Here is a 72,089-nt window from a genome sequence, read left to right as displayed (position 1 = left end):
TCCCAAACTAGGAACCTGATTCGAGCCCCGTCTTCTCCCATAAGTCTCTCGTGCCTAGGCAGTTGTGTGTGCCAAGTTTCGTGCTAAATCGACGCCGTTTGGTGATTTTGGGGCTTTAACACCTCGAATTCAAGTTTCTTAAGGAACTAGTTTGTCTAAAGTGAAATCCGGCTCTAACTCCCAAGCCGTGAACCCGATTGGAGTTTCGTCTTCTCCCACAAGTCTCTCGTGCCTAGGCAGTCGTGTGTTCCAAGTTTTGTGCTAAACCGACGCTGTTTGGTGATTTTGGAGTGTCAACACCTCGTATTCAAGTTTTTTAAGGAACTAGTTTGCCTAGACCGAAATCCGACTCTAACTTCCAAACCGGGAACCTGATTTGAGCCCCGTCTTCTCCCACAGGTCTGTCGTGCCTAGGCGGTCATGTGTGCCAAGTTTCGTGCTAAATCGACGTCGTTTGGTGATTTGGAGGCGTTAACACGTCGAATTCTAATTTCTTAAGGAACTAGTTTGCCTAAAGTGAAATCCGACTTTAACTCCCAAACCGGGAACCCGACTGGAGTCCTGTCTTCTCCCACAAGTCTCTCGTGCCTAGGCGGTCGTGTGTGCCAAGTTTCGTGCTAAACTGACGCCGTTTGGTGATTTTGGGGCGTCAACACCTCAAATTCAAGTTTCTTAAAGAACTAGTTTGCCTAGACCGAAATCCGACTCTAACTCCCAAACCAAGAACCTGATTCGAGCCCCGTCTTCTCCCATAAGTCTCTCGTGCCTAGGTAGTTGTGTGTGCCAAGTTTCGTGCTAAACCGACGCCGTTTGGTGATTTTGGGGCGTTAACACCTCGAATTCAAGTTTCTTAAAGAACTAGTTTGCCTAAAGTGAAATCCGGCTCTAACTCCCAAATCGGGAACCCGATTGGAGTCCCGTCCTCTCTCACAAGTCTCTCGTACCTAGGCGGTCGTGTGTGCCAAGTTTCGTGCTAAATCCAGCTCTAACTCCCAATCCGGGAATCCAATTTGAGTCCCGTCTTCTTCCACAAGTCTCTTAACTTAGAATGTAAAGAATGCAAAGATACATTTTATACCTGATCTTCTGGTGGTGGTGTATATCAATTCTCGTCTTCTACAGATTCCCTAAACGCCCGTTGGCCACTCGATGCATCAGGAACCTATGATAGTCAATGCATAATGTGTTAATCATATTCGAATTTTATACATAATGTTGTGTGAAAATTGAACTATCAAACAATTTAATTTATGTCGAACCTGTCTGTTGGGATCCACACTCGCCCCCTGTGACATAAAACCCATCATCTCAGCTCTCATCTACTGTAAATGCGTAGAGAACTCTGCTCGCAGCTGTTCTCTCAACTCATCCCTTAGCTCCACACGAACCTGCTGGGTGATCTGAACAATAGTCGATGGCTGGGGTGTTGACTGTGATGGCCTAGCACCATCTTTATACACCGCTCTCTGAGGCACAGTTCTCCCGTATGTGCGACAATATCCATGTCCGTCATGACCTATCAACTCATGGAAAATGGCATTCCTAGCCTTCAAAGTTCGACAATCCTCAGGTAGCATAGAGAGTTGACGATTAAACTCATCCTATATTGAATAAGACATACAAGTATATGCCAAATTAAGATGGTTGACACACACAAAATAAAAAATAAACTTTAAATACAATCAAAGGTGTTTGGAAACTACCAAGGTCTGGATAACCTCTGGGTCATCTGCTCTACGTGTCATAAGTCAAACATTCATCTTATCAGTAGACTCTCCCTTATTGGTCATTTACATTTTTTTTGAAATATGAAAATTAGAATCCAAATAATTTGCAAATACAATGTTTATTTATATACAAAAATAAAAAAATAAAATATAAACCTCATGCCGTATCTGAGCGAAAGTAGTACGCCTTGTGGTATGAGCTATGCCGTGAGCTCGTCGATTTTTAGTGTTCCTAGTTGCAATTTTCTATAACATGTTCAACAAATGTAAGTATATAAATATGATTTGTATGTTTACATATCATAAATATAACTTATTTGTATACCTCAGCATTGGAAGTACGCCAATACTCCACAAGTTCTTCCCACTGGCTTGGCACAATGTGCAAAGGAACATCATCCTTCAGATTAGGATCAGAACTTCTAGGCTTGAAATACTTAGCCTTAATCTTATTCTTGTGATCCTTCCATATGCTGTTACAATTTTTCATGCGGATTGGCTTGTACTCCTCTGGACATATATTCAAATTGTCCTATGAAACACAATTTTAAAGTTTAAATAATAATAACACAATTTTGGAATTCAAATTTTTGGACAAAAATATACTTTTACCTTCACATCCTTCCAGATAGCATCAACAATATCATCAGGCACATTGTTCCAATCAAGAAAAGTAAGAGGAACAATGTTACCATTCCGCACAATAATGCCAAGTTGAGTAGTTAACTTAGACACGTTATCCTCTATTGGGCAGTAATTTTCATCAAATTGTATGTCCGGCTTTGTACCAGTACCCCACTCCCTAATGCCCTTGGCACATCCTCTACCACGCCTAGTCGAGGTTGATGAAGAACTAACATGACCTACGAGATACAATAACAATAAACAATAAGCAATGATAATAAACAAATGCAAATTTAAATAATGTGAATACAAATCGAATTCTTATACCTGAGGTGGGCTATGAAGAAGTCGAAGGGTTTGCAAAATACAATGAGAATAAACAAGTTACATATAATGAGAATAAATAAATGTATGTTTAAATAATTTTCATACAAATCAAAGCAAATTTATATACTTGCGGATGGCTCATAAGCTGATGACTCTAGTCGAGATGATAGCTGCTGTGGTGCCACTGATGGTGGACGCACCGATGGTAGGTGTGGAGGCTGAGTACATGGTAGCTACTGTGGTGCCACTGATGGTGGTCGATGCAGTGGTACTAATGGCCCCTCTGATGGTGGTCGCTGGGATGCCTTCTCTAATGGTGGTGCCAGTAATAGTGGTCGCTACGATGGCTGGTCAGATGGTGGTGGCACTAATGGCCCCTTCGATGGTGGCCGATGTGATGCCTTCTTTGATGGTGGTACTACTAATGTCCTGTTATGTAGCACATCAGACATCATGCGCCAGGGATGATCAGGCTTCCTCTTCCTTCCCATAATAATCTGCAAGCAATATAATATTAATTGACATTAGAAACATATACAATGGTTTGTCATCATGCATCTCACGTCTCATACGTGAAGCCCAAATCTGTTGTGACCTTTTGAGTTTTATAATATGAGTCTAGAAGTTTCACACCTAACGGGAACGCCTTATTCAATAACTCAAGCAACATGTCAACAGACTTGTCTGTCCACTGATTAAGCACCTTCAAATGTAAAAGTCGAACAATGAATGACAAAGATGTGAACTTCTGACAACCCGGATACAATTCACTTTGTGCATCTTGAAGAAGTTTGAAATACTTTGCAGTCTCTGCATTTGGACCGAGCTAGGGTTCAGATGCATGGGGATCAGGCCCCTGTGGTTCATTACCCTTAACACTTGTACCGGCATGTGGATTTTCCATAGCCCCTTATATCATTCCAATCATATCATCCCCAATGTCTAAATTAGCTAATGTTTCATTCTCTCGATTACCATGCAGAGATACGTAAGATTCCCCATGATTAATCCAATGTTTGTCTTTTTTAGAAAAACCATTCAAAATCAGATGCTCCCACACACCCTCTCGTACAAGATGGTATCGATTCTCACACTTCCTACACGGACAACTGATCATCGAACCTTCAACCCTATTGGTGTAGGCAAACACAAGAAATTCATCAATCCCATTAATGTATTCGCTTGACATCCTATTTGGCAAATCAATCCAACTCTTATCCATCATCTGTACATATCCACAAAAATATCTCATCAAAGTAACTCTAAATATAATACCTATGTATTCATGTACCATAATACCTATCCGTCCAATTTCTCTCAAATAGGTAGGTGGTCTTATCCTAGTTAGTTATTTACCGGTTTGATGGGAGAACATAAAAAATGAAATGCTTATACAACAACATATGAGATCAATTAATTGAAGAAAAAAATGATATAATTTCATACTTTCTACATCATAACTAAATAAATAAATAAATCATAACCAAACACCACATGAGGCACAACCAAAGATCTTATAAATCTTAACTAAAATAATATCATAATTAACGAGGATAATTCATCATAACTAAAGAAAAAAAAAATGACATAACTGATGATGCATATGATAAATGGATGTGTATGGTAGAATTCTCTAAATTATTAGTATTCCATAATACTATGCGGCATTATTTATAAACTTGATAGATGAGTTATACAAAAACACATTAATCATATATTGTCTCAAAAATTATTTAATAAAGATGGATCATTATTGTCTACACTATTATTTTGAACACCACATAGATAATCTTATGTAATATTTCGAAATTATTAAATGATCATATTTTTGTCTCAATAAACTATTATTAATTATTATATCTCAAAATTTGTTTAAAGTTTTTGAATGATTACCTCAAGACAAGAAACATGATCATTTTTCAACCTATGATGCTATACGCATTAATTGATATATCAATTAGTGAAACTTATTCACAATTATAAGTTATAATCTGATAAGTTATAAACTATAATCTACAATCACTTTTTCATAGCTCTACCAAATGGGACCAACGCGTTCTTTCTCTCTATCTGAAAGTGCAGTTTTAAGAGAAGAATGGATCGTCATGGAAAGAGGGCCCCACTGCTTCTTTCACGGCTAGATTTCAATTAATTAGATAGAAGCCAGACTTGTACTAGAACTCTAAATCTTCTCCAAACAGTTAATAAAAAAAAAATGGTTGTTCATGGTGAAGAACCTGAGTTTTCCCTTTTCAATTGAGTTCAAAGTAACAAACACAAAGATATATAGAACTTCTGTAAAGAAGAAAAAATTATGATTAGAGATGATCAAAAACTTTTGAGCTACTAACTCAAAGTAGCTTATCCAAGCTCATATAATCGGCTCAGGTGTCTCCTGTTGTGAAATTACAATTAAACACCAACATGACTTGTTTCCAAAACAAGCCCTTTAAACTTCAGCTCAATCATACAAAAAAGATAATAATAATAATAATAATATTAATAATAATAATAATAATAATAATAATAATAATAATAATAATAATAATAATAAAATGCAGGTGGAAAAGCATGGACCAATAAAAATGAATATACAGATGGTACAGTCAGATTGAAACAAGCCATGCTGAGAGAAAACTAGTCCAGATTTTCACAGGCTGGGGAACTAAAGATTCTCCTTCTAATTCCTTTGCTTGTTTCATTTTAATTATAATCAATTTATTTTCTCATAAATGCTAAAGAATATCTTAGTGCATTGTTTGGTATTGACATTAAATGAAAAATGTTTTTAAAAGTGACTCAAAAACTTAAGAAGAGTTCTGAAATCAGAAATGTTAACTCAAAAATGTTTATCAATATACATTCATCTATATATATACAGAGAGAGAGAGAGAGAGAAAGCATACGCTGAGTAGCTGTCGTCGTCGCCGCACCACCGCTAGCCTGCTCGCCGTTCGCACCACTGCACCACCGCTAGCCTGCTCGCAGTTCGTCGCTAGTCCAGAGAGAGCCATTTCGCCGTTCGTCGCTCGTTTGGGGATTTTGGGGGAAAAAAATTTGTTTCAAACATTTAGGGATTTCGATCCAAATGATCAAGCTTAGATGAAAGGGAAGAGCGGGGCAATTTTTTTTTTTACTTTTTGCGACGGTACGTTTTACACCGTCGTAAATGATAAATAATTATAGATAAACCGACGCCATTTTGATAAGCCTTTTTTTGCGACGGACATTTGCTGTCGCAAATTGTCCACTATTTGCGACAACAAACTTATGCCGTCTCAAAATAATTTTTTTTTGCGACGGTACAAAACCCCGTCGCTAATACTTCCGCATTTATTACACTACCCGTGTAGTTTTATTACCGACGGTCAAACGCCGTCGCTAAAACTCTTTATTTGCGACGGTTTAATCTACCGTCGCAAAAGACCATTTTTTGCGACGGGGAACGCGCCGTTGCAAAAGCTTCCGTATTTTTTACTCCCTTTTCTTGTAGTGTTGGTAAAGTAACGGTGTTCACCCTCCTATTTGTTTTTCTCCCTAGCTTATGAGATTGGATTACAACTCTTATAAACCCCACAAAATACATGTTTGTTTGGAAAGAGAATCTCATGGGATCATGAATATACCCTACAAGGAAGGGATTAGCAATGCCATGTGAATGTGGCATTCAATGTACGTCATATTTAATCTTATTATAAAATTATGTAAATTTTCATGAATTTACATAAGTGATTTCATAAAAATATATAAGTTAAACACAAATTTATGTAAATGTTAAGATTTTATAAATTTACGTGAATTTATATTCAATTTACGTATTTTTATAAGATCACTTATGACTTACATAATTTTATAATAAAGTTATATATAGTGTGTATTACACACCGAAACATTTCCCATATAAAGATTGGTTGGCTGATAAAAATTTAAGAATAAAATTTATAATTTTAAGTTCATTGAGTGGTTATTGAAATTTGTTCTACTTTTAATTTTTAAATTTTAGAATTAGTTTTTTTTAATTGAATTTTAGTTAAAATACACAAATTGTATCGTTATTAAAAAAAAAAAATTGTGCCATGTAAGGGTGAGCATGGTTTGGATTTGTTTGGTTTGATCGTAAACCAAGATCAATTCATTACCTATAGTTCCATCAAATTTGGAATTAAATCAATTCACGAAAAATTTGGAATCAATTCGAAGCGAACCACTAAAATGTAGTTTGGTTTGGAATCGTAAATTTTAAAAATATTATCATTATTCATAATATGATCACAGAATATTATTTACAATCTAAGAATTATTTACATAATTGTTTAAAACTATTTTTATCACTATACAAAAATATACGTATAATAATAGAGAGTTATAATATATATATATATATATTTGATATTAATAAAATACTTTAATATTTACATTAACAAATTATATATAATCTAAATGGTACGGTTTTATGTCGGTTAGATTTGTAACTATAAAATTGTAAACCGAACTACAAAATACTATTCAGCTATTTCAAAAATTAAAATTAAAATTAAAATTAAAATTAAATTAACATTAAAAAAATCAAATCAAATTGTACGATTAATATGCACCCAACCAAATTCGATTTTTACACTGTAATGCATGCCCCAAAGAAGTTGAGGAAAATGAGGCCACGTGACCCCTCAAATCTTGATTCAATCCTAACGCTAACGCATGCCCCCTCAAAGGGTAATGCTAGGGACACCAAATTTTCTACCAAATAAATGACCAAATGTCTCACATGGGTGTGGGGTCCGCAATTTTGTGGGCCCCACACCCATGTGAGACATTTGGTCATTTATTTGGTAGAAAATTTGGGACCTCTAGCATTTTCCCCCCTCAAATCTTGATTCAATCCACCAAAACAGTTGTAGTGGATGTATTGGCCACGTCACCCGGACACTGCATATGTAGACAAAATGAGGCCACGTGACTAAAGACCTTTGGGGTCCAAAGTAGAGGGTGACATCACTACAACGGTTCTGTTTGGGAAGAGGCTTTTTGAACTTTTTTTTGTTAAAATAGCCACAAAAGATAAAATAGGCTATTTTAGCCGCAACAAACAAAATATCACATTCAATCCATAATCATTACACTCTTCTCTCACAAAAAAGTTAAAAAAAGCCAAAAAATCAAAAAGTCCTTTCCAAACTAAACTTTTTAGCCCAGGCTAAAATAGCTAAAAAAGCCAAAAAGTCAACCCACTTCTCAAACCAACCCAACAAATTATATTTTTAGCAATTAAATTTTTAATCGTCAAAAATTATCTTTTTAGTCGTCAAAGATTTTTGCCGACTAAAATTCTTGGTCGCCTGTTTGGTCGTCGACCAACAATCGGCAAAAGAATTGGCGACTAATTTTTTTTAGTCGCCGAAAGTCGTCAATTGGCAACTAAATGTTACAGATCTCATAAGTTTTATTAAAATTTTTACTAAATGTCTTATATAGATAGAAGATCCACATGAATCTCACACCTATTAAAGACATCTGATAAAAAATTTAGAAAAAATTTTAGAATCTTAACATTACTCATTTAATTTTTTATTCTAAATGTATTTACTAATGTGTCATGATGGGGCACATGAAGGGTAACCAAATTTAATCATCTCCACATTACTTTTATTATGAAAATTTGGTTAATACTTTCAAAGCCCCTTTGTGACATGTTCCACCTTATATTCGCAAACAATAAAATAACATTAAAAAAAAAATGGTTACAGTCGATTTTGTCTTGCACCCAATTAAGTGGCTCTATTCATCCTATTACAACTATTTTTATTAAGAGAAATGTTAGAGATCATGAAAATTTTGTCATGAAAATGATCATGAAAATTTTGTGACCCTTAGATTACCTTGATTAGTGTGTGGTGCTTTATTGTAAGTGTAATCTAAAGGTCACAAATTTTTCATAACTATTTTCATGAAAGACTTTTCATGATACCTAGCATTGCTGTTTTATTAATTTAAAAACATCATATCAAAATATTGTATTTGTAATAAAAAAATACTTAATAACAAAAATCAAAAGCTCATCTCCCAAACATTTAGATAATTACCTTTTTTTTTTAAAAAAAATATTAAATTATTTCTATCTAATAAACAATAAACAAAAATTATATCAAACAGCCTCACGGGAACTCACAAAGTAAAACCAAACAACCCATATGGGTCCAAAGTAGTAAAAGATGTGGAACTACCACATCCACCAATTCATTTGCTCTCCATGCCTATATATATCACCCTTTGAAACCCTTATTCACATCCCATAAGTATCTCATCAGTCAATAGCCTCTCTACATAGATCAAAGCTTAGTATTTCCTATCAAACTTTTTATTTTCAAATGGCCACGTCAGCAATCATGCAGTCCGTCCTGGCAAGACCGGTGACAAGTGTCACAACGAGGGCTAGGTTTGGTCAGTTTACTCCTTGCAGCTACGTGCCATATCTGCAGAAGAATGCTAGCATGCAAGTGCGGTGCATGGCAAAGGTAGGCCTTGAATTGTTTTTGTTACCGTTGATCTCTGTCTTCTAATGTTTTGAGTTGCATGATTTGATGTTTAATAGATTTGGGAGAAATCTAACCGCTTGATTGTTTGAATGGGCAGTATGGTCAAAAAGAGGACGTGACACAGAAGCCAAAGGTAGTCGTAGTGCCCTAATGGCTAATTCAACTTCACCAAATCTTTTTGATTAATTTCATATAATTATCTACAAATGATATTATAAGATGAAGTAATATTTACCTAGGTTTAATGGTCCTTTTACCTCTTTACAGTTTTACAAATGTTACAGTTATACCCTTTAATATATATATATATATATATGTCATCCTAAACTTTATAATTGTTTTACACTTTACACCCTACAAAATATGAACTTTACACTTTTCACTTTATCTTTTTGTAAAAACTGTGCACAGGTAGTTAATGAGTTATTGAATTACTAAATTATATTACAACAAAAAAGTCATATTTGCTCAATCAACTCGAATCTTAAACCTCCTTAAATTTTAAATATCAAGCCTTCACACTATTTTAAGAGATAGTTACAATAGACCATTAGGTCAACTGTCCTATTTGAAAGTGTAATGTTACTTGCGAAGTGTTAATGGTAACTAAATCTATACACCAAAAATGACATTACCACATCATTTTGGTATTTTCTTTTTTAAAAAATTTAGCTCACAAAGCTAAGCGATAAATGGTCACCTCACTATGAAGCATGGGTACAGGTATGAGTACGAGTACTGATACGATACGAGTAAATCGATAAGATAAAATTAAAAAAAAAAAAGCTTTGGTATGTTTGTAAAAAAATATTTATTTTTAATTTGGAGTAATGCAAAAATTAATTAAATGGATTAATTTGTTAAGATCTAACCTACAATTAACATTTAATGCCAAAAGTAAATGTATAAATAAAAATTAAATGTTATTATATTAAATAGCTTACAAATCATAACATAATTTTAAAATCATATTAAACATAAAACTAAAAATTAAAAAAAAAAATTAGTAAAATGAATTTTATCTCTATAGTTTAAGAAAATATTGTTTCGACTGGGTACGGTACGGATTGCGTATATAATAGCTATGTTCAGGTACGTTAAAAATTAAAAAAAAAAATTTAAATAAATATTTCGTGTACCCAATATATATGTAAAAATACTATACAAAATATCATACATCATTAAATATTCGATATGAAGACAATATATTTATCAAAATACCCATACGGCATAGTCCCCTCACCAAATCTTTTTAATAAAATCAACTTTTAAAGGGAAGTCTCAAATTTACAATAACCATTAATCTTTGATTTTAATAGTACATTTTTAACCATGACAGGTAAGCACCAAATTCTCTGACGTGTTAGCATTCAGTGGACCCGCACCGGAGAGAATCAACGGCAGGCTGGCGATGATAGGGTTCGTGGCGGCGATGGCGGTGGAGCTATCGAACGGCGAGGATGTGTTGGTCCAGATATCCAACGGTGGAGTTCCATGGTTTGTGGGGACAAGCATTGTGCTAACCCTAGCATCTTTGGTACCTCTATTCAAAGGGGTGAGTGTGGAGTCTCGTTCAGAGAGGATTATGAGCTCTGATGCCGAGCTCTGGAATGGGAGGTTTGCTATGCTGGGTTTGGTTGCATTGGCTTTCACTGAGTTTGTCAAAGGTGGAGCCCTTGTGTAGGTCCCACTTTTTTAATGTAATTTTGATTATATATGAAATCAAATACACAGTTTCATACTAGAAGGGAAATAGAAAATAGTTGCATACAAGATAAACTTTGTAAAGTTGTAGTAATATTAATATTGCAATAATTCCCTTGTAATGTTCTATTAATCAAATTTTAATGATATTTGGTACCAAATTATTGTTGTTTGATCCATCCAAAAAAATACCAAAAAACATGGATAAAAAAAATATATTGAAAGACAAATAAAAATGTTCACATGAACCATGAACACCAATTATTCTTGACTTTCTCCTGATTTATTTTATTTAAAGTGTCTTCGTCTCATTAATAGTAATATAATTCATTGCACTTTGTTATAATAAACACTTGAAAAAACAAAAAGCCAAATTGATATGCCTTACCAAGTATATATAAAAAAATGAGTCATGCTAGACACGCTAATTATACTCACACTCATGCGAGTATTTGATAATTTTTTTGATAAATTACTTACTGTCTTTAGCATTTTTTTAAAAAAATATTAACAAAAGTGTCAACATTAACAAATAGGGTTTGTGATTAGATAAATTTATGAACCTAGAACCTTTAACAAAAAAGGTGTTATTTATTTCAACCTTGCTACGCACCCCCACTGGGGGTCGACCCCCAGTGACGTGGGCTTCCCCCATTGGCCAGTTTTTTCTTTTTTTTTTTTCTTTCCTTCCAATCCCGCAGTGCCACGTGACACTGGGGTCACTGGGGGTGACTTTTACTGGAAGTCTCGCGCATTTCTGTATTTATTTATTTATTTATTTCACAAGAGTTTAAAGTAGCATTACCACAAACTAGAGGGCTAATCCCTCGCAATACTAACTCCAGTCATATCAACTATGACCAAAGCTCTCACATCTTCTGGGGGATTTTCCAGTATCGCCACATGTTTATCTTGAGCCACAGCCGGCTAACTTGTCTCCAACTCTATTTCAGGATATGTCCAAGTAAACAGTTGATTTGTATGGTTTGAGAAACATGTCCAACTCTATTTCAGAAACATATTTTGAGATAAAAAGTATAAAAATTTATTTAGTTTAATTTTTTTAAAAGATATTTTAAAAAATTATTTTGAGAGAGAGTTTTAGAAAAAGTGATTGATTTGATGTGTATGAGAGAGAGATTTATTTGAAAAATTTGTAAACCAAACAAGTTTTGAAAAAAAATTTTGAGAAAATTTGTTTGGTTTGATTATTTTTGAAAACTTATTTGTAGAGAATTTTTCCCAAAATTTTTTGAGAAACACAAACCAAACAAGGCCTTTGTATCCTCGATAAGGGCCATGTAAGGAGAGTTATGGTGACTACACCTAGATTAATGATATATTAAGGTGTTGTTTGTCAACTATACATTTTAATTAAAAAGTTAAAAAATTACTATAAATTGTCGCACTATTCTCTTTATTTTTTGTACATCTTTTTGTAAAAAATCAAAAAGTTACTAAAATAATTTGTTTCCAAATGAGACCTAAGGCTCTATTTGGTTTAATTTTTTAAATAAGATTTGAGTTTTCAATTATATTTTGAAAGATAAGTTTTTGAAATGAGATTTAAAAAAATAAAACTTGTTTGGTTTTGAATTTTGAAATGAGTTTTGAAAAGAATTTTGAATTTTATTTTAAAATTGTTTTGGGTTTAAATTTTTTTAAATATTTAAAAATTTCTTATTTCCACTTTTTTTATGGTAAATATTTTCTATTATAATTTTTTTTAATATGCACTGTATTTACTACATTTGTGCACTATATTTTTTTAAAAAATATTTCAAAAATTTAAAAATATATTTTTTATTGTAAATATTTTTTTATTTATTAAGATTATTTAAATATTTTATTTTTAAATATTTTTTATTTTGATTTTAAATATTTAATTTTTTTAAAATTTTAAAAAATTTATATCGCCCATAAATTATTTGACAAATACTTAAAAAAATAACAAAATATTTTTTTCAAAAAAAAAAAAATTCTTCAAAAAAAAATTCAAAAAACTAACAAATAAAAAATAATTTTAAAGAACAAAATAATAAAAAAAATTGATTTTTTTTTTTAAATAAAGTTTTGGAAAGAGTCTGATTATGAGTTTTGAAATCAAAATTGAATTGAATTTTAAAAACTGTGTCCACAGTTGGACATAAAAATTAGATGAATTATTTCTAAAATAAATATATTAAAAAAAAAAAAGATGAATTGCGCACTTAAGATTCATACCCGCACCCAACACTAGGTCCGTACAACATAGGCCACCAATACTCTACCCTAGTCCCTAACCCACAACTATTTCTAGCACATGAAGGCAAATGTTAAGATTATGCTTGATCTTGAATTGTAGAGAGAAAAGAAAAGGTAAAAGAGGGGGAAAATAAAATAAATTCTATTGTCTTATTTTCCTATATTTTTTTTTTGAAAAATGTTTGAGGGCCCTAATTTCTGTGGCTCAAATGGCTCAAATTTGCCAAAACGACGTCGTTTTGGCAATTTTGATGTTGTTTTATACTCAAAACGACGTCGTTTTGACAAATTTGAGCCATTTGAGCCACAAAAATTAGGGCCCTCTACCATTGTTGTTTTTTTTTTCCTTTCCCTACACAAGTTCTTTCACAATTCTAAGATTCAAACACAATCTAAGTTTTGACGTGAGTATCACTTCTATAACAAAACAATGCCAGTGGCAGGACACAAGAAAGATCCTGCGCACCAAGAACAGAATTATTTATAGGAGTGAATCGGTCCGATAATCTCTCTCATCAGATGAAATTGCGTGTCGAGTGTGGCTGCTGGCGTCAGATTCTATTCTTGGCGAATCAGTCTTTTAAGATAGAGGCAGAAGTAGATAATCTCTCTCATGAGATGAAATTGGGTGCAGTCAAGTGTGACTGCTAGCATCAGATTCTGTTCTTGGGGAATTGGTCTTTTAAGATAGACGAGGCAGAGGTCAATCGTATTGATCGGTGTCAGGCCTGACGGTGAATTGGGGACATGGCATTCATCAGGCGATTGGATTAATTGGCCATGAGAGTGGTTTGCTTGGCACAAAGTGCCAGAAGGCTTTGGCGCTGGCTCCGTTATGCCTTACTTGGTCAATTTGGCTGGAATATAATCATCAGATTTTTCGAGGGGTGGTAACACCAGTGTCACTTTTGCGTAGTCGTTTTCTGGGGTCTTGTATAGTTGGGTTTCTGGTGGAGTGGATCAATCCTGTCTGTGTTCTCTTTTCTTGATTTTATTGATTCTCTTCAGGGTTGAGATTTTAGTTTTTCCCCGATGGTAGTTTGGATGGATGCATTCTTTAGCATCATCTTGATGCTCACAATTTAATACAATTTGTCTCTTATTTATCAACAAAAAAAATAAAATAAAATAAAGAAAAAGGAAGAACAATATGTGACTTTCTTCATGTCTTGTGTGGGTTCCCTCCTCAACGTGCAGTTTCCCAATAAATATGGAGAAAGCTTCACCAAATTGAGCAACTATACTATGGAAAATGACTCAAGTAAACCTCTCTCATTCCTTACATGGGTGGTATCTCAAATTCAACTATACACAGAAAGGCCCTCTGCAATCTCTCGTATGTATAAACATAAAAAAAAGAATGAGAATTTTTTTTAACTATTTATTTATATACATATTCACTAAGAAACATTATCATTTTTTAATGGGGTGTGTTCTGTCACACCTTTGACGGATCAAACCTGAACAGCATCCCCATTTAGCTCGACATTTTGATGCTTGTCGACTTCTACTCCTTCAAAACTATCCTGTTGGCAGCAAATTGAACAATCATGTCATGTCAAATTATAATCATACAGATTAAGCGTGGTTTGGTGTACATACATTTAAGAAATAAAAAAATAAAATAAAATAAAATAAAATAAAATAAACAAAAAAATTATAACGAGGTTAACTTTCTTAGGAATTCAACCGCAGCAGCCCATATGGCTACTAACAAAAGGGAGTTGATCTGTATCAGATAGCAATAATCCTTTCCATATTTTCAAAATAACTGTTATCTAATTTTTGAATAAGTATTGAACAGTAAAAGTTATGTATCCAACCGGTCCTGAAATTGATATGTGGTATTTCCAAAATTTTCATATGAAAATGCATGTATCGTGTCATTACCCAAACCCCTTAACCGTGTCCATGCATCGTAAGTATCACTTATTACATCAAATAAGCCCTTTTACTAAACAATGCAGAATTGTAATTATGCTTCTAAAAGCAATATTTCACTTGCTGAAGATGAAGAAACTCAACCCACACTAAATGTGGATGCTAGGTTACAGTGGCCTGCTGCATGGCAGTCCTTTGTATAAGGCTATTGTGTCTACAAAAGCAAAATATGCATGCCATTGTCAATCCCTATACAATGGTATTTAGTACACATCAATCATTTTTGTGAAAAAAATTTCTATCCATATAAGTTCTTCGCTTGGATCTACAGGTCATGAGCTCAATTTATTATATCCTCCACTTCAATTTGTTTCATAGCAAAATATAACAGGCATCATTTTAATAGAAAATATTTCCGAAAAACAAATGGATAAGAAAACAAATCAGAAAACAAAAGCCAGAAAAGCCAGGCAAGTGAAAAGCTAACATAATCAAAAAGGCAAAAAATATATATTTCTCATAGTTCGCTCTCTTTATGAGACAAATAATAATATTCCAGATAAAATAAACAAATATACTAGCAGGATTTTTAGTGTGAGAAATAATCAGTTGGTCCCATAAGAACCAATGTGGCAAAAGTAGCGGAACAAAAAAAATTTAGAGTAGTGTTCCATTTGTTTCAGCAGAAATGTTTTCCGTATTTTCTGATTGTATGATAGAAAACAAAAGTCAACAAAAAAAAAACATGGTCCACAGAAAATAAGCTTATTTTGACAAAAAAATGTTTTTCTCTTTTGAAAGGTGGCAAACGTTTTCCACACCACCACCACTAATGCAACCACTAGTATATTAGTTTCAAGGTCACAATCAAACATAAGAAAGCATTTTTATACGGAAAATATTTTCCACCAAAACAGAGCGTAATAATTGACATAACACATTTGCAAAATTAAGATACTTACTTCTACAGGCAGATCAACTGGGAACAGGTTTATGCTCCTGGGATCAAAATCCAAAGCGCTGCAGAAAGGGCATGTAAGAAGACAAAGAAATTAGTGACACTAACCAAAATAGTATACAAATGTGAATGAAAAAGGTATGCTTATATTTTTATTAAACCCCATCATGCTTGGTAAAATCAAACTAAATTTAAATAACTAAAAACCTAAAAACTTGCGAAGTACGCCATGATAGAAATAATCGTGTTATGAAATTACAGGCAGCATAAGAAAGGAGTAGTAGCCCATTGACATTGAGAAAAACTTTATTTTCAACATTTTAACATGAAAAGAATGTTTTAAAAGAGGGGGTTGGGGGGGGGGGGGGGGGGGGGGGCGGGGAGGGTTAACATCAAAATGTGCAATGCAATCCATTACATTTTATTCTTCCTCTACAACATCTCTAAAGGTATAATAAGCATAGATCCAACCAGAAAAATGATTAAAATGCAGGAACTATACCTGCGAGATATAACTAGCTGCCACACATAAGGTATAAAGAACTCCTCAGGATGGCTCTCTTGTTCATATGTAAAACGTAATTGAGTAAACATCTGTCAAATGGATATACAAGAAAAACAAAAATGAATAAAAAGAAAAAAACAATCCCGATACTAATTAAACATGCCAACACAACCATTTGTTCTATACCTTCATGCCATCACCCCGCCAAGATCGACAATTGATGATTATGACTTGTAGAACTTTCTCCACAGACCATTCACCATCCACTCTTTGGGCATCCATACGGCTATTGAAAAAGTCCAAGACCTATAAAAATGGAAGGTCATGTAGGAAAAGAAATAAACCACATTTTTTACCGTTAGAGATTTGGAACATACAGTAAATATGTTCTCAAGCAGCTCATTAAAGCGTGGATGATTCTTGAAAGGCTGAAAGATCTCTTGCCTGTGCATAATCGCATATACAACCTGCGCCAATGCATACAGTGAAAAAATACCCAAAATATGAAAATGTGCAAAAACCATATGCATGTTGAGCTAAGCTTTTATCTTGGATAAATCAGTACAGAAAGAATTATAATACCTCAGGATTACGCGGAAGGGCATAAGTCAGAATTGAATTTAATATTTCCAAAACAATTCTCAGGAAGTCGGTATAAATATGCAATTCTGTTGACTGCAACAAATATACTTGAATTTAGCAACCAAAAAAAAAAAAAAGCTATAAGAATGACATCCAGATAGTAATGCAGTTAAGATAACAAAGGTATAGATTATGGCAACTACCGAATCTTCTGGAAGGCTATCTCCCCCTATTGATTCACCATACCCTATATGCATCTTATCATTTTTCAGCTCCGCTAATTTGGAGTACCTGAATATAATATCATACAGAAAGTAACAAAAAAAGGGTCAAAATTACAATTCCAGAAATGTAAAGCATGTGTCAAATTAATCAAGTATTCCACAAATAACAGAAAACTGTCAACAGTAAGACACATACTTGCGTGAGAGCATATCAAAAAGGCTAACAAGTCTCTGTGAAGCATATGCACTCAAACGGTGGAAATGGGGTGCCATGTTAGCCAAAGTTGCCAAACAATTTGTGTGGAGATAAACATCCTACACCAATTAAATATGTCAATATTACAGTAAGAATGGTTTGTAAAACCAAAAATTTCAGATACAACATATCCATCAATATACCCAATTTTGAGGGGAAATATACTTTCCCACGGATTTCATAAAATGTTACAATGTCAATTGACACAACTGAGATGTCTGTAAATATATCATCTACAGCTTCGACCTTTTCAGGCGTCAGCACATTAGATGGTCTTAAAAATGCTTAGTAGGGCTCCAGTAATCCTAAGGAGGAAGTTTATTATCTCTTGCCATCAATTAGACCAATTTTTTAATGCATGGAAGCTGGAGATATTGCACTCTGCGAGAAAGATCTGTCTGCATAGTTTAAATAAACTAGAGTACTAAGCATGTACGAGGGAATCTTATGGGACAGAGTTTCACAGGTCTTCCAAATCTCAACTTAAACAAGGAAGCTATCACAGCAATCCAAAGAAAACGATTAAGAATCAACTGAACATAAATAATCAGGAGAGATGGATGTGCATCAAACCATACCCGCAGCTTAGATAAATTGTACTTCACAGTCCTTATCAGAATTATGACCATCAAGGAACCGAGAGATGTTTGATGGAGCAGGCGTTCTTGGTACCATGGAACACTAGGCAATACCTGTTCAAATAATAAAGATGTTAATAGATCCTCTTATAATGAAGTCCAAAATTGGCCTATAGGGAAAGTACTTACCAGCTTGTGAATGCTGGCATTGAAAGAAGAATCCTGACTGAGTATTAGAAGGATAATCAGCACCATATAGATTTGATTGGATGTCCTTTTTGAAGCATTATACAGCGCTTCCAGCATGGGCACCAACTGTTGATTTTGTGCAGATACGCAAATCAAATTAGGACATATGGTGGCTATGTCCTGTAACTAGTAAATATGATGCCTACTCATAAAATAAGACAATAATAATAAAAAAAATTACGGAGCTCAAGAATATCGAGTTACGTATGTAGTACAATCACATTTTGTCATAATCTGGTTCCCAAATAATTTCTTCAAATGCATTTTGGACAAAGTACAAGGATTTTTTTTTCCCAAATTATGTCAAGAGAAAGAAAGGGAGAACAAGAGAATAGAGTAAAGACCAGCATGGAGGGCACAAAAGTGACTTCCATGCCTCTCAATAAAAAGCCCTAAATGCTACCCATCATAATGACTTGCTAGCAAGGTTGTTAAAATCGGGATTCTATGTGAGATCGTTGGAAGGGACTCGTGGATTGGATTGTACAATCGGATCGAGAATCGTAAGATTTTACTTTTGTTGTAAAATAAAATAAAAAAATCATCGATAATGATAATATATGTTACGTAATATTAAAAAGATTAACGAAAAACGATAAATTTGATATAATACATTTGTTAAGTTAACATAAATTAGAAAAGATGCTTGAAAAAAGAGTTTATAGTCAATTTTTTTTATATATATACACATATACACACATATATAAAAGAAACAAATAATAACAAAAAAAAATGTATAGGATCGGAATCGTATTGGGGTCAGGATTGTTTGTGATTTTACACAATTTTATGAATAGGATCGTAGTCACTTTAGGATCCTACTAAATTTAAGATCCTAGTATGATCTAGATCGTTTAGCCCAACTAAAGTTGTAGAATCGTAAAATCCTACGATCCGGATTAGGATTCTAATAACCATGCTTGCTAGCACTCAATTGTAAACCATTTAAAGTCACCAAAAAAGAGAGTAAAAGTACATCAAAATTATCAAAAGGAAAGCTCTTAAAAACAGTAATCACTTAGCTTATTAATTAATATATTATCTTCTTTTGAGTGCCACATCAATAATTTGAAAGAACTATGAATTAAATCTCTAACAACTAACTTCACTCAACCACTGTGGTCAACCCAGTGGCTAAAGCCAGTGAACCTTACTAGGAGGTCATGGGTTCGATTTCGCCCTCCCCATCCAATGTTGCCCCCAAAAAAATCACTCAGAGAACTCATCAGGAAAAAAAAACTTTGCACAGAAAGATGGATGTCCAGTTCTAAAACAACAGAAAGCAAAGTCAATAACCATATTACAATCACAATTTACAAATTTTTATGTTCTACAAATCCAAAAGTTCCAAATGCATATCATACAGAATAGTTTAGCATCACTCATCTGTCAAGTCATTAACATAGCTCCTATAATTTCTAGACTTGATTTTATTCTATCTTTGCCTGGGTTGACCAAAGCAATGGGCGAGGGCTAATTAACTGCAAACAAGACAGGGAAATAGAAGCTGCTACTTCATACCAGTGTATCCAAGTCAGTTCGCACCAAAACATACTCCAAAAAATCAGAGTTCCCATGCACCAGTGAATAAAGCAGTAGGACAGCAGTCTCATCATTCAAGCACCTAAGGAGACAACCAGTTAGTTATATTTGAAAAATAAATAAAAACACATAAATCAATACACTTCGACAACATAAGGGATTAAGATTAAGAATTCCAAGTAGACTAGGAATCTTGGAAGCCCATATTTAATGTCTGTTTGTACTCAATATCGGAAGAGCCATCATTATCAGTAAAGTTTGTCAAAATCTTTCATCAGCTAATTTGATACCTCTCTGGTATTATACTCAAATAGTTGAAAAACACATCCAAAGAGAAATGTTAAATGGACAGATCCCAACTTTTGTCCCTTTAGAGTCCATTGGGCCAAAGTGTGGTCAGTCCTGTCAACCAGTCTAAGAATTTTAGTGTGAAGACCCTTCTCTTGCCAAGCAAATAAAGAAAAAAAGGTGCACATTCAAAATTATAGAGCATATTGATTTAACCCAACTGCTACTAAATTATTACTAATTGTATTGTCTGTATTCCTATCATTGGCCTCTTTAATCAGTCAGAGAGCAAAGCATAGGCAGTTTACACTCTGCAGAAACCAGCAATTTGAGTCCATCTCGGGATGTAGACAATAATTTTTTTTTTTGCATTTTACTCACTTGAAGGACAAGAATTTCAACAGTATTTAGGACAATGTTGTAGAATCAGCTTTCTATTCCTATGTTTCATGTTGGGTTTAAATTTTGAATTCCCTTAATTTGACTATAGCTTTCAATAAAATAGAAAGGACAATCACTAGCTATATCGGAGAAGGCTGAGTTAAAGACACCTCAATTCTGCTCTCTGACCAACTTCAATTATTAAAAAAAAAAAAAAAATTGCAACAACAAAGCCATCCTTAGCAATTGTCAGAAAAAAATGTATCCAAGTAAAAAATAAATAAATAAATAAAAAATACATGGTTAAAATAGTTTTTGAGGCAATATTTAACATAAGAAATGGCATTTCAAAAAAATTTACTAAAAGCTAAGCTAGCATTATCGCATATATATTATCCATATCTACAAAATGCTTTATTAGTTTGTAATACTACAGGGTACCACAGGACATCAAAATATCATGTTATATATCATTAATAGGCACAAAATAGGGGAAATCTATTAAAGAAATTAACTCCAAATTCAACCAAAAGATTTGACCTAATTTATTACAAAAATTGGTAAATGTAGTCCAAGGATGCCAGGTAATTTAGCAAGAAATAACTTCAGATTTTAAATTCAATTTTCATATACTGTTTTATATATATACAAAATAAAAAAATAAAAAGCAACATAAACACTCACATGCCAAGAGTATCAAAGAGAGAAGCAAAAGGTAATCTCACAAGTGGACCACTGTGTGCATTCCCCTCGATATCAACACGATCAACTGCAATCAAGGGACCAGTTTACTCAGCAACACACGGAGTGAACCCCATAACAATCATAATGTTACAATTTAGAGAATCTTACTTTCGATGTCCCTAGCATTTTCTAAGGCCTTGCAGTAAGGGTTTTCAGAAAAATATGTATTTTCTTTTAGAACAAACTCTGAAGTGGCACTGTCATCACTTTTATCTTTCACACTCTCATCCAAAACACATTTACGGTAATGAATGAGAGTAAGTAAAACATGAAGACTGCTGTCCGCCAATGCACTTCGAGAAGCCTCACCACTTGAACTGACAAAGTAACTAAATGGCAATAACACAAAACTTGCTGCAATCCAACCATAAAATTTAAAAAACATCCGTCAGTAAAATAGCCAAATTAATAAATAAACAAAAGGAAAACAATTCAATAGTAAAAGCAAAATAAAAGAGGAAAAATTACTACAATCTAGATAAATTTATGAAAGCCTGCAAATCCAAATAACTCCTGAATGATTTGCTATTTTGATGATGATGCTATAGTTAGTGTGCATATCAATGGGATAAAATAAAACCATAACCAAGGAAGAAATTCAAACGGTGATGCAAAAGAAATCTAGAGAATGAAAATTTGGAACACATGAGGCACTGAAGAATCTAGCTGCAAAGGAATTAACTTACATTTGAATATTCATATGGGCAGAACTGAGTATTTTACGCATCTTTTTATTTATCAATAAATAAACAAAGAAAGCTACGCATCTCAACAATCAACTTGGTCACTACAAAGATGGTTGTTTGTCCATTATCCACGTTTCTCCAAAGACGGATTAGGAATGCAAATTAAAGACATAATCACTTGTCAAAAAAATAAAGCATCAAAGAAATCATCATACCAGCCGCAGAACCAACTCTGTGTAGAACACTAATGTGATTTCCTTCAGGAAACATGTTATACGATGCACTATTTAAGGGCAAGCGAGGCTGTGAGATGTAATTAAGTAGCAGTTTGTGAACAACCAACCCAACCAAAGAGCTTTCCTGCAAATGTAATAGCAATTTGGCACACCAGCAATTATTTTAAGAGATCTTCAGATTTTGGATCAGCTAAAAAAGTCAAAAGTTCTTGTCACCTGAACCATTGCCACATCAATGAATGGATGAATATCCTTCGGTCCAGGTGATGGACCAGAAACAAGCTGAGTTGACATCGCAACGAGCATAAAGTTGAGCACTTCGTGGTGTAGGAGATACGTGTTGGGACTTGCCAATAATTTATAAGGAAATGAAGTAAAATTAGCAAAGTAAATATATATATATTGCAGCAGTTATAAACAAAGCGGACAAACTATAACATACCTTACATCTACTTTTCCAATAAAGCTAAGCAAACTATGGATAACAAGATTTGCAATGTTCTGATCTGCAGTGAAAAACCCAGAGTCTCTTAAAAGGGTGGGAAAAAAATATCAAACATACACAAGAACACACTAGAAAATTGAGATTGGAAGAAAATATAACATATCTCTCAAAAAGACAGCTCAAATACCGAGAAGGTGAAAAATGAACAAATCAGGTTGATGTCAAATATTAAGAGCATTTTAACAACTGAAATCCGTTATGAAACTACAGCTGACAATTCAAAGTAAGCCTCGAGATTTCTTTATAAATCTATTAAATTTAAATCCACTTTAGAACCAAAGTTCATTAAAGGTAAAATTTTCATATGTACACCAGTTTTTATTTTTTTTAGTTATTAGCTCCCTTCAACTTCAACCAGCATAGAAAAAATTAGGTCTATCTCTATACAGAAGTCAATGCAAACTTTAAGAGCTTCTTTACTTTTGCAAACTTTCTGTCTATTAAACTAGCAAAGGCTAAAATGACAAAGAAAAAGTCCCCAGGTGATTTTAAGATCTAAAATTTCTATATAAAAAAAATGATAAAAATAGCCCTAAGGGCTGTTATTAGGTCTCGTTTCAGAACAGGCTTTTTTAGTAACTTTTTAGCTTTTTGGCTAAAATGTGATGTAAAAAAAACTAATCGGTCTATTTGGTTTGAGTTTTTTGGATTAAGTTTTTTGAAAACTCAGTTTTTTGGTTTTCGTATTTTTTTGTTTTTAGTGAATATTTTTTAATTTCAAACATTTTTTTTACCTTTTTAGATGCACTTTACTTCGATGTATCTAAAAAGTAAAAAATTTGTGAAAAAATATTTTAAAATTTTAATAAATACATAAAAATACAAAAAATGTACTGAATTCTCGTATTTTTTTTGTATTTTTGGTATTTAGTGAATTTTTAAAAGGTTTTTTTCACAAATTTTTTACTTTTTTTGTATATTTATGTTAGGTATGTCTAAAAAGTAAAAAAAAATTGCTTAAAATATTAAAAAAATTCAATAAAAACAAAAAAATACGGAAAACAAGAAAGTAGAATTTTCTGAAAAGTATTTTTGGAAAAACACAACCAAGCAAGCTATATTTGGGATGATTTTTTGACTTTTTACGAAAAAATGTACAAAAAGTAGAGAGAAAAGGGAATCTTTGATTTTTTTGTATGGATTGTTGGGTTTTTGGTTTTTTTTTTTTGTGACTTTTTGACTTTTTTGCTAAAAAAAGCCACTTGCCAAACAAGGGTTTAGTGTTGGAAAATGTGTAAAAAATGTATAAAAATATAAATGTGTTTTGGAATATGTGAAAAGTGGATTGATATAAATATTTTGTCATTGTGTTCCTTATTGACAGCCTTTAGGGCTATCATTAGCAAGACATAAAAAAAAAAAAATTTAAAAAAACCTTTCGTGGATGCTATCATTTCTGTTTCCACAAAAAACTGTTTCCAGAAACTTGGTTTTGAAGGCAATACCAAGCAAGCCCCAGGGAAGCCGACAAACAAAAGTAACACCATGAAGCATGAGGAGAAATGGTGTAACAATCATCCTTGCTTTTCCTAAGCTTAAAACATGATTAAAAAGGGTTGTATACAATTAAGTTCATTGGGCTAAGCTAAGGTATATGAATGGGAGGATTGACCATTGAACTCAAGTAATCCTTTATTTCACAAACAGTAGCAACAAGGAACTAGTAGAGCTTGCTATTCCTTGAAAATTATGCACCAAAACCATGACCTTCTTCCATCAAGCTCTTAACAAAGACAATCTGGCTAAGCAAACTGATAAACTTGCTCAACCTTTAGCAATAATAAATACACGCACACACATAAGCAAGGAGACGAAAATGAACTCACTGAAAATATTAACATTACATAATAAGCTCCAAGTGATTCACCTCGCAAGGAATTATTCGGTACTGCTTCACTCTCGCCTATGGACAGGTATAATTCCTCAAAAGTGTCGCTTTTGGCATTTTCAATTAAATGCTTCAGGAATACAGATGAGATGTATGTTGCATTAAAAGCCTTCATAAAAGCAGATGGCAGCGCACCAGAAGTAGAAGCACACTCTTGCAAACACCACGCAAGGTGAATCAATATCTTTGCAAGGTGCCTTGTGTAATAGTTGTTCTGTGCTGCACAAGGTGAGAATTTTTTTTTAATTAAAAAAGAGGAAAATAATACTAGCAACATTATCAAGCAAAAAGATTGGAGGAATGAAATACTTTCAGAACACAAAATTTATTCCACCACCACACATCTGAAACACAATAAATACTGTCCAGTAACATAGTTGTCAAATTGTTAGTGTGTAAATGAAGAATGATAAATTAACAATTACACCCTTCCAATGCAAATGACTTTACAAATGGTTTCAAATCCCAAGAAAGAATTTTTTTTTTTTTTTCACGAAGTCATAAGAGAGCCACAAAAAAACGTCTACTAAGCCTTTCTTACACAATATAAACATAGTTTAAAAAATAAAAATAAAATAAAAAACTGGTTTTGGAAACTTCATAAAAATTCATGCATTGGATGTATATGATATATCTCATGCATGTTTCATATGAATAATATTATGTAGGATTGTTTGTAACCTTACAAGACATAAGAAAGATGCAAAAAGAAGAATATATATATATATATTGTAACCTTACAAGACATAAGAAAGATGCAAAAAGAAGAATATATATATATATATATATATATATTGTAACCTTGAAACAATGCTACATGTGACAAAATGCCACAAAAAAAACAAAAAATTATTAATACAAATGCTGTCTCATAAGCTTCGGACTTCATGAGTGATTGTATTGTATATGGTAGTATGTATGGGCCACCATTACAAAAGTCACATCTCTTTAGGTCACTCAAAAAGCATTTGATGGAGAATTTCAACAGTGTGAAAATGACCTGCAGAACATGACAAATTACCCGGGGCACATTTCAAGGTTATGTACGACATAGTTCTAAACTTGAAAGGGCCAATGCACTTTGAGATGAGACAGCAAGTAAAACACCAATTGATATAGCAATCATAAAGACAGGCTATGGGAGAAATCTCAGGGGTGATTAATGAAAAAATGTTGTTCATGTGAATAATTTCAATCATTTGCCCATCTTTTTGAGATATCAACCTTCATAAAAGATTATTTGTGCTGTTATGGTGGGAAAACAAAGCATGGCTACAAGCATGGGACACGTGAAGTCATCAGAGGTTGTTAAATTGGCGGAGACGGTTCATGGAAACCTTGATCCTTACATTTTCACAAATAAAAACCATGCCTGTGATCGAATGTCCTCAGACAATATAACAGGTAAACAAACTGATTGTCTACTTAAAAACTACAAATCTATCCAAACAGCATTGTTTGTTACCTAAAAAGAATTACCATACCTATGTAATGTATAAAATTGAAATAAAAATTGCATAAATAAATTCTGGTGAAGAATATAACCAACTCTTATAAGCCTCATATGTATAACCCCAGAGGATTTGGCTAAGTAGGAGGAGAGGCAAGGCAATCAAAAGCTTACCACCCAAGAGGTCGCAGGTCGAATCCCACAAAAGCCAAACATCCCAAACCTTGGGGCCACAGCAAGTTTACTCCGTCGCTAACTTCAGGGCCCCTCGAAGGATTAGTCAAGGAGAACGTATGCTAATCCAGAGACCCAGTTATTAAAAAAATAAAAATAAATAAATAAGCCTTATATGTATCTCAAGAAATGATCCAAGTATTCTAGTTTCTATTTCTATTTAGCCTAACAGATCTCTCAAAATTAAGATAGAAATTATATCAACCGATAGAATTTTACACATACCACCGACAAGCTTGTCATACAACAAGACGGTGAGTCCTACAATATATCAAGCACTGTTATACATTACGTACAGCATTTACCCCAAAATTGTGAGGCTAGACAACAAAAACGATAATTTGTCTCCAATTAACAACGAAACTTATCAAATGAGGAACTACATATAAGTTCCAAAACCCTTGCAGCTATAATCAACCGAGTAATTCATTATATAACAATAATTAAGCAATCAAATGAATGAGACTAAGAACGCAAGACTGATAATGAAGTAAATACTGACCAAAAACCTCGCAGGCTTGACGAACACGGTGAGCAGGCCAGTCGAGGTCGAGAGGAAGCTCGAGCAATTTCTGCCAGTAATCGGAGGCGAGAGGGAACGATTTTTCGCCGACGAACGTTCCGATTAGGTACTCCGCCGTGTCTTGAGGCCGCGCAGCACTGCCCCAGCGCGGCGTTGAAGGCACGGCTCCCATCAAAAACCTGTGAAACTCAGACTCTCTCTCTTTCTCTCCACAATCAGAGTCAAATTCAAGGCAACAATTCAACACTCAAGCGATCAACAACAATGGCATTCCGAAAACGAGGCAATTGAGACTGAGATCGGAGCTCTGTGGATCTGTGTGGCGGAGGCGGAGAGGTTCAAACCGTAATTGTTCGATTCTTGGAGATGGCGAAGCCAGGAAGAGAGAGAAAGTGTAGAGAGAGAGAGAGAGGACGCTTGGTTTGAAGACTTGAGAAAGAAAGAGATACTGAAACCAAGGGGTTGATTTCTCAACGTTTTTGGTTCAGGATGATGGTGCGTCATTAAACTTGCGAAAAATAGATTTTGTGGGAAGACACTCAGTTTGTTCATTGAATTGGCAATAATGCCCTTTGGTTAGAGAACATTAGACCCTGTTTGGTTTGTTTTTAAAATATGTTTTTCTGAATTTTTTTTAATTAAAAATAATAAATCAAAATACTTATCATTTTCATATAGTTTTACATCTTTCAGGGACAAAAAATAATTTTTTTAGTTTTAGAAATAATTTTTTTGTTATTTATTTTTGTTAAATTAAATTTTGTTTTGGTAAAAAAAATTCAAAAAACTGGTTTTAAAATTGAAACTAAACAAAACCATAAGACAATAATAATAGTTACTAACACATAGAAAAAAAAATCATATAAAATAATTAATTTGTGATCTAAATTTATTTAATGTGATCTTCACCCAACATAATACGTGTGCAATTCAGATAAATAAGAATACAAATAAATATAAAGAAATTAGTTCCATAATATATATGTTGTTTAAATAGTAAAAGTGTTCTTAAAAAAATCCAAGATCTTGGATTCAAACCTTATTCATGCCTTCCTAAAATAATTTTTTATTTTGTCACATGGCATGAGAAGAAGGTTTGGACACCAAGTTCAGCTTTCACTTAAAAATAATTAACAAGTGGCAAATACGATGCGTGTGCAATTTAAATAAATAAAAATAAATACAAATAATAAACAAATTAGTGTCATAATAGGTATCTTATCTAAGTGGCAATAGTATTCTTAACGAAATCTAAGGTCTTGAGTTCAAATTTTACTCATACTTTTGAACAATAATTTTTTATTTTACAATAAAAAAATTTATCATGTCATAGAAGGAGAAACCACCAAACACTTTGACAAAAAGTCCAATGCTCATATATATAATAGTATAAATAGATAGATAGAAAGATATATATATAAGTGGATAAATAGATAGATTTTATTAACCCATTAATTTTTGTATGTACATTCTTGTGCATCTAGCAAAATTGCTTTTATAAATGATTTATACAATTTTCTTTTCTTTTCTTTTTTTCTTTTTTATTTTTTGTGTCTTTTTTTCATTTTGCTTTTGAGAACCAAGGTGCCACCAAAAAAAAAAAAAAAAAAAAAATGAACGCAAGAGATTTTTTTTTTCTTTTTCACTCTTTCTTTTTAAAAACAGTAAACATGTGTTTTGCATTTAAAAAAAAAAAAAATTGAACAATATAAAATTCAAAAGCTTTGCGTCTTTTAAATGCAAAAAATAATTATTAGTACTTTCGAAAAATAATGTTAGGAAAAAAATTTGTTTTAAAAATATAAAATAAGAAATGGATGCAAAAAAATGAACATAATAAAACTAAAATTTTAAAAATTATGTTCACTCCAAAAAAACATAATATTAAATTTTTTTTTTTTTACTAAGATAATTTTTATTTTTTAGAAAATAAAAACAGATTTTAAAAACTAAACTAAAGATAAATTTTAGGGTAATTACAAATACATTTCTTAAGATTTACTTAAAATACGGATTGTCATTTTGTAAATTTGAAAATTACAAATATCATATTGTCAAACAAATTATTTAACAAAATTAACAAGAATAAAATAATAAATACTCTCTTATGCAATAATAAAATTATCAGAATTATTAATTGAAATATATTTATAACATCATTAAAAATTGTTAATTGATTTGATAATTTAGTTATAAAATGAATCATTTTTTATGTAATTAAAAATTTAAAAAGAAAGAATATAGTTTTCACAAATACAAGGACAATTTATATTTGATGCAAATTTTAGAGAAGGTGTATTTATAATTTAGGAGGACTAACGTGCAGATCATAGCAGGTGAACTTATTATCCAATATGTCTTATGATAATTAATTGCGTTTTTCATCAAATTCTATTTAAAAAGTCACCAATTTTCAACGATAGTTTGAAATTTTTGACACAAAAAATATCACTAATTTTCAACTTTCAATAACAGTTTAAAAAATTTGTCACAGAAAATCATCATTAATTCTAAATTTTAGTGACAATTTATAAAAATCATGATAAAAAAATTATTAATTGTCAATTTTTAGCGATATATGTAAAAAATCATCACAAAAAATTATTTTTAACGACGATTTTACTATATCTATTTTTAATAAAATTTTATAAAAATTAAACCTAATTATTAAAACTTATTAGTAGTTTACCTATAATTTGTTCGAAATTTTGTAGATTGAACTACTACCGCTAGAACTAGTATAAAAACTAAAGGGTATAATAGGCAATTCAAAAAATTATTAGGTAGAGTTTCACTATTAATTGCGGTTTTATAGTCATCAGCGACAGCAACAGCGGCTTTGGTTTGTTTCATCGTCGGTGAGGCCACGTGGCAAAGTCTACTGCTTTTGTTCAATTCTCATTGATGACTACAAGACCCACTCGCTACTAATGAGGCGTTAAATCACTCGCCATCCGAGACAGATGTCTTACGTGTCAACCGACACTTAAATTTCAAATGGGTCCTAAATCAACGTCTGAAAATTGAAGTTGTTTTACACGCGCTGCAAAGTGTACGTGGCTGGGATATCACCTTTGGTAATGATCTCGTGCATGGCGAGCTATTGTACTATTCTGTGCCACAGGTTTCATTACCATTGACTTGGGATATTCATGAGTCTTTTATTACTGAACTTTGGATTTGATTGGCCCCACGTCCACAAAACGTGAGACCTAATTTTAAAATGCAAATGCCAACTTTTTTTTTTTTTTGCTGACTCTATTGGGCATAATTATTTTGTCAAGAAAAAAAATAAAAAATTATTATATATCTTAAAAATTAAAATTTTTATTAAAAGTATTATATGTCATGTGTAAGCTCTACACTCATATAAAATATTTAATAGAAATGTTGATAACGAATCTCTAGTATTACTCAAAAAAAAAAACTTGTCTCCCATCATTGGATTGAATTGTTTGAATTTGTGTGACTCATAAGACATATCAATATAAAAATCTAAACTGTTCGATTTTTGAATCATAATATGTAGATTATTCATTAAAAAAATAATTCGATAATCATAACTATGTTAGTCATTTGTCTCTCAAAAAATCAAGTATAGTTTCCGTAAAATATTTGTTATTCGTTTTTTTACAAATAAATGTCATAAATTAATATGACTATGATTATCAAATCGACTTACTTTTTAAAGAATAATTTACACGTTGTAGTTTAAAAAATAAACAATTTAAATTATTGAAATGTGACCTATTGTAAGTTCCATGAACTTAAACATCACAATTGAATTCACTCGGTGACAAACTAACCCATAAATATATTACTATATTAATTGTGTGCTCACTTAATAATAAAATCTAAAATGTTTACATTGTTTGAACAATAAAAAAAAATATGATAAACAAATCACAATGCCATAAATAGATACATATAATTACGTGATTTTTCAGAGTATTATAAGTTTTTATGATAATACATGTGGTAATGGATATATAGTTGTTTTAATTTTAATTTTTTTTAAACTAGTGCCATTAAAATATACATTCGAGGATCTTTAAAAATATTATTTATTATATACAAAATTTTTAATATATTAATATATCGATTTTTAATGATTATTAGTTAGCGAGTATTTAAAATGCATTAATTAAAATTATATTTGCTTTATCATACAAATTTTAAACTTATTAACAAGTGTGTTTAGACAAAATCTACTCTCTATAAATGATAATGAATACTTAAATAAAATGTAATATTGAAAAATTGTAAACCAAGAAATTTTTTAGAATGCTAGATTTTAAATATAAAAGGAAAATCATTGACGCTGTATATGGTTAGAAAATTTGAAAAGAAATTTGAAAAAAGAAAGGAAAAAGATGTGTGAAATTAGATGAAATGTAGGTATATTTTATTCACATTTCACTTATATTTTTATTTTTTCTTTTCAAATCTCTTCCAAATCTCTCAACCACACACAACGTAAAGACAAAAATATTTTTCAATAAAATCAACTTGTGTTTAGTGAATGTTTTTCAAATTTGATCCAATTTTTTAAAATTTTATGGGAATCTAGACATTTTTTTTAACAAAAAAAAAGGTCATTAAAGTCTTGAAAAAAAAAAGAAAAAACTGGGACCACAATGGAAATATGAGGAAATAGCCCATCTTTTGTTACTTAACGACTATTATAGCATGCTCCATCTTTGCTAGTCAAGGACTATTTTATTTTATTTTTTAAAATTTAAAATAATATATTATTTTTGAACTTTTTTGTCAATAAAAAAAATTGATAGAGTGCTTTATCTGAAAGGAAAAACAGAAATGCATTTTGATAAATGATGATGATGATGATGTATTTGTCGGTTGGCAAATTAAATTAATTTTGATGTAAACAAAGTTGCCCCTCGTTTTTTACCATTTTATGAGTTGTTTGGTAGTTGGAACCTTTGCATCCAAGCATAGTGCCAACTTTAAATTTTCTACATACAAAGTAAATGGACAAAGGACATGGTTTTGCCTTCCAACATAATATTCTAGTTTTGGATTAGGATTTGCTTGTGCCCAAAGTGAGAGAGCCTTTTCCGTTTGGGAAGTGGGTTGGTTTTTTAGCTTTTTGGCTTTTTTGACTATTTTAGCCTGGGCTAAAAAGCTTGGTTTGGGAAGGGTTTTTTGGCTTTTTGGCTTTTTTGACTTTTTCTGTGAGAGAAGAGTGTAATGATTATGGGTTGGATGTGATGTTTTGTTTTTTGTGGCTAAAATAGCCTATTTTGTCTTTTGTGGCTAAAATTGCTAAAAAAACCTGAAAAAGCTCTTCCCAAACGGACCCTAAGAAACTTTTGGTTGTCTCATCACACAATAATTCATATATTATAATTAATTTAAGATTCATTTGGAAGGTGATTTTTATAATAATTTTTTTGATTTTTTGTATAAAAATTAGGTGAAAAACTGGCATGCTTTGAAATGAGTTTTTAATTTTTTTTTCGAAAAAATATACAAAAAGTAGAGAGAATAGAAATAATTTTTTTATTTTTATTGTATGACTGTTTGACTTATTATTTTAATTTTGATACAAACAAGAGATTAATGAAGGAAAAAATAAAGAAAAAAAGAAGAAAGATTGAAAAAGTGTGGTGGGCCGAATTTTGCATATTTTAGCCCTTACATGCAATGGCATATTTGGATGAAAAATGCCAAACACATTAGAAATTTTGTACCAAAAACTAATTCAAAATAATTAGTTATACAAATTTGTAATGATATTTTCAAAATAAAAAATGTTATACAAACTAATAAATTTTTAAAATTTTTCTTACTAACTAATGTGTCATGTGATAGTGAAATTTAGAAACTAAATAAATCTATTTCAATAACGTAATAGTTGTTACATTAGTAAATGAGAAAATTTTGTTAACTTGTATAACAACAGTGATGATTTTTTTTTGACTTTTAATGAACGAGCAAAAAAAAGCATATCATTTTGTACAAAGTTTATGTATAACAATTTTATTTACATTAGATAAAGATTAAAAAAAGGGCATAGAATAGTGCACAAAAAGTAGAGTGCAGTAGACATTAAATTCAATACGAGCATTTTTTTTTATTTTTTTTTTTTTGGAGTAAAGAACAATTGAGCATTACTTTATGAGCATAAAATTTGTATCTTTCCAATATTATAATTTGATGCTTACATTAATTGGTCAACTTTCATGCCGCTTCTCAATAACCCCCATTTTTAGATCCACACTCACCAATAAAATCGAAAATGGAACAAATGAATGATGGAGAAGAGGATGTACTTGGAGGTTGTTTGAGATATCCCAAATAAGTATACTTTTTTACTTTTTGGACTAAATAATTGAGGAAAAAAATATGGTTATTTGGGTTAGCTTTTTGACTTTTTATGAAAAAATGTGTATTAAGAAATTATATAAACTAGTGTATAGGGGAAAATTAGGATTGAGAGTTGTGCAGCAGTAATTTTTGACTTTTGGTGAATAGTGATAACTTTTTAACTTTTTAAATAATTTTTTGACTTTTTAATTTTTTTTCAACTTGTCAAATTTAACCTAAGTTTTAAAAAATATCATAAAACTTAAAATGGTGTCTTATTAATGTGTGGGTTAATGGCAAATGACAAAGTCAATATTTTTTATTTGGCATAGTCAACATTTAGATGGAAGGATTAAATTTTTATTTGGCATAGTCAACATTTAGATGGAAGGGTTAGGGTTAGGCTTTGGGGGGGACAACATTTCATAAATTATACAAGAATAACTACTCATACACTTCCAAATACAAACCCCCCCCCCCCCCCCAAAAAAAAAAAAAAAAAAAAACTATAAACTAATCAATCACACTACAAATCATATTAGAAAAGAGCTTTGTTAGAGTGATTACATTTGACTACTATTTATGTAGAATATTAAGCATATCATTTCATAAGGTTTATATAACCTTCATTTGGAATGTGAGTTGACTTTTTAATTTTTTGGTTATTTTAGCCTAGAGCTAAAAAGTCTCATTTGGGATAGACTTTTTGACTTTTTTTATTTTTATGAGAGAAAAAATAAAATAATTACTTATTCACCAAAAAAAAAAAATTACGATTTGGATATAATTTTTTGTCTTATTGATTTTTTAGCTTATTTTGTTTTTTTGTGGCTATTTTAACCCAAACGTTTTATGCCAAACGAAGCCATAATACGTATAATTAGTGTCCGTAAAAAATCAAATTAAATAGGACTCAAATACAGTAATCAAATATGACCACATTACCATTATCAGTCAGAAAAGAACATCATTAAAAATTAAAATAAAAATTAAATGAATTTAATAAATTAGATTGAATGTTAGAGAGAGAACAATTGCTTACAATGCAGATGAGTGTTGGCGGGGACCATTTTGAGTTGCATCTATTAACTCCTTATAACACATGACGTGAACATGAAGGCTTTTAAGAGGGCCACCCGATCAAATGGAGTTAGGATTGAAAAAATTCCATTCACAACCGATCTCATCTATGGTTTCAAGATCGCAGGTTAGATAGATTGAAGGGCAAATTACACCAGCAGTCTTTATAGTTTGTGGCTCGTGTTACTTTGGTCATTGGCTTTTCAATTGTGACCTTAAATTTTGAATCTTGTTTCAAATAAGAATAATTGAAAATAATATTGCTTAATTTTAAGAGCAAAATTGTCAATTTGATAAATATAAACTAATTTGACAAAAATAAATATTGAAAACAATATTTTTTAATTTTTAAAAATTATTTCTACCCAAGATAAAATTTTGTAAAATTGACAAATCTTTTAAACATTTATTTATTTATTTATTTTTATCAAATTAATTTTTATTATGTGTTTGGATGATAATCATGTATTAGGTGGTTGTTAGGATTTTAAAGTGTAATTTATATATTTGATATATGAAATGTTTTTAGTTTTGAATTTTTGATTTAATGGATTGATTTAATAATGATATCAAAATTATCGACATATTTAAATTTTAGAAAAATAGAAACTAATTTAATCAAAATAAAAACAACCATTCATTACATATCATAATTCAAACACATAATAAAAATTAATTTGGTAAAAATATAAATAAATAAATGTCTAAAAGGTTCATCAACTTTACATAATTTTATCTTTAGCTGGTAGAAATAATTTTTAAAAATTCAAAAATATTTTTTTGACATTTATTTTTGTCAAATTAGTTTATATTTTATCAAATTGACAATTTTACCCTTCAAATTAAGCAATAATATTTTCAATTATCTTTATTTGGAACAAAATTTAAAATTCATGGTCAAATATGTCATAATTGAAAAGTTAGGAACTAAAGTGACACAAGCCCCAAATTATAGGCTGGGAGCATTGTATTTGACCAAATAATCATATTTGCCACTAGGCTGGCCAAGCGTATCCCAAATATCCTGATCTGTAGGAATATTGAGATTTGTTGATATCCCAAAGGATCATGGAACTCCAGTGAATCATCTGAATCATCATTTTTGTATTTCAGGGCAGCTTTTCCAGTACTTCCAAATCCTTCAGTATTCCTCCAGTTGCGAATTTCATGCCTTTCATCATTTCGAATGTCACAGAGATTGCGAGCATCTTTCTCCACCATTCTTGGTAAAGAAATCTTCTCAAAGATGATTTGAGCAATTCTGTCACCGGCACGAACTTCAAACTCCTCCTGATTATGGTTAAAGAGAAGGATTTTAATTTCTCCTCTGTAATCAGGATCAATTACTCCTGCGCCAACATCAATTCCATGCAATAGGGCAAGCCCTGATCTTGGGGCAATTCTTCCGTACATTCCGCAGGGTATTTCCATAGCTAAACCAGTAGAGATTAATTCCCTTCCATAGGCTGGTATAACATACATGGCTATTGATGTGAGGTCATAGCCAACGGCTCCATCAGTTGCCCGAGTTGGTCTGGTTGCATGTGGTACCATCTTGATGAATTGAACGGCGTCAAAGCCTTCATACTCACTCATAGGATAGCAAGTTCGACAAAGTGGTTTTTCCTTCTTGTTCTTCTGCTTCTGTCTTCTTGACTGTTGTTGAGGAGGATAAGATGATTCGGCATCAGTATCAGTTTCTGATGCGGGTAACATTCTTTGCCGATGTCTGTGTTGTTGTGGATGTAACTCAGGTGTTCCTTGTTGAGGTCGTGGCTTCCATTTTCGTCGGTCTGAATAGGAGCTTTGTAGGTTCTGCTTCTCACCACCTTCCGTTCGTCTCTGGAACTCGGCATATCTCATGCTTGCTTCTTCAAGAGTTTTGAAGACCCCTACCAAGGATCAACATTGATGCAGGAGGAAGCTTATCGTGACCTCGAACGACTTTCCTGCCGGGATGTGAAAGATATCATCAAGTTTCTTAATGATTATCTTCATCTTGCAACAAAGTCAGGACGATTATTCATCGGAGAAGAGTTATCCTCAAAGCTTTGGCTTGGTTGTTCCTCGAGGTATAACAGTGTCTCCTGTTGATTACGGGATTCATTCTGAATAGACTGAGCATCATCATCCGATTGCATAATTTCATTATCATTTGCATCATAATGAACTGGATCTGCTCGTTGGGCTGCTACATAATCACCGAATCGTAGACTGAAATTACCACCAGGTAAATTTCGGGAAACAGCTGTTGTCGGTTATTGAGGATGTATCCGTCTGACTGGTGGTCGGATAATCCAGTTTCGTCCTCGCAAGACATCAGTAGGAACCTGTTCTCCTGGGATTGCTTTGACTCCTCGGGATGTTAGAAATTCAGTAACTCCTTGAATTTCATATGCAAATCCAACGTTGGGAGTGTTGGATAGTCTTCCAACTAATCCGCGAGTAATCAATAGGTTGGCTTCACCTCCATGCCAATTCTCATATCCCCTGGTTTGGATTACAATCTGTACATGATTATAAAAGTCCCCAATAGTCATCATAGTATTTGGAACTATGTAGACCATCACCGTTAGTGTAATTCACCCTAAATTGAAAGGTGAATGTAGATCGAGTAGATTGAACAAATCTTAATTTTACATTATTAAAAGAAAAATTAAATTTTGAATTAAACAACGAAGTGGAGTGAGTGCTCCTAATTCCATGCAATCAAGTTAAAAAAAAAAATTATTTTTTTATTTTCTTATTTTTTTTTATCAGAAGAGGAATATCCATTAAAGAAACCAAACGACAATTGCAAGGAGAGGAATCCATCCAAAAAATCACTTGCACCATCAAAAGAAAGACAAGAAACAAAAAAAACACAGGAGTTAAACTATGAAGAATACCCAACTGCACAACAAGTGCTTGTGCTCGTACTGCAAGCAGAAGCCAACAAATGGCCGTAGAACATGCCGAGAATAGATCATAGAATACAACCACAAAGTGGGTAAGCAACATGGATTCTATAGGCAAAACCAAACCAAAAAACAAAACTGAAAAAGGAACAAAACTCAACTTCAAACCAGCAGGTAAGCACACTTCCACCATGGGCTTGTGCTCAAACTCCTGTAAGCCAAAACCGAGGAGGTCGGTGTATGGAGGCAGCAGATCCGGCGAGATTTGAAGGATTGAAATTTGTATATTCGTCACTCAAGCAAAACCCGACGACCCACATCCATTTGTCCATTGCATCAAAACCGCCCATTTGAGGTGAGGTTGGGCTGTCAACTAATGTTTGCCTAGTCTTAAGATGAGATGAGTTCTTATGGGGCAAAGATAAAAAGTGCAATTTCAAAGGGGGCATGTGCTGGCTAATGTTAGAAATATTGATAGAGAGAGAAAGAGAATAAATTGTATTATTGATGGATATCTTGATGTATTACAAGATTGATAAATTACAATTCCTATACAATCTATATATAGAAGAAAATGTGGTAGTAGGTGTAGTGGAGGTGATAGTGGGTTAGGTGAAGTGGAGTGTGTAGTGGAGTAGAGGTAGGTGAAGTGGAGTGTGTAGTGGAGTAGGTGAAGGTAATGTGGTAGTAGGTGTAGTGGAGGTGATAGTGGGTTAGGTGAAGTGGAGTGTGTAGTGGAGTAGAGGTAGGTGAAGTGGAGTGTGTAGTGGAGTAGGTGAAGGTAAAGATGGGAAATTCTAACAGCCCCCCGCAAACTCAAGGAGGAGAGAAACTAACCAACTTGAGTTTGGAGAGAGTAACAAAACAAGAAAATACATAAAAATAAAAAAGGATAGGAGACACTGTATGGTCGTGTCAGACCGTTGGTGAAGACACTGTATGGGGTGTCATAACGTTGTAGAGGACACTGTATGGTGGTGTCAGACCGATGTAGAAGACAGTTTATGGGGTCATGTCGGACCGTTGTAGAAGACAATGTTGTGACAGTTTACGGAGTCTTGCTGGACCCTTGTAGAAACTAACCGGAATCAATGTCGGGACAGTTTACAGAGTCTTGTCGGACCCATAAAGGAGCTAACCGGAATCAATGTCGGGACAGTTTACAGAGTCTTGTCGGACCCATAAAGGAGCTAACCGGAATCAATGTCGGGACAGTTTACAGAGTCTTGTCGGACACTTGTAAAAACTAACCGGAATCAATGTCGGGACAGTTTACAGAGTCTTGTCGGACTCTTAAAAAGTTGCACCCTCAAAAGGTGTGCCCAATTTTGTCAAAAGGCGTGCCATCAAAAGGCGTGCCCAATTCATCAAAAGGCGTGCCATCAAAAGGCGTGCCATCAAAAGGCGTGTCCACTTTGTCAAAAGATGTGCCATGAAAAGGCGTGCCAGTTTGTCGGGCGGCAAGAGGCGCGCGATACACGTGGCTGCCTCGGCTATTTAACCAAGACGAAGGCTGAGGCTGAGGCATACCATTCTGAAACCTCTGAAACCAACCCTTCGCTGAAAAAACTCTGCCTCTGCGGAGAGAGAAACTGTGGAACACTTTGTTGCCATTCTGTCACCAACCCTTCCGAACATTACCAGTCTGAAATTGCTATTTCGCTGAAACACTTAGCAACCCAAAAACATGGCCTCTTCTTCCCGTCCAGCTACCCAGAACCTGCTCACGCTCTTTCCAGAACTGAACGAGCCCACAAGAGAAATAACTGGTGCGGTGGCCAGTGAACCTCAACCAAACACCTCTGGTTTTGCTCCATTGAACTTTCCGATGCGGTCGGTGGAGCAAAAAATGGCGATGCAAACTGATATTGAGGCTAATCAATATACTCTGAAGTCATGCGTGGAAACCATGACGGCGGTCACAAATTTGTCAAACCGGCTGCAGAGTAGGACAAATGAGGTGCAGCATTTAAACGCCCAACTGGCTCTGCTCCAACGCATGTATAAGGATGCGCGAGCAGAGATAAGTGTGCTGAAAGCAGAAAATAAGGAGCTGAAGCGGAAGGCCACCGTGATGTTCCGATTTGGAGGTCCACCATATGCTGCAGTGGAGGAGCAGGGAGTAGTGATCATGCCCAGTGGAGTGGGAAACACGGAGGCAGCACCGTCAAGGGCCGCCCAGGACGGAGGCAAGAAGAAGAGACCGGCTGCAGAGTAGAGAAGAAAAAAATCCGCCAGTGGATGTGGTTGTTTTGTTTGTTTGTTTGTTTGTTTTTTTTGTTTTTTTTGTTTTTTTTTTTTTTGTGTGTAACAATGTGATCGGGGTTGATCCCTGAGATGAATAAAATATGGGTGTTGTGCAAACTCGAATGGTAGGTGTGGTAATGCAGAAAAATCAACAGAAAAATTGTTGCTCCTTAAGTTGCTTGGCCACATCTTTAGCAGAAGATCCAGAAACCTCAATCCAAGTTTTTTGAGAACAGTGCACAGGCTGACAGCATGAACTCTAAATAGAAGAGAGCATGAAAGGGATTGGCTGCCATGTCTGCCAAGTTTGATGGTGCAGTGACATAGTAAGCAAGACCACCAACTGGGATAGACTGGCCTGAGGAACAAACATCAATGACTGGAATATGAACAATAGGGTCACACATTAGAGGTGTGAATGGTAGGATCTGGGGTGAACTTGATCTAGATAGTGGCAACCTGACCAGTGGCTCAGGCAGCAAAGTAGGAAAATCCAGAGGGGGGAGATCAGACACATTAAGAGGTGATATTGGTGTCAACACACTAGAAGACCTTGTAGCTGGTAGTAAAGAAGAAAGTGGAGGTAAAGATAGTGATTCAGTGAATGACATAGGCAGTTGTGGAGGTTTTACTGTGTATTGAAAAATTGATGCCATAGGAGGGCACCAACAATAATAGGGAGAAAAAAGGGATGAGCCCATTGAAGGTTCTTGAGATCCTGGGCATAAAAAGGGTGGTGTACCAGACTTGCCAAGTGATTCCAACAAATTTGGAGAGAATAAGCCCATTCCAGTAGCTTCTGGATGTTTATCCTTTCCAGAAAGATTTGAACCAGATGCATCCATGGGGCTTACTGGTGAAGAAGCAACAGACAGGTTATCAACAACTGAAAATTGGATGTCCCCACGTCTCCTCAGCTTTTCTCGGGTAACACTTTTCAAGGAAGTTGAGTTTCTGAGAAGGTAGCAGATTATGTTGCTGAAAATCTAGGAAAGAACATTGTGAAAGCACTTGAATTTGTCAGAGACGAAGAAGATCAGTTAGAAGCAGCCATACATAGCGGCTATTTGGACACTGATAAGGAATTTCTTAGTCAGGGAGTAAATGGAGGAGCATGTGCAGCAAGTGTACTGTTTAGAGATGGAAATCTATATGTAGCGAAAATACTGTTTAGAGATGGAATAGGTAGAGGTCCGGCGGGCGGCCAAGGCGAGGCTGCCGCCCGCCGGTGAAGCAAAATGAGTAGGTTGTTAACCTTGCTCTGATACCATGTTAGAAATATTGATAGAGAGAGAAAGAGAATAAATTGTATTATTGATGGATATCTTGATGTATTACAAGATTGATAAATTACAATTCCTATACAATCTATATATAGAAGAAAATGTGGTAGTAGGTGTAGTGGAGGTGATAGTGAGTTAGGTGAAGTGGAGTGTGTAGTGGAGTAGAGGTAGGTGAAGTGGAGTGTGTAGTGGAGTAGGTGAAGGTAATGTGGTAGTAGGTGTAGTGGAGGTGATAGTGGGTTAGGTGAAGTGGAGTGTGTAGTGGAGTAGAGGTAGGTGAAGTGGAGTGTGTAGTGGAGTAGGTGAAGGTAAAGATGGGAAATTCTAACAGCTAAAGACACATGTTAAGAAATTTAAAGTAATTGTATAATTTTTATTACACATTTTCATACAAAATGTACTCAACGTGTGCTCTAATGCCAGACATTAACAAATTTTTTAAAAAACATCTATAATGTAACCAGATTACATAATATGCTTTTCATAAGCCATGATATAAGCACGTACCTCTACAATCTCATGTAATCAGATTTACATAATATGCCTTCCATATATAGGACTATTAAGTCTATAACTTGCATTCCATGAACTTCTTCTATAATAGCAAGTCACACAAGCATACCAGACCACAGGTAAAGATATGTATAATAGAGACACAGTTCTCTTTATTTTTCATTATCCACTTTTTTATAGTCACGGAATAGTTCCAAACGTTTAAAAGCCAAAAACAGATTTCAAGCCGCTAACAGCAGGATTGGCAGCTTCCTTGTGCACAAAGTTCTCAACATACTCTTTTCTGCAAATAACAAACCAAATTTTATTTAGATTAAAGGCTGGCTCCAAAACCTTGAATTATCCAAAAATGAAAAAGAACAAAGGTCAAGACCTACCTAGCAGGTAGGTGATCATGAGGACGGTTAAAAGGAGTCCAAATAGGATCACCAATAAAAAGCCGCATTGCCTGCACAATTATATTCTTCATCAGAGACAAATATATGTTTTTCTTGATGACAATAATCATTTTTTAAACATGGCCAGCCTTTTGCAAATGGTGTTTAGTTCATCACTTCGAGCAAGGATGATATGTCAAGAAGTCCAACAGCAATGACTTAAGAGCAGAAAACATGAATGCAGCTGATTCAGAGTTTTAGGGTAGCTACTAGCTAGCAAGTACTCAGTTATGGCGTATTGGCGTAGAAATCAACAGGCGCTAATCTTATAATTTTGGGACTGAATCATCCCTACAATTCAGGGACTATCCAACAACAACAAGAAACTACCGCTTTAAAAATTCTCTATTTTTGGTCTTCCATAAAGATTAAGCTTCACAGGGTCAGTTCCAAGGGCTAATCGGATATTTCTTCATTAGCAAGTAGAACACATGAATAGATGAACATCTAGTTAGGGGTCAAAGTCAAATAGTCTCATGTCTATAAACTAATCAAATAGCCCACTAACACTTCATGTTCCATGAACATGGGTCAGGATGCAAAACAACTGCAGTACCACTGATGTGATACCCAAAACAAAGGATTTTCTCAAAATCTAGAAATGATAGATGCAGGGACAAGGAAAATGAAATTTTATAATATATACACACGTAAGTATGAACATAACCAATGTGGAATACAAATAGAAATAGATACTTTCCTATGGATATATAATTATGTTCCCTCTTATTGGGCAAATTGCACCAACCTTCCATGAGGTTGAGGTTTGAGAAATCAGCAAGAACCTCTCGTGTCATGATGGAAGGCCAGCGAACCACAGGTAAAAATGGAAAAAGAACATACGATTATTAAAAAATACTGATAGAAAAATACAGTGGTGTGTTAGATCAAATGTATATCACCAACTCTATTCACTTTTAAACCTTATAACTCTGATAGGGCCTACAAAAGTAACAAGCAAGTCAAAGATGATGGTATTAATGTCCTTTTAACTCAATATTGAGGGTAATTATTGTTAACATATATATATTGCAATTTTATGGACAAAATTTCATTTTGCTTCGTCTGATTGGTCAAAAAGAGAATCTTCCAAACTCATATAGCATGAAAATCGAATGAAAAACGAAAAAATGTCATCAAATATCTGCTGCTGGCAACAATTTGATTTCTAAGGAGAGAAAAAGAGGACTACTGCTTTGTATGTGCGTGCATATAATCCAGTAAAATTGCTATTGATATGTTATGAAATTACCTTTATATAATTGTCTGTATCGGGTGTAAAGCGATGATAAATTCCAGCAGGCAGGACAATCATTCCACCTTCCTTTACCAAGACACGAATCCAAGCATCATTGCGATCCCTCACATCAAAATAACCTTCACCACAATGTAAAAAATTAAAAGGCCCAACTTGATAGACAGGAAGTACAAAATCAATTCAAATCTCAACTAAATTTACCGCTTCCAGCCACACAGTAGCGGATCTCTTCATCAGTATGAAGATGTTCTTCAAATAAGTTTTTGATTTTCTCTTCATAGTTTGGCAGCTTTTCCGGGCAAACCTCACAAAAGTCCTGAAGATAAATTTGCACCAAATTGAACTTACAGGCACAAAATCTGTCTACTTTAAGAAATATTTTCATTTTCTTTTCCCTTTTTGTTCCCAAAAAAAAAAAAAAAAAAAAAAATTTGAAAGAAAATTAAGATAAGAACTAGCTGCCCCATAAAAAATCAGAGAGAAAAATAAAAATACCATGTAAGAATATCCACGTTCTTCACGAATTTTCTTCAATTTCTCATCTGTTTCATAATTATCAGCGTCTAACCGCCAGCTGAGCACTCCAAGTTCTGCAAAGTTAAAACAATAGCTCACCAGGTTTGACTTAAAAATTCTTTTGCAGATTTGATAACCCCAGAATACATTGTATTTGAAGATGTGTACCAGCAAGTTGTTCCCGGGACACAAATTCCTTGGGTTCCCGGTGATGGGGAAGTCTCTGGTCTTCGTGACTATCATCCATGTACCATGCCTTTATGACTTCCTTCCTATCATCCTATACAAAACATAATTTTTAGAGACATACTTCTGCAATATTCATAATAAGATTTATGTTCATAAAAGATTTGATGGAAATTTTTTCATGCTAACTATCAAGATACTTAACACACAACCCTCCTCCATTATTTGGGTTTGGGACCGGTTGTATAAAAACTATGAAGCACAAATACTTCAAATAGAGTGACGTATACATATCGTATCCGTATCGGATACCGATACTGGCTGGATACTCGCGGATATGTATTGTATACTTATTAAAAATATCAGATACTTCTTAATTAATTTTGGAGCATTGAATACTTAATTTTGAAGTATCGGATACTCCAAGTCATATATTACTTGTTTCACGAAATTAGAATTGTAGCATTTCTTGCATAATATTATAATATAATATAGTTGCAAAGATAAATATAAGAATATTTTTCTAATACTTTGTTTAGTTTTTCACGAGAAGAACATAGTAAGTTAAATAATAGAATTTGCCAGATTGATATATCCTAATTGTTTCATGCAAGTCTCCAATAACTACATGGAAAGTAAGGATTAACAAAAGAATATAACAATATTAAAATTAAATATCAACAAATAAATAAACTAAGACACATATTACTTTCATACACGATAATTTCAAACGAAATTATGATTCCTACACTATAGTCTACTGTCTTTTATTTCTTGACCATGTATATGTCAACTCCCAATGCATACTCCATCCATGACAATTCAATTGTAGCTCTAGTGGTTTGCATGCAGAGGCGGCTCAATCTATTTTGGGGCTTAAGGTACAACTTTAAATGAGGCCTTTTTTATATTTTAACTTTTTTATTTAAAATTTAATTTTCTTGCTTTTTGAGATGCAAAATTACTAAGTCAGTCTTTATATTCAAGTTTTTCTAACATATCCTTTTCAATTGACATTATGGCTAAGAGCATCTCCAATGGTAGCTATTATTGCCAAAATTTGGCAACATAAAGACCAAACCTTGCTCCAATGGCAAGCTATGGCAACTGTCAAATTTGGCAAATGCCAAAGCTTGTGTCAAATTTGACACAAGCTTTGGCAGCTGCCATAATTGTTAGTCTTTTTTATTACAAATACCTCATTGTTAGTATTTTTGATTTAACATAATTAATTAAAAAAATGAGATTCATAATTGCTCTCTTATACAATAATAAAATTACATAAATTATTAATAGAAATATATTTCTAACATCATTAAGAACTGTTAATTGACTTGATTTATTAATAAAATGGGCGATTTGTTATGAAATTAGAAACCTCAGGGGGTAGAATGTAATTTCCAAAACCACAGGGGGGTAATTCGTATTTTAATCAAACCTCAGGGGGCGTATTTGTAATTTACCCAATAAGTTCTATTAAGTGCACAGACAAAAGGCTCTTCCATGGATTTGAGCAACTTTAACTTCAGTCAAGCCACAAATTTTTAAAAAAAAAGAAAAAAGAAAAAAGTTTTAATTTAGTATGCAAAGCAAAATAATAAGTAGAACACAACTAATTCAGTAGAACAAATAACACTAAGTTGTCAACAAGGTACTGAAACACTTACATGGATGCACCCAAGAGGAAAAAGTGAATATTTGTCTTGGACGACAAAAATTTCTTCTTCATTCAAGGTCTGACACTGAACATTAAAAAATGTATTGATAAGTATCATTAAAATTATCAGTAGCTACAAATAAAAAACTGCCATCATGAAACCAATGAGCTCTGTTAGACTGTTTACACAGACTTGCTAGATTGCCAAAATGGCCCACCACACCCACACGGACACTACATGACATGGCTGCAGGTATGGGGCCCGACTCGACATCGATGACACACACAGACGCTTTCTATAAGATTTGATGCCACTACTGTGGAACGGCTATGACTGAGTTCCCTCAGACTTTTAAGTGTTTTCACAACAACAACGACAACAAAATTTATTCTACTGTTATTTATTTTTTATTTTTCAAATATCAAGAGACCAACTATGATATTTTCCCATGTTTTAAAATTGCAACTTATGAAAAAATATTTTCATCCAAACCCTTAACTTAAATTGCTTTCTTTCATAACCACCCCATCTCCATTTTAGGATACATTAACTAGTGAGGAATGTTGCTTCATTTGTATCAGTGGCAAAAGCATGATAAATATATCAAAATGGAAAATGGGACGATTCTGGCATTTTTAGATATCGTATCACTTAATCTTAGAACCTTAGTTCTACCAAACAAATACCAAAGTTGTACTCGATTTGCAATTAGCTATTCATTAGTTTCAAGTTGACAACATCAAAAACTGACAAAGCTGAAATATCAAGACAGAAATATACGAAACTTAAAATTAAAATAAAAAATAAAAAAAAGAAGAGAAGAAATCAGGAGAGTACTAACAGCACCACACTAATTAACACACTACAGAAAAATTATCTTACCGAATCTGAAGTTGACTCTTGCTTTGGGACTATCAGTGTAGTGATATGGAACACCCTGTTTTTCTACAAAATGTGATCAAGTATATAAGTAACCACAAGTATAAAATATCTACACATAGTTATCATTTTCTTTTTGTATTCACAAATCTTGTGCCAATTACCGATGAACCAGCAAGAACACCACATGTTTCTAAATTTTTTGCAATATTTTCTCGTGCCAAACTCAAAAAATCATCCATCGTTTTTCCTGACTGCAATGAAAGTTAAATAAAACTAGCATCATGTCAGCAAGAATAAAAAATCAACATAAAATGTTATGTAAGCATAAAATTGTAATCAAAACAGAAATTGCCAAAAACTGGGGGAATTGTGTTATCAGAGTTATGATCAAAATTCAGTACACAAAACGTACAGTGTGTAAATGCTGATAGGAATTAGAGCCAATCATCCCATCCTGAAAAGGTTTTGCTGGTCCAGGTCTCGGATCTGCAACTCTTGATGGAGAAAATGGCAGAAAATCTGGATGTACTTGAGCAAGAACAGGAGGTGGAGAAGGTTGCCTAATATTTCCCAACACAAGAGGAGCATTGCTTGCTTCATTATTTAAGGGCAGACAAGAGTCATCAGCAGGAAGTGACCATCTTCCATCATCCAAAGACAGCAATGATTCCATGGTAGATTTATCCACTCCTGCCTCACCATCTTTTACTTCCTGAAGGTCATATTGTGCAACCTCCTGATTCAGGCTATAACCCAGGATAACACCAGGAAGAAAATGTTACAAAAGGGCTAAGTTTGGGGAGAAACGTAACATAAAGCAACAAGGGGATAATTAGATAGTTTTGGTACATAAGAATGCCTCAAGAAAAACTAATTAAAAGTATAAAACCAGGTAGTAACAGAAGTACAAGGTTGCTATAGCCCTGACCTTGAATTTTCATTTGGAGTCAAGTCAGTAATGCTTGGATAGTGAACCTGCATTGTACAATGGGATTAAACTTAAAAGAGTTCAAAAATCAACACAAAATGAAATGCAACCTCACAAATTTTACCTTCATCGCTGGGATAGGTTCCAACCACTGACCCCGAAGACCATTTGGGCCCAAAAAAGAGTGTCTAGACAAAGTTTCCCTATTTGGCAGAGGTAGATTAGGAGATCTGCATGTTTTTAAGAAATTGTCAGCACATTTATCCTTATAAAAATTGGCATACCAAAAATAAACAGGTTTATGATTTTATCGCCACAAACAATAATCAGTTCTAGCAATAAATACACTAATCTCCATAAACCACGAAAAATAAATAAATAAATAAATTTTGAGACATGCTATTTATACAAAAGCAATGACTGTCTAAGCTAAAAATGGTTTGCAAGGAAATGAATCAAAGGACATGAAGGCATCTAAAAAAGCAAGACAGCACCAAAGCCACCATCCACATAAATTAGAACTGCCTATGCCTCAACTTCCATATGATGAATAACCACCAAAATCTTTGGCCACCCACTACAAGTAACTAATATCTACCCTATAAATGATGATGATGATATTGTTTAAAGAACTCTCAGGAATGATGATGATGATAATATAATATTGAGGCAATTATATGAATCACAAAGCCCAGCTAGACTAGCACATGAAGGACTTTCAGTCCAATGTTGTCATCCTTCCACCATATCTACCCTATAAACAAACCAACTTCTAGACACTTCCAGATTAATCCCAGTAGCGATGCCAACAAATTTGGGAGGCTATAGAAGAAGCAGGAGTTTCAAAAATCCATAATAGAAACTCTAGTCAAGATTAGAAACTTTTGCCCAATATAGTGTTGAAATTGCTGATCCTTCACTGGTCCTAAAAGAAAAGGTTAACCAAGCTATTCTCTTGACGCCTCCACATTCAGATTTAGAGGACTGCTAACAAAGGTCTCTATCAAATTAAGGGTTCCCCAAATGCCATTCAATGGATGAAAGGAAATGAATAGGCCAAGGAAACCTACCAATGTGTATATAATTAAAAGAGCCTTTAAGGAGAAAATTTTCTTTCGGGTTCATGAATAAAACCCCATGTTTTGTGGAAAAAATTAGTTAACCTGAAAGTGGCAGGCAAAAGTGCTTCCCAACTACTCTACATTCCGAAATATCATAACTGTCAGTATCCATTGCACATTGTACCAGTACCACAAATATTAAGCTATATTGCTCCCAAAATTTAAAAAGCCGCTTTGATTCTACATTGGGAGAAAAGTCCAATTTAGGCACTTTACATATGTTGAAAACATTGAGATGAAAGGAAGTTGAGCATCATCAGCCATAAACACATGTATCATCTTAGTTATTACCCACCTTGGACACTACCATTAGCAGAAAGAATTCGCAAATCAAATTTGTTAGTCTCACACTCGGTCTAACAATGCCTTCTCAAGGGCATTTGGTTGAGAACTTTAAATATAACACATTATTTCATGATCAGCATATTATGTTAAGACCTCCTAAAGCATATCTTTCCCATTTGAATGTGGACAAAAGAGAAACTCTTCAAAACATTGGCCAGTTTGCCACTAGCAACTTGCTCAAAGAACAATCTTCAAAACTATAACAATCCCTCCAGCAACTAATCTAAGCAATACACAAATAAAAGACAGCCATTTACAGGCTTTATTTTTAAAAAATATGATCGTACTAATGAGCTACTCACAGCTTCCGGAATTGTGAGTCGATTGAATTTGTCGGTAAAATTTGAGGATAATTATTGTTCTGCTTCCATGAAGACAAAGGTGCTTTTCTGACTGGCTGCAACCACATGTAAAGAAGGGTAAGAAGAAGAGGAACCCACAAATGCCAAATTATGGAAATAAAATCTGGAAAACAAGATAACAAGTAACAACTGAACTTAACTGAGGCTTTATACAAACATTGTGCAGATAAAAAAGATATGCATAACTAGAAAATAACGTTATGGCTGGGATGCCTTGAGGACTAGCAACGGACATATGAGATAAATAAACAAAACTCTCATCAAGTCATATGAGATGAATGAACAAAGCTCTCCTCAAGAGAGAGGCAAAAATGAAATATATGTCTAGACCTGGAAGTGCGCTTCCTTTAAACTTCATTGAACAAAACAAACTTGAACAATCGAACTAATACCAACTAACTGCTATAAATTAAAAAATCAAATATTTTAAGAACAATCCGCTTTAACAGAAATAAATACAAACAGACAGGAAGAAAACAACACATCATTCACTCAATAAAAATAAATGTACTGGCTTAATACCGGTGTATTATTGAGGCTCAAAGAAGCTTCACTATTGACAGGTGGCCAGTCCAAAAGTGATGCCTCTGAACCATATGAAGTTCTTTCTTGGGCATCAAATTGATGTTCTTGAGTCCCTGCATGAGCTTTGTTCAGTTCATTCCATAGATGTCGGAATTTCGGCTGCAAAGATTCAAGCTCGCCCAGCACAGCTAATGATTTCTGGAGAAAACAACAGAGACAAGCCAAAAATGATTTTTTGTAACCAAAACTTCTGAACATGGTTTATATTAATTAGATTAAAGTATGAAACCAGTAAATTCTACTCACCTTCTTGTAAAATGCCCTTTCTTTTGGAAGCAAAACCTGGTAATCTCGATGGAATGGTATAGTTTCAGACACCAAACTGGCAAAATAAATAATTAAGCATACACATACATACTTTTCTGCAAAGTCAGCAATTTGAAAGAAAGCAAGCAGCATTCTCCTTAACATACCTTGAATATCTAAGAAGTATGATATACAAGTCTATAACGTTGTTCTCCTCCCGATAAATACCTGCCTGGACGTTAGAAATTTCCCAACAGATAAAGTACAGTACATCAGAAAGATAAGAGGGGAGGAAAATCAACAATATGATTACAACTTTATTTTGCTTAGGAAATTATATAATAACACCACCAAATTCAAGAATGTTTATGCTACAGAAGCAATCTTCAGTGTAACGATAGATGGAATTTTTTAATGTACTTGAACAAGTAGAAATATATTATTCACTTTAGAATCAATATCACTTTGCTAATGCATCCTTTTATGAACAGAAGAGTCATTTGATGCTGCTACCCTCCAGTGAACATACTTTCATTTTTTTTATTACCCATGCTTTACATTTGAATATTCCCCAATTGTCTAGGTCCACAGCAAACAGAACATAACCATCCAAAGAAAAAAAGTGACTGCATGAATATCTGCATCACTAGAAAAAAATAATAATAAAAAAAAAATACAGAAACACATCAACAATCACAAAATAGATCCCCAGATGCTGGATGAGACTTCTTTTTCTTTCATTAGTTCGCTACCAAAATGCAGCTTTGCTTATTACAGTAAGTACTATATCCAAAATTCCAGAAGTAGCGTCTTGTCTCTATTACAGTTTTTTTCTCAAAAAAAAAAAGCAAAATTAATACAGGAAATGCATCAACTATCTCAAAATAGATCCCCAAATGCTAGATGCAACTTCCTTTTTTACCACTAATTTGCTACCGAATGTAGCTTCACTTATTATAGTAAATACTAGGGTTGTGCATAATATCACCCAACTAGCCAAATCCACCCCACTCTGCTCCGCTCAGTGCGGTTTAGGAAAATTGGCGGTATGGATTGGGTGGGCGACTGGAAGGTTTTTTTAAGGCGGGTTGGTTTGCGTGTGCTTTAAAATATACAACCCCAAATCTCGTTTTCTTTATTTCCCCAAAATTAATGAGTGTGGATTTAAGAAATTCAAGCAACCAATCCAGGCTGATATACATTACTCCGAACCCTTTTGTAACTTGTCTTTGTTATAAATCCAATTTTAATGTTTTGTTTTTTTTCATACATTCAGAAATATATTTCTACACTTCATTTGATCTTTGTGAAAGCAAGTTTAAAGGAATGAATCTCAAGTTGTCAACCAAGAAGATTCAGACAAGATTGTAGAGCTGAATCTTATTTTATTAGATTTTATTTTTCTTTCATAAAAAGAGGTCCATTGACAAATGGCATCACAAGGTAGAAAGTCAACCACCGCCCGCCTGAACCTCTACCGTCCATATTTTTCAACTGACCTGCAGATTTTTTTATGGTGGCAAGTCAGTTGCAAATGACAAATTAGCCAAGTTGATACCGTCCATATTCTTCTTCTTCTTTTTTTATCCTTAAACCCGCCCGCGCACACCCCTAGTAAATACTATATCCATGTAGCATCTTTTCTCTCTTACACAGAATGAGAAGTCTGTCAAGATCGAGGATAAAAACCTCATTAATTTCACACTCAAGTCTAAAACACCAATGAGAACTCTGTCAAGGTCAAGGACACATTACTCCCAACAACACCTGGGTTCAACTTTTTAGGGTACAGATTGCAATTCAGAAGCCATTAAGGCCCTAAAATCGCGAATTCGCTACAATAAATTAAACTAACAAATTTGAAAAGTAAAACCCTAATTCAACATCGAATTCGAAAACATCAAGTCATTGCAGAATCAATACCAAAACAAATCTAGAATTATGAAATTGTGCCTGTTTGAGGAGGTTATCGGCGATCCGATAGTAAGTGCCGAGGGGAAGTCGATTGTCGACGGCGATCTTCGGAGCCATCGAGTCGACGTTGATTAGCTTCTCCGAAGGCGGTGGCCTCATCTTTCCGACTCCGACGGCTTCACCGGATACCTGCAGTGAGAGAGAGAGAGACATATAGTTGTCTGGAACTTAGCCGTTAAGTTAAGAACTCGTCGGTGATAAACGAAAGCTCGCTTCTATTGGAATTTCTTTTCCATGCTCACATATGTCGACAAGTAGTCTGGGACGATAGGGTGTGATTCTCTATGGTCACGTCCTCTTCGTTAATATCTATCTACCCGCTAATTGCTTAATTTTATACTTTGTTTGGTTAGAGTTTTTCAAAAATATTTTTCAGAAAATTCTGCTTTCATGTTTTTTGTGTTTTTTTGATTTTATTGAATTTTTTAAATATTTTAAGAATTTTTTTTACTTTTTAGACATACTTAACATAAATATACCTAAAAAGTAAAAAAATTGTGAAAAAAACTTTTTAAAAATTCACTAAATACCAAAAATATAAAAAAAAATACGAGAATTCAATATATTTTTTATATTTTTATGTATTTATTAATTTTTAAAAATATTTTTTCACAAATTTTTTATTTTTTAAATACATCTAAATAAAGTGCATATAAAAAAGTAAAAAAAATGTTTAAAAATTTAAAATTATTCACTAAAAACAAAAAAAAAACACGAAAATTAAAAAACACAGTTTTTAAAAAATTTAATTCAGAAAACAAAAACCAAACACATAGATTATTTTTTTTTTTTTGATAAATTATAAATACACCTTTTGAGGTTTAATTAAATTACAAATCATTCCTTGTGGTTTTGAAAATTACATTCATTCTCTGAATTTTCAATTTCATAATAAATCGTCTTTTATATTAATAAATCATCAAATCAATTAACAATTTTTAATGATGTTAAAAATATGTTTCAATTAATAATTTAAATAATTTTATTATTGTATAGAGAGCAATTATGAATTTTATTTTTTTAATTAATTATATTGAATAAAAAGTTTTTGATAATGAGATATTTATAATTTTTTAAATTATAAAAAATAATCTATATTTTAAACAAATTTCAAAAACTGTATTTGTAATTTACTCTTTCTTTTTTTTGATCACTAATTGCTTAGTCATTTTCAATGGTATTTGTCAATTAAAAACACAAAAGCTAAATCACACAATTAAAAGTACTCTCTCTCTCTCTCTCTCTCTCTCATGAAAATCCAAATTTGTCGAGGAACTCTCGCTCGCGCGCGCGCGCGCAATATCTTTCTCCTTGCGGTGTGACCGCTCTATACAGATGTAACAAAAACGAAAGTACATGTTAAGATGAGTCCAGGTTAATTGAACCCACCCCCCGGGTCTTGTTTCAATAAATCTCAACCGTACAAAAAATCAACCATCACGATTTTGTTAATAAAAGAAAGAATAAATTACAAACACACTCTTAAAGTTTACTAAATTATAAATTATTCTTTATAGTTTTAGAAATTATATTATGCTTTTAAAGTTTCTAATTTCATAATAAGTAGGTCATTTTATTAATAAATCATCAAGTTAATTAATAATTTTTAATAATGTTAAAATTTTATTTCAATTAATAATTCAAATAATTTTATTATTGTATAAGTAAATAGTTAGAAATTTTATTTTTCATTTAATTCTATTAAATAAAAAATTCTGACAATGAGGTATTTATAATTTTTCAAACCATAGAAGGTAATTCGTATGTTAAGCAAACATCAAGGGGTGTATTTGTAATTTATCCTAAAAGAAAATAAAAAAAAAATTAAAACCTACTATTTAAATAAATTTCATAATTTTACCTATAATATTTTGTACTCTAAAAAATTATCACATAATTCTTCCCCATAACTTACATCCTTGCAATTCTATTGATTATATACTTAAGCCTCGTTTGGAAACAAATTATTTTAGTAACTTTTTGACTTTTTACGAAAAAATGTACAGAAAAGTAGAGAGAGTAATGTGACAACTTATAGTGACTTTTTATCTTTTTGGCTAAAATATGTTATCCCCAAACGAGGCCTTATTATTTTTTATTTTTCTCCTATATTACAAAAAGTAATCTAATTTTATTTTTCTCCTATATTACAAAAAGTAATCAATAAAATTAGAAGGACAAGATAATTCCCCCTAAAACTCACTTTACTTTCTTTCTAAATTTTTTTCCAAGGAGGGGGGAAGGCAGCGATGGTTCTCCGACTTCTCCAGTCTCTCTCTTCTCTCTCTTTCTGATTCTCCTCCAGATTGGATGCTTGCCTCAACAATCTCACCATCACCGCTTTACTTTCTCCACTCTCGAGTCCAAAACTTTAAGATTTGTCTTTAGATCTTCTCACTGTTCGAAAATCGATGTTAGATAACCCGTTTATTTCACATTAGGCAATTACCTCAACTTCAATGTTCTATCATCTATCTTGACTAGCGGATGTGGGGTTTTTAAATTTCAAGTTGAAGGTTGCAAAGCAGTAGAGTTTTAGATAAATTTGGTGACGACTTGGATTTGATTTTTTTATGTTTATTTTTTCAAATTTTTAATTTGTTGATGCAATAATCCTTTTTGTGAGAAGATTTATTTTTCTCCCTTGTGAGGGCCTTTTTTGCTCCTCTATGGAGACTTGGATTCTTTTTTTTTTATAAAGCTTATATAGCTTTTTGAGATCTTGTAATACCGATATATCATATTGATTTGATCTTTTATCAATTTTGACAGATAGATTTTCTTCTCTATCCCCTCCCCCCCCAAAAAAAAAAAGATTTTGCCTATAATAATACTTGCATAAAATCCGTACTATGCACAACTTTAAATAAATAATTAAAATAATAATTTTAAAATTTAAAAAAAAAAGTTTAAATTATATAATAAGTCGTTTTCATTTAAATTGCACTAAAGTCTAATTTTAATTATATTATTTTTAATATTTTATTTTAATTATTAATTAATAAACATATATGTCATTACCTGGATTAGTAACATTTTAGAGCAAAATAATTAAATGAATTATAAAAATTATATTTAGCATAAATGATAAATATGTATACTTTTATATTAATTTTTCTCGAAAAACATAACAATTAAAATTTTTAATGTAAAATTATATAATAAATTCATTTAAAATCGAAAACAAATTAAAAAATGAAATAATAGTAATTATTATTATTATTATTTTGTGTGAAGAGAGTAGCATTGATCCATTTTTGCGAGTTATCCCAAATGATATCCTTTCAAACCCACATCAAGCTCCACCTCTAAATCTTTTCATTCTTCTTGTTAACCAATTTCAACTCCCGTTTCTAGTTCTCTCCCCAGCCACACTTTTGTGTTTTCTTTTCCCCAACTATTCGTACAATTTTTAACCTTACAATCAACCTCTAACTAAATTTTTGTTAAAATCTACACTAACCATATTCGTTGGTCTCTATCCTTGTTAACTATACTAAACCCTTGTAAATAACATCATTGAATGGTTTATATTGAAAGGAGATTTATGTAATTTACAAAAGCATAGAATGGTATAATTTTTGTCAATTTTATTTGATTACAAATTTAATTAGAGTATTGTTATTAAAATCTAAAAATTAAATTCACTCTTTAAGTCCAATGATCAATCGCCCAATCACTCGCATGTGATATTTCTCTCTCTCTCTCTCTCTCTCTCTCTTATATTTTTTCTAATTATCAACTAATCATCTCACTGATATATCATTGAGTCCAGAAAATGAATCTAAATAATAGACTTGTATATCATTTTTCATTTAATTATGTAGACTCAACTGCGAGACTTAATTATAGATGAGTTTTAAATAAAGGGTAAATTACACTGTCTTTTTCTGAGATTTGGAGAAAATATAATAAATTCTATAATTTTGACATTACATTGAGCTCCCTTAAGTTGTAGTTCACATAATAGTTACTCCTTCCATCCCACAATGTGGATCTGTTTTTGAGAATTCCAACTTTGTAAGAGAATGTTTTCGTTTGGCAGATTGGATTGGGTTTGGAGCTATTTTAGTTACAAAAAGACAAAATATGTTTTTTACCTTATTAAGACAAAATATCACATCAAAACCATAATTATTACATTCTTTTTTTCACAAAAGTTAAAAAAGTCAAAAAGTCCATCCCAAATGAAGCTTTTAACCCCAGGTTAAAATAACCAAAAAATCAAAAAACCAACTCACTTTTCAAACGAACTCAATATATAATTATTGCTTTAAAGTCAAATAAAAAACTATTGATTTACCATATTGCCCCTTTATTCCTATTATTAAATATAATTATAATCATTTTTAAAGGGTAGTTTTGAAATAATATAAAATTTTATGTTTTGAATTTTCAAAATTGACAACCATTTTGGGACATTAAGAAACGACAAAATGGGCCATCAATATGGAATGGGGGGAGTATACAGATAGAGATCATAGTTACATTAAGCTCCCTTAGTCCCATTTTTGGCATAATAACATAATTATATTGAGCTCTCTTAGTTTCATTTTTATCAATAATTTGATAGTATATGGATAAAAAAATAATGATATTATCTCTTTTACATGATATTATATATTTTATCTTATTTTCTTTATATTTTTACACTATCTGTATTAGTTTTGATCTATTTTGTCTTAGTACTCTTATGTTAGTATAATTATGTTAAAATTATAAAATTTACTTTATTTTTTTCAAATCTCAAAAGTGATTAATATAATTTATCTTTAGATAAATGATAAAACCGTGTTTCAAACCAATTTTCATGTAATTTAGGCTGTAAATGCTTTTAAAAAAAAATGATAATTGTGTTTTAAAAATAGAATATTCATTTTTTACAACAAATGTATAAATTGAATAAGTTATAATTATTAAATGAATTTAATTTTTTTTTATGGATAATATGCACAAAGTGTCTAAAAAAATAAACTAGAAGTGCAACTCAGGCGGGTTCGCTTGGACTGGAGGGTTGCCCAGGCCCATCCCGAATTGTGTTTGGCAGTGCCTAAGCCCGATCATCAACCCGAGCTTGGCTGCCCAAGCTCGGACTGAGCTTCATAATCTAAACTCGGGTTAGCCCGAATTGCCTAAATTTCACAAGAAATATGATGATATTACAACAAGAAACTCTTTTTTATCCTTTCATATTGACAGGAGAAACAAGGAAAAAAACTTAAGTTAAACATGATCTACATAGATGCATACCCTGATTAAGCATTGTCCATTATAATCCAATAAGCAGTTAATTTCATCATTATTCGAACTTCTGCAAATGTAGCATCAGAATGCATCCAAATCTGAAATAGAGGACTAACAATGGTGCATTCCAGTAGATCTGAACCATAGCCCAAAATGATCAGCATCTTCATGATATAACTATTGCAATTCATAGATGAAGGTTAGGATAAACATTCTGCTATTTGTATACAAGCTCGACTAGTAAAATATTAATCAAGATACAAGAGTATAACTGGTTGCTTACTTGGAACCCTTAAGAGCAGGAACATCTGCACAGATGGAATCCTTTCCTGATTAAACTTCGTGGTCTTTGTTTCTCTCTCTACCGTTCTTCAACTCTTTGAGAAAAAAATGAGAGTCTAAGATTCAGAGAAGAAAGAAAAGAATATGTAGGATTTAGTCGTTACTTTTAATCTAATGGTCTAAATACAATATTCTAATCTAAGGGCCAAAGCCCAACAAAAATAAAATAAATTAAAATCTAAGGGCCACTTATTTATACATAGATGATATAATGTTTATAAAATATAAAATGCAACTCGGGTTAGGATTGCTCGAGTTACACACAGCCTCTACCCAGGCCTAGCCCAAATTGCAATTCGGGCATCAAAAATTTGCCTAGGCCCACCCAGATTACAATATATTGTTGTCCAAGCCCTAAAAAAACTCGGGCTAGACACGAGGTGCTCGGGTTGAGCCTGTCCGAGTTGCACCCCTAAAATAAACAATTTGAATCATCAAAATAGAACTTGTGATGAGCTCTATAGGTCCGAACAACGTCCATATTATGGACTGTAGGAAATCCATCTCCTCCGGTATAATTTTGAAGTTTGTATGTTTTGATGTTGTATTAAATTTATGACAAATTAAAAATTGATATGCTTGTAAATAAATTACAGGACACTTTTTTTTTTTTTTTTTGAGGACTAAGACACTTTTTAAGAGTATATTTCTGTCGAGCAATTATATATCATCCAGGTTTCTCTGTCTTCAATCTGTTTCTTTTTCTTCAACACTTCCACAACACAGTTTTATATACTTCACAAAATTTCTTACTAACGTACGCACAAGCAAGCTGGCAATGGGCGTAATACGCCTTAGCTTTGCTACTGTAACTGCCTAAGCTTTCCTCTTGTTCGCCTCTGCGTCAGCTGTTACTCTCAACCCAACTTGGCAACTCGGTAAAAAAAACCCAGAAACCAAACTTCTGACTCAGTAAATGAATTGTTTATTGTGTAATATGTGTTGTTGTTTATTAGGTGGGGGAGTGAAAGAGGAGAGAGAAGAAGTGGTGACTCATAGGAGACTCAGCGGGGGACCAAGATCGTCACCGCCCAATTGTAGATCAAAGTGTGGGAGGTGTAAGCCATGTGAGGCGGTTCACGTGGCGATTAAACCGGGTTTGATAAAGATGCCATTAGAGTACTACCTAGAAGCTTGGAGATACAAGTGTGGCAACAAGCTTTTTATGCCTTAGAAGAAAATTTGAATTAAATATTCATGAACAAACCATGCATTGCAAGTAAGCACACAAACAGTATGAAAACACTTTATATAATTATTAGTACATGATCACGTCTTCATTGCTTTATCTTCTTTGTTTACTTTGACATGTGTGTGAGTGAATTTCTGATCACACTGCCCGTTTAGTAATCAACTGGAGAGTACTGGCAGAATTGATGACTTTAGCTAACCTGTAACAGAAAGAAAAGGCTCCAGCGGTGGCTCTTCCACCCGGGAGCACTCCGACAATCAAGTCAGTATATCTCTCAAAGATAATCAAGTGCTAAACTTACTGTTCAAAGCGTAAATTACATACCTTAGACGCATGGGGGTGCCTCTCTTTTATAGTTACCTCAATCCCAATCCCATTAGAAGCCTGACTTCTATGGATTCCTGTTCTGGACTTACTTTGGACTCTTCAAGAGATAAAGATAAACTCCCTAAGAGTTTTATCCTTATCTTAGCTAAATCTCCCTTTTATTCTGGGACTTTTGTCCTTTATCCACTTATCTTGGATTCTGATATTTTCGGAGATAACCTCGGCCTTGAAGAGATAACCTCGGCGTCACGACCAGGACACATGGCATCTCGGCTGACACGTCGGCGTCACCTTGCCACGTGTTGGTACTCAGAAAATATATCCCCACAACTGCCCCCTAGGTTCTATTACCTCGGCATTCTGAGGTGATGGAACCTATATTGGTACCTTCTTCCTGTACATCGGCTCAAGAACTCCTCAGCCGAGATCATTCATTTCAGGCCGACATATTCTCTTCGGAGAACAAGAGTCCCAGTGAACTCTTTCACGTGCGTGAGCTGTCATGCATCATTTACTCAACCCTTTCATTCACGCATCTTCACCTCATTGGACCGTGTTCATGACGCGCTCGCAAGCCGTCTCTCTCTCACGTGCGCCGTCTGACGCATACGTTCCTCTAGGCGTATTGATTACTTTTTGCCGCCGTTTTTATTTTTTTGACAAAAACTTTTCCCCCTTTCTTCATTTTTCACTTTTGCATTCGATTTCTTTTTGCTTTTTCTCTCTCTAGCTCCTGGATTCGCCATTGTTCCAGTATTCAAGCTCTGCAACTGCCTTCCGTTCTTCCTTCCTTCCTGTGAAGCTTTCGTCATCCTCGTTATATCTGTAACTGTCGTCTGACTTCGGCAATCTTCATATCGGCTTCATATCTTCTGGTAAGCAATTGTTTTCTTCTTATTCCAATTCTTGATCTTTTCTGGAATTTCTTGTTTACTACTGCCTTGCTTAAACAATTAATTTGTGAATCATACATCTGAATGTGTTGATTTCGCTTTTTTTCTTATGCCTTGAATATATGTACTGTTCATAGTTTGTTTGCATGTCTTGCCATTGTTCTTGGCCTTCAACCCTTTGTATTCTTCATGTACTTGATAGTCTATCTCTGTCCTTGATTCTGAAGCTTCGCATTTGTTTTCTGTATCTTGTGTCTTTTCCAGATCTGTGTCTTTGATCTTCATCTTCATAGTTCTAGTTTTGGGATTTGAATATAGAACCCACATTTTAGGGCAAAACTGAAACATCTCTTACAAATCTCTTCACCAACTAGAATCTAGGTTTTTTGTCGGGGTCCCAATAACCCTATTTGAACCATCTTCTTATTGAAACCCAATACTTTTAGTTATCCCGACATCATGGGTATGTGGGAACATCGGGTAAACACCCCCTCTAAACTGGAATTTTTTAGGCAAGAATTTGAAATCCCAGCCGATGTCAATCTGAGGTTGGCTGGGGATGATGACTCTATCATGCCTACAGAAAACTCCATGCCCTTTCCTGTGGTTGCCTTTATCGAGTGTGGACTCTGGTTTCCACTTAACATCCTTTTTCGCGAGATTCTTCATTACTACAAGTTGAACCCCATGCAACTGGCCATTAACTTTGATCGAGTGATCCATGGTATCATTGCCTTAGCTCAACAGGAGAACATTAGGATTACCCTGGCCGATATCCAGTACTGCTATACCATGTGTGCCCTTAATTTGAAAGAAAAAGGCTACATTTATTACCTTAAGCCGAGGTCTACAGAATTCAAAATCGTAGCCGACCTCCCAGACTCCAACAAGGAGGTTGTAGATGACTATTTCATTACCTCGGGTAATTGGGAGTTTGCTCCAGACAAGGACATCCATCTCTACCCTCTTCCTCAATCAGTTTTAGAGGGCAAGGGTAAGAGCCCAGTATTCAGTCTTGCATGTTTTTCTTCAAAGTGTTAAATAATTTGTTTGTTTCTGACGTCTGTTCTTTTTGCAGCTGTTCATCAGCCACCGAAAAATTTTCGCCAATCCTTTGTTCCTAGCAAGGATTTGAAAAAACTTCTGGACTTGCCAATCCACAAAAGAAAGGCGCCTCTACTCCTCAACTTTATCCCAACTTATAAATCAACCTTGCCCGACGTCCCTAAGAGAAAGAAGAAAAGCCTCTCTCCACCTTTTGCTACAACTCCACAGATCGCGTCCACATCTCGGACAGATCAGGGGTCAACTTCTGATCCATCCGAGCAACCATCTACTTCCGCTCCATACCTGGTCCCAATAGCAGAACGAAAACGTCGACAACGACCTGTCCTTACTGCCGAGATGGGCCGCCCAAAACTAGTGGCAAAAGATCTTCTGGCTAGTATTCCATCATCTGTTGACGATCAACCTGTACAAACCCAACCTCCACCGAAGCCAAAAAGAATAAAGAAGGCTTAACCAAAGACTAAGACAGCTCAGGTTGAGTCTGAAGACACTTTGCCTATATCAAAGTTGGCTAAGAGCGACGAACCTCAACCTTCTGCTGGGAAGAGGCGCTCTGAAACCCAACCATCAGAGTCCTAAAAATCCAAAAAGCCGAGGTCTTCTTCCACGACGACTTCGGGATCCAAGCAGAGCGGTGCCCCTTAGACCCCGAAAATTACTTTGGAGGACAAGCCAGTCTTGACAACTGATAGTGCCGACGATATCAATGTCGGCGTGGCACTCAGTACCGCTCTACTTCTGCTGGGGGATTTGGAGCGAAATGCCGGCTTTAGCGAGTATGAGAACTACGCCCTGATACTTCAACACTCCGTTCAGGTAGATGTCTTCTATTTGGTGATTTTCTTTTTTCTGTTTTGTCTTTGTACTAATTTTTGCCTTGTGTTCTTTCAGGCAATCCAGCATGTTCACTCCTTTTCTGTCCAGTCTTTTGAAAATCGGCAAAAGCTGGTTGACATGAAAAAGGAGTTCTCCTCTCTCCAAAAGATCAATAAGGGCCTTCAATCAAAAATGAAGAAATTAGAAGACCAAGCCGAGGCTGCAATCAAAGCCCAGACTGAGGTTGAAGAGAAGGCCGATTCAGCTGAGGCCATAAGGAAGGTTGCTGAGTCCCAGAGAAAAGAGGCCGAAGAGAAAATGGCCCAGTGTAGACACCCCATTTTTGACCGACCTTAAGACTCAGACGTCACCGATTGAGCGCTTGGTGATGTTGCATATCGTGCTCGTTCAGAAGTCTCAGAGTCGCGGCCGTGAGCCCTGCCTCCGGACTTCCGAACCTTCTTCTGTGCCTTGTCTCGGTTTGCGAACCCGACTCGATTTTCTCTGTTTCTTTTCCTGAGGGGAGGGAGAGGTCCCGTAGACCATCTCTCAATGTCCGTAGGCCACTTTACCCATTTCGGAGTCCGGTTCCCGGTTTTCGGAGCCGTCAGGCTGTGTGCCTCGGTTCGGGACCGCTTAACCATCTCCTATTGCTCTGATTTTTGGCATACATCTTATTTCATCCCTTTTGAGGGACACTGGGGGCTGAGAAACCCACTTCGTGGCCGAACGCCACTTTCGGTGTTTAACAGCCCATTTTCGGGATCCCGAACTGCGTGTTTTGGTCCCCGAGCATTCGTTTTGCAACGGTTTTCGTTCATTTTTGGCAGGTACCTCTGTTTTATCACAGGGAAGGTCACTGAAGGGTGGGAGGCCAGCAATTGTTGCAGCAACCAGTTATCTCTCTTCCGGAGCCTCCCGGCGCCCGTTTTTCGCACTTCCGGGCTAATGTTGAATACCTTGGAGCTAGTGTTGCCAACTTTCAACCACATATCTGTGATTTACACACTTGAGAGGCCACTAAAAGTTGGTGGCCGGCCATTAAGGTCACCTGACCCTTTTGACCCCTTTCTTCCGGGCTAATGTTGAACCCCTTGGACTCTTTTTCTTGAACTTTGAACCACATATCTGTGATCTACACACATGAGAGGCCACTAAAAGTTGGTGACCGGCCAGTAATTAAACTTGACCCTTTTGACCCCCTCTTTCCGAGCCAATGTTGAACCCCTTGGACCCACTTTCTTGGAATTTTAACCACATGGTTGTGTTGTACACACATAGGAGTACCTCCCCAGTAGCTAGCCGGCCAGAAAATCACATTGACCCTTTTGACCCCTAGCCGGCCGGCTAGGGGGTGTAGCCGGCCGGCCACCTCCAGCAAAAGTAAGAGGCCGGCCGTGTTCCTCGCACTGTGCACTTTACAGCTGTGGGGCAATGTCCCCCAGATATTTTCTGTATCCGGGGGATATTTTGTGGGGGAGTTTTGCTCTCCTTCTCCCCCACCTTTACACCCCTTTTTGAACCCTTATAACCAGCTGGTGGCCTCTTTTGCAAGGGTTAGAAAAACTCTCCTTCAAGCTTCCATAGCCAACTCCATCTTCTTCCTTCTCAACTCTTGAAAAAACCCTAAGTCCCTAACCATTATTCCTTCTACACCACCAAGCTCTACCACCACCATCTCATTTCCAGCAACAAGGAAGGATTCTTGAAGGCTAAAGAAGCTGCAAATCCATCCAAGAAGCAACAAAAGTTTGAATCTTCAAGGGTAAGTAACACTTTTACCCTTTTGACCCTTTTTCTTGATCTATTTCTAAGTCCCACTTCTTTTTGGTTTCAAGCTCCGGCCCTAACTGAAAAGGGTCATCTTTTGAGCTCATCTTCACTTCTCATTAAGGGCTCAACCCTGTTTGAGCCCTCCATAATATACTTGCTTCATTGATCCTCTTGTATGTCATAGTTTTGCATGCTATTTTTGGCCCATGAGCAATCTGTTTTTGAGCATGTTATAAACTGATATAAGGCTTATTTTGAACCCCTCTTCAACATTGGAGAAGGGCTCAACATTGTTTGGTGCTTCCATATGTCACTTGTAGTTATATCCCCTATTTGGCCCCATTTTTGCATAAATTGACAGCCCTCCTTGCTTCTGTTTTTGGCCCTTGGTCCGAACTAAAAGTGGCCTTATTTTGGCCTATACTTCATGTTTCATTCACACTTTTTTTCTGTTTGGTGATTATTTTATATACTTCATGTTATAGCACCTTTTGAGCCTTGTCTTGCATCACATTTTTGGCATATTTGTATACTGATTTGAGGTCTGCCATATACTGTAAATGTTCATATTTTTGGTCCCTCTTCAGTGCTGTAGAAGGAAATTTTTCAGTTTGAGTTTTGCTTATACCACTTGCTTCATTACCCCTCTTTGGCCCCCTACCCTTGCATGCTATTTTTCCCCTACCTATACTTACTGTTTGGCCATGTTTATAACTGTGAAAGTGCATCTTTTGGGACTTTCTAGCTTCTGTCTTTGCATTGCATGTCCATATTGTGCATGTTTGGCATAGCTATAGGCCATTTCGGGTGCCTAATGTTGCATTTCGGGACATTTCCTTGCATTTCATGTCATTTCGCTTCATTTCGGGACTGTTTTCCCCCATATTTTAGTGCTGAAATTCCATTAGTATGCTTGCATATCATTTTTGCCATATTTCATCACATTTTAACATCGCCTCGGTTTGCGTGCCCGTGTGCACGCATTTCGAGGCACTTCATTTTCTGCCATCGGCATCTCATGTGAGTGCGGCTGAGGCTCTCTCATGTTAGTATAAGTCCATTTGTCATTTTCCATGTCATTTGCATTGCGTATTCACTGCCTCGGTTTGCGTGCCCGTGTGCACGCATTTCGAGGCACTTCATTTTCTGCCATCGGCATCTTATGTGAGTGTGGCTGAGGCTCTCTCATGTTAGTATAAGTCCATGTTGCATTTTCCATGTCATTCGCATCGCTTTTGCATCACCTCGGTTTGCATGCCCGTGTGCACGCATTTCGAGGCACTCCTTTTTTACCCGCAGGCATCCTATGTGAGTGTGGCTGAGGCTCACTCATGTTGGTATAAGCCCATTTGTCATTTCCATGTCATTTCATCACATTTTACCATTGCCTCGGTTTGCGTGCCCGTGTGCACGCATTTCAAGGCACCTCATTTTAATAGCATCATATCATCGCCTCGGTTTGCGTGTCCGCGTGCACGTATTTCGAGACACATATCATCGCCTCGGTTTGCGTGCCCGCGCGCACGCATTTCGAGACACATATCATTTTCTCGGTTTGCGTGCCCGTGTGCACGCACTTCGAGGCATATCATTTTCATTGCATTCGTGCATTTTCTCGGTTTGCGTGCCCGTGTGCACGCATTTCGAGGCATCTCATTTTCATAGCATTGAGTATGTTAGGATTGTATCTTAGTTGCATTTCATGCATATCATGCATATTGCATCATGTCCGGAATAGGAGTTAGTCCGGGCACGGGAAACGAGGTGCATTTCGTACTCCGAGTGACGGAATGTGTCTCAATTCCCTAGTCACCGACACTCCGGATTATCCATGATGGAGTTAGGTTTTAGCTGTAGTTTCATGTGCATTCATCCTATATTGAGTTGTGCATTTCGACTCCTCGGCCATTATGCCTCGGTATGCGTAATTGGTGGCACGAGGGTCGAGACATGCATATATCTGTGCAAATACATTGCTATGCCCCTTTCCTGCTCTCTGTTGCAGCAAAATCAGGAATCAGCAACCTTTTGGGGCTTGGCACGCATTTCAAGAACAGGTGTAAACAGAGGCTAATTGGGGCATTCCGGTGGATTTCCGCGCAAGACAATCCGGACATGCATCATCCATCAGAAGCAAGGCAGTCCCTGGCCTGCACGCCAGTTTTATTTGCTTTCTTAGTTAATTCTTTAATTAATTAGAATTTTGTAATATTTTTGGACTGTAATATTCTTTTATTTGGGGACTGTAATATTTGGACTGTATATTTATTCGGACCCTCCGAGTGAGGGCACAACTGTAATAAGTGTGGGTGAGTGTGATGTATGTCTTCCAACCCCACGTCTTTCTCCCTTTTATTTATCCGCTTACAATGGTTAGATTAGGGCATGTTTAAATTAGCATACAGTATGACAGCATGTTTGCATCATTCATCTGTATTGCATGCACCGGGCTTGGCGCATCATACTAACTGCATTGTATTTTCGATTTAAAAGTTGAATACATGTTTAGCTGTAGCATTCCATATGCCATGTTTAGAATAGCCAAGCCTACTATAGTTGCATTTTGCATGTGTTGCATTAGGTATTTCTGTATAGTTAGGATCATGCATAATTTCTAATGAATTTCTATTTTGGCTTGGAGTACTCGGTGAGTTTTATGCTTTAGCATCCTTGCATGCGTGTGAGAGCTGCCATGAATAGCATGCTTACCATGAGGCTATGTGTTTATCTGATATAACTGCCTGAATGCCTGTGGATGAAGGTTGGGTTATCTGAATTGGGATAAATCATCAAATGTTTCAAGCCTACCTGCGGGTAGCAAACCATTTTCAAAAACAAGCATGAAATGTTTCATTCCAATTTGGACGACCCGGTCTATATTTATATGTTGTGAGCATCGCATAGTAACCTAGGCTAATAACCGGAATAAGAACTCACAATGTTTTCCAAAAATTGATATCATGGTTAGTAGAGGCCGGTCTATGACCGGGCGAGCGGGGGTGCTCACGAAGTGACCTTCCCCAATCGTACCCAAGTTCCCGAGCCGAGGCAACTTTGGTGATGACGGACACGTGGCCTTTTGGCACCGAGTCAGGGTTTCCTAAATTTCCCAAAATAAAATATTTAGGTGGCGACTCTGTATCTGGCAAAGCAGTCCATGTTTGGCACTTCTTTCAAAAAAATCTGTTTTCTAAAAACGATTTGCCGGATTTGGACTCTTTGGTTCAGATTAGGAACCGTGACTACAAAGTCGAGTCCGAGCTGTAGCGAGGTCCCCCGCGGGCTTGTTACACCCAGGCCGAAAAGGAGCTTCAGGAGGCACTGGCCACAAAAGAAGCTGAAATAAAAGATGCCGATGAGAAGGCCTACACGCAAGGCATGGCCGACGTCACGGATGCCTACGAACAACAAGTGAAGGAGGCATGCAACAAGGGTTTCACCCTTGGTTGAATGTCCCTTCTGAAGAAACTCAATGTCCCAGAGGACTTGCCACTGAGAAAAACTGATGTCATTCCTCTTCCATTCCCTCCAGGTCAACCTTCAAAATCAAGATGTCGGAGAATTTGAATCTGAGGATGTTGATGAGGAAGAGGATGAAGCTTTAGCCAGAAAATCCAAAGACGCCGATGGGGCCAAGTCCCCTCTTCAGAATGAGCAAGTCCTAGACTTGACTCAGGATGAGGAAGGTGATGAGGTTCCTATGGAAACTGTTCCTGAGAATGCGCCAGCCGACATCTCTTCCGCAGACAAGAGTGTTGAAAATCCAAAGATGCCGATGGGGCCAAGTCCCCTCTTCAGAATGAGCAAGTCCTAGACTTGACTCAGGATGAGGAAGGTGATGAGGTTCCTATGGAAGCTGTTCCTGAGAATGCGCCAGTCGACATCTCTTCCGCAGACAAGAGTGTTGAAGAAACACTGCTAGAAATTGATGCCGAGATAGTGGCGGAGAAGGTTGTTGAGATGCCTTCTCAACAATCATCAGATCTTCAAGTTCAACCAACTGGTGGAGAGGAGTCTTAGCTTTTTTCTTTTGTTTACTTGTATTTTGTTTCTTCTTTACCTTGAGAAACAATGTAAGTTTTTGTATAGCCGACGTGCCTTCTTGTTTTGTGAATGTTAACTCAACTTTTCTTTTCTGAATGCTTGAATCTTTATCTTCTCTTAGCTGTTCTTGCATGATTCTATACTTAGAATATTCTGCATATATATACTCTTCCTTCTTTGTGTAACCTTCTCGGGGTGACATACCTTGGTTATATCAACAGATGATTTACCTCGGCAATTTCTTGTCCTGCAATTTGCTTATAAATTTCAAAAACGATAAATATATACTGGTTTAATTTCAACTTTGTAAACTTTTCAAGTGCTAAACAATGATCTACTTATAAATTGCTACAAATTTCAACAAGTGTCAACAAATATATATCGGTTTAGCTTCAACTTGTAAATTGTTACAAATTTCAACAAGTGAAGGTTAACAATTAGCTCGACTTAACTTCAACTTGTAAATTGCTGCAAATCTCAACAAGCGTTAACCATTACTTCGGTTTAACTTCAACTTGTAAATTGCTACAAATTTCAACAAATAAAGATAAACAATTATCTCAGCTTAACTTTAACTTGTAAATTGCTACAAATTTCAACAAGTGAAGATAAACAATTATCTCGGCTTAACTTCAACTTGTAAATTACTGCAAATTTCAACAAGCGTTAAGCATTACTTCGGTTTAACTTTGACATAGATAGGCCCACAAGGCTTACGGCCCACAGCAAACCACCCCAAACCCATCGCTTGGGACCCATAGCATAACCCAGTTGGTAAGGCCCAAGACAGTTGGAGGCCATCTGGACATGGAGGGTCAATGGCATTCGGGCACATGGCAGGTGGAACACAAGCCACATCAGCAGACAAAGATCTGCAGAGTTATTGCCACAACACATCACCATTAATGCAGCCCATCACAGCATTTATTACGACAACACCTCCCCGTCGGAACAGAGCCCCCTTACCCTGAACAAGGTAAGCTACGGCACAAGCTTTCGGCGGAAGGGGGCACGTCACAAGGGACAATGAAATGATTACCAAAGGATATAAGCAAGAATGGAAGACAAGAGGAATGTTAAGCTTTTCTATCTCTCTCTCTCTCTCTATATATATATATATATATTTCCTTCTTCCTCTACTGATTCGCTCGCCGGAGGGTTCACTGGGGGACTACCCCGTTCCCCTTTGAACTTGCTTACAGGTCATCTGGTGGAATCATCCGCCCGAATCGGAACTTGAAGAGCTTGGACCAGCCCGACCCATCCACCCAGGACGAACTGCATTATCAAACTTCAACTTATAAATTGCTACAAATTTCAACAAGTGAAGATAAACAATTATCTTCTCTCTGTCCCCAATTCATAAACAACATTATGCATCTTTTATCAATTCACTAGTCTTGGAGAATTCTGCTAAGATTTTATTGATGACGTTGGCAAAAATTAACAAGGGACATCTAATGATAGAAAAATTTCAAATTACAAGTGTTCCAAGGTCTTGCCAGTGCTTTGCCCTCATTGCCTTCAAGCCGGTATGCTCTATTGTCCAATACCGAAGTAATTTTGTAGGGTCCTTCCCAGTTTGGGCCAAGCTTGCCCTCTCTGGGATCCTTCTTGTTGCCAACAACTTTTCTTAGGACTAGGTTGCCGACTTGAAAATCTCTTGGATTGACCTTCTTATTGTAAGCTCTAGCAAGCTGTTACTGGTATGTTGTGAGCTGAATTGCAGCTTTCTCCATTCTTTCTTCTAAGAGATCCAGATCTCGTGCTAGAAGTATATCATTAGTTCCATTCTCTACCCCTTGAGTTCTGATTCTTGGGATGCCGATTTCCAGTGGGATGACTACTTCTGTGCCGTAGGCCATGGCGAAGGGGGTTTCCCCTGTTGATCTTCTCGGCGTAGTCCGATATGCCCAGAGTACATTGGGCAACTCGTCTACCCACTTTCCTTTTGCTGCCTGTAGCCTCTTCTTTATCCCGTCCAAAATTATTTTGTTGGATGTTTCTGCTTGCCCATTGCTTTGGGGAAAACTTGGTGTTGAAAAGTAATTCTTTATCTTGAATTTCGCACAGAAGTTCTTGATGAGTTTGCTGTCAAACTACGTTTCGTTGTCGGCAACTATTGCTCTTGGAATGCCAAATTTGGTGATAATGTTTCTCCATATGAAGTTTTTGACGTCCACATCCCTAATTTTGGCAAGAGGTTCTGCTTCTATCCACTTTGTGAAGTAATCTGTTACTACCAGCAAGTATTTCCTTTGCCCAGTTGCTTGGGGCAGCTGCCCAACGAGATCCATGCCCCATTGGGCAAATGGCCATGGACTGGATACAGGGTTCAGGTCAGCAGCCGGCTGGTGTATCAAAGGTGCGAACCTTTGGCATTGTTCACACTTCTTCACGTAGGCTTCTGCATCTTTTTGCATGTAGGGCCACCAATACCCCTAGGTAATGGCCCTGTGAGCTAGTGATCTGCCCCCAGTGTAGCTTCCACAAATCCCTTCATGAATTTCATATAAAAAGTCTTCAACCTGCAAAGGATGTACGCACCTTAAGAGGGGTCCAGTGAAGGACCTTCTGTAGAGACGTCCGTCTGCTGTCAGGTTGAATCTTGCCGACTTCAATCTGACCTTGTGTGCTTCCTTATGGCCTTCTGGTAGCTTTCCCTCTTTTATGAATGCAATAATTGCATCCATCCAGCTTGGTCCCAAGTCTACACACATTGCTTCTTGTTCTGCGACCGGCGATTCTATGCTCGGGCCCGACAAATAGTCAATCATTATTGTCCTTGTTTTTCCAATTTGTATTGAACTTGCCAAGTTGGCCAATGCGTCGGTGTGGCTGTTATCATCTCGGCTAACTTGAAGAAGTCGGCAATTGCGAAACATGGCTGCCAGCCTGACGACTTCCTTTGCGTATGCCGACATTCTCTCATCTCGGGTTGCAAACTCTCCTGTTGTCTGATTTACTATAAGTTGCGAATCACAGAAAATTATTACCTCATCTACTTCTGCTGCCACTGCTAACTTTAGTCCTGCGATCAATGCTTCATATTCTGCTTCATTGTTCGAGGCCTTGAACCCTAATCGAATAGACTATTCCAATATCTCCCCATCAGGAGATATTAACACTACTCTTGCCCCTGCTCCTTGCCGTCCCGTCGACAAATAGGTGAAAAGAGTCGCCGATGTAAATGCTACAGGGTCTGAGTTTTTCCTTTCTTTGTTCTTTTGCCTGTGGTTGGGCTTCTCTTTGTTTGCTTGAACATTGTTTATCTTGGCTCAACGGAGCCTGATGTTTGATGGATTCTGACGTGAATTCGGCAACGAAGTCGGCTAAAACTTGGCCGTTAATTACTGTTCTTGGTCTGAACTCCAGGTCGTATTGGCCCAAGGCCACTGCCCATCTTGCTATTCTTCCAGTCAAGTCTCCTTGTTGCAACAAGGACTTCAGTGGGTGCTCTGTTAGCACTATAATCTTGTGCGCTTGAAAGTAATGGTTCAGTTTCTTTGAGGCCATTACCAAAGCTAGTGCTAATTTTTCTAAGGGTAGGTACCTTGGTTCTGCATCTGCCAAGGTCTTGTTTACATAGTAAACAGCCTTTTGCTCCCATTTTTCCTCTCGAATTAGTACTGCACTTATTGCATGTTCCGAAACGGCTAAGTACAGGAACAGCTCCTCCTCTGGTTCTGGATTGGAAAGAACTGGAGCTGTGATCAAGTACTTCTTCAGGTCGGCCAAAGCGGCTTCGCACTCTTCTGTCCACAAAAAGTCTGTGGCTTTCTTCACCAGGTTGAAGAAAGGTCTGCACTTATCTGAGCTTCTGCTGATGAATCTGTTTAGAGCTGTGGCCCTTCCAGTAAGCATCTGAACCTGTTTTGCCGACGTCGAGCTTTCCAACTCAATGATGGCCTTGATTTGATCTGGGCTGGCCTCAATACCCTTTCTTGTGACCAGGTATCCCAAAAACTTACCTGATCCAACTCCAAATGCGCACTTTGATGCGTTGAGCCGGAGCCGGTATGTTTTGAGTATATCAAAGACTTCTTTTAGGTCGGCAAGATGACCCTTAGGTTCTTTGGTCTTCACGACCATGTCATCGATGTAGACCTCTACTGTTTTGCCAATCAGGTGTTTGAACAGCTTGGTTACCAGCCTTTGGTAAGTTGCTCCTGCGTTTTCTAACCCGAAAGGCATTACCTTGTAGCAGTACAGGCCTTTTAGAGTGATAAACGCGGTCTTCTCTTCGTCTGGAGGGTACATGGCTATCTGGTGGTACCCTCTGTAGGCATCTAAAAAATTCATTCCTCCATGCCCTGAAGTAGCATCTACTAGCTGGTCTATCTTGGGCAGGGGGAAGCTGTCTTTGAGGCAGGCTTTGTTGAGGCTGGTGAAGTCTACACAGACCCTCCATTTACCGTTCTTCTTCTTCACCACTACTGTGTTGGATAGCCATGTCGAGTAGTGAACTTCTCGGATGGCCCTGGCCTCCAGAAGTCTGTCTACTTCTTCCTCCACTGCTTCGACGTGTATCAATGTCGGTCTTTTGGCTCTCTAAATTACAAGTTTGGCCGATCTGTCGACATTCAATCTGTGGCATGTGACCTCGGGGTTAATGCCAGGCATTTCGTAAGGTGTCTAAGCGAATACCTCAATATGGGCTCTTAGAAAAGCTT

General features: G+C 35.1%; 4 protein-coding genes across 6 annotated transcripts in view; 1 reads left to right on the top strand and 3 right to left on the bottom strand.

Moving 5' to 3' along the window:
* The first annotated feature begins 8,878 nt into the window (after positions 1-8,878).
* Positions 8,879-11,087, top strand: LOC114270515 (early light-induced protein 1, chloroplastic). 2 transcript variants are annotated; one of them, XM_028212049.2, is made up of 3 exons: positions 8,879-9,190; positions 9,309-9,344; positions 10,551-11,087. In XM_028212049.2, exons 1-3 carry the CDS (start codon positions 9,044-9,046, stop codon positions 10,893-10,895), a joined length of 528 nt encoding a protein of 175 aa, XP_028067850.2. In that variant the 5' UTR covers positions 8,879-9,043; the 3' UTR covers positions 10,896-11,087. The 2 variants fall into 2 exon arrangements, with proteins under 2 accessions (XP_028067850.2, XP_028067851.1); XM_028212050.2 differs by lacking the exon at positions 9,309-9,344 and having other exon boundaries at positions 8,962-9,190.
* A 3,325-nt stretch (positions 11,088-14,412) lies between these two features.
* Positions 14,413-27,383, bottom strand: LOC114270514 (uncharacterized). The gene is made up of 18 exons (XM_028212048.2): positions 26,849-27,383; positions 24,642-24,881; positions 22,712-22,775; positions 22,486-22,615; positions 22,249-22,393; positions 21,456-21,701; positions 21,288-21,372; positions 19,914-20,016; positions 18,333-18,458; positions 18,144-18,257; positions 17,506-17,624; positions 17,289-17,376; positions 17,086-17,178; positions 16,881-16,970; positions 16,690-16,809; positions 16,501-16,592; positions 16,003-16,060; positions 14,413-14,685 (listed from the first exon to the last, which is right to left on the bottom strand). The coding sequence occupies exons 1-18, from the start codon at positions 27,039-27,041 to the stop codon at positions 14,614-14,616; spliced, it is 2,178 nt and encodes a 725-aa protein (XP_028067849.2). The 5' UTR covers positions 27,042-27,383; the 3' UTR covers positions 14,413-14,613.
* Positions 27,384-41,171: 13,788 nt separating this feature from the next.
* LOC114270512 (AMSH-like ubiquitin thioesterase 3) lies at positions 41,172-52,002 on the bottom strand. 2 transcript variants are annotated; one of them, XM_082877548.1, is made up of 17 exons: positions 51,667-52,002; positions 49,911-49,975; positions 49,744-49,819; positions 49,435-49,635; positions 48,853-48,947; positions 47,209-47,314; positions 47,085-47,131; positions 46,569-46,902; positions 46,318-46,407; positions 46,157-46,219; positions 45,284-45,358; positions 43,599-43,710; positions 43,410-43,504; positions 43,116-43,230; positions 42,909-43,033; positions 41,597-41,667; positions 41,172-41,502 (listed from the first exon to the last, which is right to left on the bottom strand). In XM_082877548.1, the coding sequence occupies exons 1-17, from the start codon at positions 51,868-51,870 to the stop codon at positions 41,421-41,423; spliced, it is 1,956 nt and encodes a 651-aa protein (XP_082733674.1). In that variant the 5' UTR covers positions 51,871-52,002; the 3' UTR covers positions 41,172-41,420. The 2 variants fall into 2 exon arrangements, with proteins under 2 accessions (XP_082733674.1, XP_082733675.1); XM_082877549.1 differs by having other exon boundaries at positions 51,697-52,002.
* Positions 52,003-56,666: 4,664 nt separating this feature from the next.
* Positions 56,667-72,089, bottom strand: part of LOC145794990 (uncharacterized) — an 18,917-nt gene continuing 3,494 nt past the window's right edge. Inside the window, exon 3 of the mRNA XM_082877547.1 lies at positions 56,667-57,338. Coding sequence (XP_082733673.1) covers positions 57,295-57,338 — 44 coding nt within the window. The 3' untranslated portion in view covers positions 56,667-57,294. The remainder of the gene's footprint in view (positions 57,339-72,089) is intronic.

The sequence above is a fragment of the Camellia sinensis genome, chromosome 7 (genome assembly GCF_055761805.1).
Source record: "Camellia sinensis isolate YWXY chromosome 7, ASM5576180v1, whole genome shotgun sequence".
NCBI lineage: Eukaryota > Viridiplantae > Streptophyta > Magnoliopsida > Ericales > Theaceae > Camellia > Camellia sinensis.
The sequence above is the reverse complement of the archived record's forward strand: the minus strand, read 5'-3'. Positions and strand labels throughout refer to the sequence as shown.

Excerpts from the sequence above, each read along its gene's own strand:
- LOC114270512 (XM_082877548.1), bottom strand. The coding sequence starts at position 51,870 with ATGTCTCTCTCTCTCTCACTGCAGGTATCCGGTGAAGCCGTCGGAGTC. Across the intron at positions 49,820-49,910 it reads ATACTTCTTAGATATTCAAG|TTTGGTGTCTGAAACTATAC; the intron begins GTATGTTAAGGA and ends TTATTTTGCCAG. Across the intron at positions 43,231-43,409 it reads AACGTGGATATTCTTACATG|GACTTTTGTGAGGTTTGCCC; the intron begins GTATTTTTATTT and ends ATTTATCTTCAG.
- LOC114270515 (XM_028212049.2), top strand. The coding sequence starts at position 9,044 with ATGGCCACGTCAGCAATCATGCAGTCCGTCCTGGCAAGACCGGTGACA. Across the intron at positions 9,191-9,308 it reads AAGTGCGGTGCATGGCAAAG|TATGGTCAAAAAGAGGACGT; the intron begins GTAGGCCTTGAA and ends TTGAATGGGCAG. Across the intron at positions 9,345-10,550 it reads ACGTGACACAGAAGCCAAAG|GTAAGCACCAAATTCTCTGA; the intron begins GTAGTCGTAGTG and ends TAACCATGACAG.
- LOC114270514 (XM_028212048.2), bottom strand. The coding sequence starts at position 27,041 with ATGGGAGCCGTGCCTTCAACGCCGCGCTGGGGCAGTGCTGCGCGGCCT. Across the intron at positions 17,625-18,143 it reads ACAATTTATCTAAGCTGCGG|GATGTTTATCTCCACACAAA; the intron begins GTATGGTTTGAT and ends TAATTGGTGTAG. Across the intron at positions 16,061-16,500 it reads CAGCTAGTTATATCTCGCAG|CGCTTTGGATTTTGATCCCA; the intron begins GTATAGTTCCTG and ends CCCTTTCTGCAG.